Raw genomic sequence first — 72,089 nt, 5'->3', positions numbered from 1 at the left:
TTATAGAGAGATTTTCAGCTAGGTCAAAAACATTTCATATTGATTTTTTTAGTCATTTGTGATTTTTTCCCAACAATTTGTGGGGTGGGAGAATTGGTCCAAAGCTAAAGATGACCGTACAAAATTGATGCAAACTATATATATACTCAATTGGTTGCCAATCCTCCAAATCAGCAAACAATTCTCCAAACAACTATATTTTTGTAATTAATTATTTAAATAACATTATTTATAAAAAAATCCCTATTTAGTATACACATCTTTAATTTTATAATTATTTACGTAAAATAATAAATATTCAGTAACTTTTTATATTTGATATATTATTTCTTTGTTATTCAAGGTTCTACTTCAATATTTGTACTTCAAATTTAGGTTCATGATTTACAAGTTTGGACAACACTATTTTATAGGTTCTAAATTTTTTTCTTTTGAAAGATTGAAGTAAACAAAAATAATATTTTGGGATGATGTCAATTTTTTTCCTTTCTTTTTCTTAAAAATGCAAAAAAAAAAAAAAAAATGTAATATAAAAATCAAAACTATGTTTTAAATTGGTTTTTTTCATTTTCTTTTTACATTTTAAACTTTATATAATAACCATTTTGCCCTTATATGTTTTCCAACAATGTTTGTACAATTATCTTCATATCGCTTCATGATGACGTTTATAGTTTTTCTTTAAAAAAAATTATTTCACGAAATTTCCAAGGAATAATTGTAGTGATAACCTAGAAATTGGACCCAAAATATTAAGTCTTCACTGGGTAGCTGTTTGATTTTTTGTTTTTGTTTTTTAAAATGAAGTTTATTTCATCCACATTTCTCTGTTTGCATATTTTTAAGTACAATAGTTGAATTCTTAGCCAAAATAAAGAAATTTGGAGGTGGTATTAGTGTTCATAGGCTTAATTTTTAAAAACAAAAACAAAAAAAAATTACCAAATGAAGCCTAAATGACCCCTTTTTTTAAAAGTCAAATGACCTTCTGCTCATATCATAGATTGAGAAAAGGAAGTCTTAAAATCACTTGTCCTTCCTCGGAGTAATTGGTTGCGACGAGTTCATCTCTTTCTCTAAATGTTTTTTCAAGTGCGAGAGGGAGCACGCTTTCCTATGGTAGTCTCGTTGTGCCTCTGACCTTTCGTCCTGTCTCATCTTTTTTTTTTTTTGGCTATTCTTATATATAGCCAGCCATTCAAAAGGTGAACAACACATCCCCTCCCCCCCGACTAGTTGTATGAAGTTGGGTGCTTGTGGTAATTAAAATAAAAATCAATCAATCTTTTCGGCGAATTGAACATCAAGGAATGTCCATGCGAATGGATGCCCATTCAATGGAAGGAGGGACTGGATTTGACCATAGATAAAGCCAAAGTCCTTTCTTTATAGATTTATCCACCATAACTCCACTAAACCAATAAAGTGAATTTCATACTTAAATTGGAGTTACCGCACAAACCTGAATATTTATAAAAACTAAGACGAATGATTTTGACTAAAACCGAAAGGTATCCTAAAGGATTGGTAGCACCATAATCCACCTAGACACGACCATCATAAATGGTTCTGGTGACGACGACGTAGGCAGGTTCGGGACCCTGTCAAGCTCCTTCCCCCCCAACAAAAAAAAAAAAAAAAGAATTGTATGTGAGAGTAGCTATCCATGCAAGCATATGATGTATAATAAGTGTGAATAGAGGCCAAAAACAAAAAAATCCGAGGGGTTGCATTTTAGACAAGGCTTTTCTCGATCTTTTGCATCCCCAGCCATATCATATTAAACTAGGGCCAATAGTAACCTTGTCTTTGCAATCTTTTGTAGAGGTTTATCGGTGTTGTTGTCTCACAGACACCTCGTCCCACTAAAGGCAATCGGTGAAGGTTCGCAGTGGAAAGGGATTGGTCTCAATTTTAATTTTTCACATAATCACAAAATTTTACAGAACATAATAAAATTATGCATTATAAGATTTAAATTACAGCATGCTAAAAACCGATAATTAGGGAAGAAAAACACTTACCTTTGAAGCCAATTTTCTTCACGAATTTCTCGATCCGAATCACGAACTTTTCAAACTCCAAATCTGAAATCCGAATATGGGCACCACCACTAGAGAACCTTCTGTATTCTCCTAGGATTGAGAATTCAAGCAAAAGTCGTGGGCTTTGCTTGAATTTGAGAAATTGAGGAAAGGAAAAGAAGATGGATAAGAAAACTTGCTTTTCTTCTATGTGTTTTTCCAAGGAGATCTTTTTCTCAGAGCAAGCTAGAGAGAAACCAACACTCTTAACCTCCCCCACCTCACGATGGAAAATAGAGAAAATCGGAACTCCCTCAATTAATTTAATTCAAAATTAAATTAAATTTAATATATAAACATATATAGATATAATAACTAACTTATTATATGTATATATAACTATATGTTATATCAAATATAACATATATTCTATCGTTTTTACATTGTATCAAATACAATGTAACCTATAGTATGTATTTCTCTCAATTAATCATGGTTTTTAGTATAAATCACATTTATTCTAAATTATATGAATCTCATCCATATAATTAGTATTTGAATCGCATTCAAATATTTAATTCCTCTCAAATAAACTTTATATTGTGATGTATCAAATTATTATATCAATTATATCGCATATAATTAAATTAATCAATTATATAATATATAATTAATTCCCTCAATTAATTTGAACAATTCAAATTAATCCAAAATTAATTCTCAATCATCTTTGTTGAGTTACAAATGGGACCTTATGGACTTGTAAATTGAAGCTCCAATGGTACTTGGATAATTAATTAAACTCTTTAATTATATTACCCACATCCATTAACTGCTGGTCACTCCACTAAAGACGACAACTGTACTTTTCACACTACAGATAAATTCTTATGTTCATTGGTATTACCAATCAACAGCACGATGACCCTTCACAAATTACTCGTAAGTACAGTTGGGCCAAAAATATTGTTTTTCCCTTGTAGTTACATCTAACTCCTTAAATACCATTGATCCATCTAATAAAAAATAAGTCATAGTCCAACTATGACCAAGTCCCTCTCAAAGTAAGAGATGGTGTATCCACAATATTCAAGCCCCGGAATCAGTCCTTAAGGGGGTAATTTATCTACTTACCTCGACATTAGGGAATGAGTGAATTTTGTCTTGTGTATCTATGTTCCTAGCTTCCCAATTAGACGAATCCCCAAAATGGTAGGCGTATTGAGTTCACAATCTGGCCACCCTCACCCATACAAATCAAAGGACCGCCTTCATAGGTAGGAGTCTACAACTCACTCAGGATTTAGGTCATGTCACCTATGGTCATCCTGGTGAAATGTAAGTCTCTATTATTAACGACATTATATAATGAGACTAGTCATTTTGTGGTCCGAACTTATACAAACTCTTTGTATATGATACCTCCACTCATATGTCTCCACATAAACGATCATAATTAGACTATTTGTAGCACTTTACAATACTTGTAATATCTACAAAGCATGTCGTATCCGTAATGTCACAAGGATAAGGTACCCAGCTTTGTCCATCTACTGTAGACCGTTTAGGTTATCATTTAAACATGATCCACTCGTATGTCTCTACATACATGTTTAAATTACATAAAATAACATAGGATTTTAGTTTACTGGATTGAGTCTATTTTCATAAAATAACAATTATTTTATTATTAATAATTTTTTTATACAATGTTTACAAACTACGAGACTACAATAGAGATTTAAGACACCAATCCTAGCACCCACATCCAAGGGAACTTTCATGATCGAGACTTTCTCCCTGGTCCCACGAAGATCTCTACATACTTGTCCAATCCATGAGACACAGAGATCTTTCTGTGTCCGTGCGTGGGAGCAAAGGCTGCCACTTGTGGCCTATAGATTCCATATCCAAAGGTAACTTAGAATGGCTAGGAACAAAGAAAGCATAGTGAATATTTTAAGAAGAAATATTCTCTATCGAGCCTTGACCACTCAGGGATAAACTTGGTTCCTTGGTGACTTAGAAATGCACCACCTCTTAGCTTTCTTCTGCTCGAGGATCTCGGTAGGTTTTAGTAAGGTTCCTCTTTTCGGTCAATGTCGCTTTTCTTTTTTGGAGGGTGAATGCCACGATATAGAAAAATATGTGAGATGATTGATAGAGGTTCCCTATATTGGATAGTGGAATGGGAAATCTCTATTTACATAACATAAAGGCGCAGGTCATAGCAACACACCATCGAACGTTCAACAGGCAGTTTCATGATCGGGCATGGGTGTCATGTCCTCAAAGGCAACATTCATGGCAATCAAAATGTCTTTCTCCCCTATTTATTGTTTTTTCTCTTGAAAGAGGATAAACGCTATCCCAGGTATAACTTTGCTTACCACTAGTAAGTATAAATTCACCTTTCTCAAAGTAATAGGCTCTTGGGTACACTGTTAGAGTGGCTAATTATTTGAAGAATAAATACATATATTCCTATTTTACTTTCACCCGACCTCCATTTTTGTAATGTAAGGTGATAAAATGAGTTTTACTTTTATAAGAGGTCTCAACAACCTTGAATGAAAATTAAAGGTTTTCGTTATACCTAAAAGGAGGATGCATAAAACTTATTTTTCGTTGGTGAAGTGATAACATTGTTGTCTTCAAATGTTGTTTTTGTTTACTATTTTATAAATTATATTGTCTTTGTTATTGATTAGTAGATTTATTTTCAAGCCATAAAAAATATTCATGTGATCTTAAGTATTAAAATGCTTTCATTGGTCTAGTCAGCAAATTTATTTCTAAAAAAAAATGTGTTATATTTGTTGTAGATCAATAAATTTATTCCAAACAAAAAAAATCATGAACTTATTTTGGCCAATAAATTCATTTTCAAGTATAAGAAATAATAAATATTCACATGATATATTATTAGTAAATTTATTAACAAATTTTGTTGTTTAGTAGATTAAAAAAAAATAACAATCATGCACATGTTGTGAAATTGAGGAGCACAATGGAGCACAACGAATATGGACAAAATATAATAATAAATAAATAAATATTATATAATAATAATAAAATAATAAAATATAACTAAACTTATAAATAACTAAACTTATAATTTTATGGAAATAGGAATAATAGAAATAGAAATTATGATTTTATGGAAATAAGAAGTATATGAAAATTTCTTTTTATTCTCACCAATGTGCATAATTTTAAAATCCACCAAATACCGCTATTTATGCAAAGTGGCAAGAAGGATGTGGACTCACGTTGACACAAAGCATGAATTATTACAAGCACGTGGACAACATGAAAAATGACAAATGACTTTTAGGACACTAAGTATTGGACATCTATTTTTATGATATTGGTAATACTCTCCTTTAGATGCCCATATATATATATGAAATATGTCTCGTTAAAACATTACCAGAAAAAATCTAGCAAAGGAAAAAGAGTACATATTTAATTTAATACAGACTCCTAAAAGAATACAATATATTTACTCCTCCTCACAAAAAACATCGCTTAAGATCTCTGAATCGCAACAATCTAATGTTGTGCACCAATTTTTTCAAAACTTACAGTCGGTAATATCTTTGTAAATAAGTCTACTAGGTTATTCTTCGAATAAATTTGTTATATAGTGATGTCGCCATTTTCTTCAAGATCATGAGTGTAGAAAAGCTTTGGTGAAATATATTTTGTTCTATCTCCTTTAATATGTCATCCTTTGATTTGAGTTATGCAAGCTGTATTGTCTTCGTATAATATTGTTGGAAGATCTTTACTAGGAGATAAGCCATACATTTCACGAATGTGTTGAGTCATTAACCTTAGCCATACACATTCTCGACTAGCCTTGTGAATTGCAAGAATTTCAGCATGATTTGGGGAAATGGTCGTTACGGTCTGTTTCACCAATCACCATGATGTAGCAGTTCCTCCAATGTGAACATATAACCTGTTTGAGATATAGTTTTGTGTGGATCAGATAAGTATCAAGAATCTGCATAACCAATTAGATCAAAATTTTATTTATTTGAATAAAACAAACACATATCGGTTGTTTCTCGGAGATAACGGAGTATATGCTTAATTCCATTCCAATGTCTTTTTGTAGGAAAATAACTATATCTAGCTAATAAATTTACTAACAATGCAATATCTGGTCTTTTATTATTAGCAAGATACATAAGTACATCAATTGCACTAAGATATGGACCAAGAAGTTCTTCATTATCTTCTCAAGATCAAAATATATCTTTCTTTATATCCAATGAATGAACTTCCATTGGAATATTTAATGGATGTGCTTTGTCCATATAAAATCTTTTTAAGATTTTTCCTATATAAGTTGATTGATGAATAAATATTTCGTATGCTAAATGCTCAAATTGCAAACCAAGACAATTTTTTTTTTTTAAATATCTTTCATCTCAAATTATTTCTTAAGATATTCTATTGTTTTTTAAAGCTCTTCAGGAGTTCCAATTATATTCAAGTTATCAACATATATAGTTATAATAGCAAATCTTGATTGTGATTTCTTTATAAAAAAACATAGACATATTAGACTATTTTGATATCCTTCTTTCAATGAATATCCACTCAGACGATTGTACCACATCCATCCGGATTGTTTCAATCCATATAGTGATCTCTATACCTTTATGGTATACCATTATCGAAAATTTGATGTATATATTCCAGGTACCTTAAATCATTATAGGATTCTCATATAAATATAATTATCAAGATATCCATATAAATATGATGTGACTACGTCTATAAGATGCATATCCAGACTTTCATACACAATCAAGTCAATTAAATATCTTAGTGTAATTACATCCACCACTGGAGAATATGTCTCATCATAATCAATACCAGATATTTGTGAAAAACCTTGTGCAACTAGTATTGCTTTGTATCTTGTGACCTCATTATTTTCATTTTTTCTCACAAATACCCATTTGTATCCCACGGGTTTGACACCTTATGGTATTCGGACTATTGTTCCAAAAACCTGTCCTTTTGAAAGTGATTGAATTTTGCCTCGGTTGCTTCTTTCCACTGAACTAATCTTTTTTATGCCGACATTCTTTAACAGATTTTGGTTCAGGATCCTCATTTTTAGATATAATATTAAAAGCAACATTATATGCAAAAATGTTGTCAATAATTACATTAGTTTGATTCCATATTTTTCCTATTGAGACATAGTTTATTGAAATCTCATTATTATCTTTAAGTGTTTAACCTTCCTCACTAGTCATGTCGAAGATTTTTTCATGGGTATTTACATCCCCAACCAAGTTTTTTCAATACTAATTATTTTTCGTTTTCGAGAATTTTTATCTTTGGAACCCACTGGTCTACCACGCTTCTGGCGTGTTTCAGACTCATTAGTTGTGTTGAGATATCAATTTTTTATGGAACATTTGCAACTGGTATACGTGACTTAGTTACTTTCTTTGCATCTATAAATGCATCTGGTAATTGATTTGCTATATTTTGTAAATGAATTATTTTCTGAACTTCAAGTTCACATTGATTTGTACGGGGATCTAAATGAGACAATAACGATGCTTCCATGTAATTTCTTTTTACAATTTCTTAATTCTTCCCCTAATGTGGGAAAAATTGTCTCATTAAAATGACAATCAGTAAATTGTGTAGTAAATACATCACCCGTCAGGGGTTAAAGATATTTAATAATTGATGGGGAATCATATCCAACATATATTTCTAACCTCCTTTGAGGACCCATCTTAGTGCATTCTGGTGGAGCAATTGGAACATATACTGCACACCAAAAAACTCTCAGGTGGGAAATATTTGGCTAATGACCATAAGCTAATTGTAATGGCGAGTACTTATGATAACTACTGGCCTAATGCGTACAAGTGACTCTGCATGCAAAATAACATGTCCTTATATAGATGAAGGAAGCTTAGCTCTCATAAGTAATTGTCTTGCAACTAATTGCAAACATTTTATAGATGATTCTGCTAAACCATTTTGTGTGTGAACATAAACTACAGGATGTTCAACACTTATCCCAATTGACATACAATAATTATCAAAAGCTTGGGATGTAAATTCACCAGTGTTATCAAGACGAATGTTCTTAATTGTATAATAAGGAAATTATACTCTTAACTTAATTATTTGAGCAATTAATCTTGCAAATGCAAGATGTCAACTTGATAATAAGCACACGTGTGACCATCTATTGGATGCATTTATTAATACCATAAAATATCTAAATAGTCCACTTGGTGGGTTAATAGGTCCACATAAATCACCATGAATTTATTCTAAAAATGCAGGTGATTCAGTCTCAACTTGCTAGTGATGGTCTAATTATTAATTTACCTTGAGAGCAAGCATCGCATGATAATTCATTAGATTGAAGAATCTTTGGGTCTTCAATGGGTGTCCATTTGAATTCTCAACAATTATCATCATCATTATAGATCCTAGATGACCCAATCGGTCATGCCAAATTGTAAATATGTCTGAATTCATGAACTTCAGGTTCATTATTGCATATGTTTCAATTATTCGTATATAAGTATAATACAATCCAAAAGATAAAGAAGACAATTTTTCCAATATATGTTTTTCACTTGAGACAGTAGAGATAATATATAGATATTCCACATTATTCTTACGATCAGTTTCAATATGATAACCATTGCAACGTATATCTTTAAGACTTAGAAGATTTCTCTTTGATTGATTAGAGAACAATGCATTGTCAATTGTAAATTTTGTTCCTCTAGGCAAAATAACATTTGCTTTTTCAAAACATTCGATCAAGTTTGCATAACCTGATATTGTATTTACTTTTGCTTTCAACATCGTCAATTTGGAAAAATATTTTTTATTTGTAAGTATTGTGTGTGTAGTTTCACTGTTTATCAAACATAGATATTTTTTGCTCATTTTTGAAACACCCAACATACGAAAACGATCATTTCTTCATTAAAAGAAAATAATTACCATAAGAAAGACAACAATTAAAATATACAAAAGTTACTAAAAGAAACATGAAGATAGATAAAAGAAAACAATAACATTAAGTCTAAATATTCTCAAATTCAAAAGAAACACTTGATGTTCCATCATTGCACCAATCTTCTCTTCAGAAAACTCAAAGAAGCCCGCCACGTCCAAATTTGTCATATGGGATGGGTCAAATATATCATTATCCTGGTACGTAAAATTTTCTTCCACATTTTTACCTTTTTCCTTCAAGGAGGCTTGATAGAGGTTAACTAAGTATTTTGACGTACGATAGGTACATGACCAACGTCCAGTCATTCCCTATCGGAAGTATTTATTTTCAAATTTTTTTAAACTCTTATCTTGTAGAACTTTTCCTTTGTGATCATCATTCTGTGTGGTTCTTTTGAAATTTAAATGATTAAAACGACCACCACGAAAATAATAATTATTTCTTCCTTTGCCACGGTCATGACCATGACCGCGATCATGATTATTATTAAAATTCACAGCATTCACTTCAGGGAATGGTGTCATTCCGATTGGTCGAGATTCATGTTTTTTCATCAATAACTCGTTATTTTGTTCAGCCACGTAAAGACATGAAATTAATTCATGATACTGTTTAAAACCTTTCCCTTGATATTACTGCTTCATGAGCATATTCGAGAAATGAAATATAGAAAATGTCTTATCCAACATATCAACATTAGTCATTTTTTCTCCGCATAATAACAATTTTGAACTGATTTTAAATAATGTGGAATTATTATCACTTACTGATTTAAAATCTTGTAGCCTCAAATGCATCCGGGCTTTAGGAAGAATAACTGTCTTTTGATGATCATACTTTACTTTCAAAAATTTCACAAGATACGAGGATCTTTTATTGTAAAATACTTCATTTTTAATCCTTCGTGGAGATGATGACGAAGGAAAAAGATTTTGCTTTGTCCTGGATGGATATCGTATTTCATTCTTTAATTGTTTCTTCCAAGTTCATAGTATCCAACTGAATTTCGACATTAAGCTCCCATGACAAATAATTATTGCCATTAATGTCAAGGGCTGCGAATTCTAATTTTGTAAGGATTGTTATGGCAACACTATCAGAGATTTAATATGTACTAAATATGCAAAATAATATTTAATTTATTAATTATAATAAAGAGAAAAAAAACCAACCTACCTTTAGGACCTACCTTCAACAATGGAAGCAACAGAAGCTCATACTGATAACGTGTTGTGAAATTGAAGAGCACAATGGAACACAACGGATATGGAGAATAAACAAATAAATAAATGTAATAATAATAAAATATAACTAAACTTATAATAAACAAAATTTAAAATAACTAAAACTATAATTTTATGGAAATAGGAATAAGAGAAAAAAATATGATTTTATGAAAATAGAAAATATATGGAAATTTCTTTTTATTCTCACCAATATGCATAATTTTAATATCCACCAAATGCCACTATTTATAGGCAAAGTGGTAAGTAGGATGTGGGCTTATATGGACACCAAACATGAATTATTATGAGCCACATGGACAATATGAAAAATGACACGTGGCTTTTAGTATACTAAGCATTAGGCATCTATTTTTATGATATTTATAATAGCGCGTTCAACTTTGAATCGTTTTAGATTATTTTCGATAAGTTTATTATTTTTACATTTAAAGTGAAATTATTTATTATTCTCATTCTTATTTTTGTTCACACTCAATCAAATGAGTTTTTGGGTGTTTGTGGTGAGGAGATGAGATAGAATAAGTTGAGATATGAACTCAACTTATTGTTTGAGAGGCTAAATTTATATGTCATTGACATTTTATATCATGTCCACCAACAGTTCATTCAACCCTCATCACCACCACTGCCTCGTTGCTCAACTCCGACACCAACTTCGACAATCACCTTTGACAACCAACTCTGACAACCACCTCCGATGGCCAACTACGGATATTACCTTTGATGGCCAACTCTGGCAACCACCTTCGAGGCTAACTCCGACGACCACCATCTATGATCAACTCTGGTAACATCCAACTACCATTGTTGACGCCCAACTCGAGCGAACTCCAATGTCCATTATTTTAAATTACGACTACTACAAAGTCAAGCTTTGTTGACACACGAGTTTTTTTTTGTTTGTTTTGTCGACATTTGTGACATAAAACGATAAATAAAATATTAATTTAAAGCTTAAAAATAACTATTAATTTAAACATACATATAAAACATCGATAAATGTTTATATTTAAGTTGACGCATGAAATTGTTAATAAAAATACATTTGTTGACACAAACGTGCGTAAGTTATGTCAAAATGTTGAATCTCATTTTTTTTTATTAGTTCATGGTATTTTATAATCGTTCTTCATAGTAATTTTAACATTAATAAAATCATTTTTTGTCATGTAAAAAATCAAACAAACTTATAGGTAAAACACTTTTGAGAAAAAATTATCAGACATATGAGTGTTTTATTTTAAAAAGTATTTTTTTAATCAAAGTTTTAATAAAAAAATGTTAAAATAAAAATTACTCTACTAAGAACGTCACATGCATAAATTTGTAAAATAGTTGCTTAATCTTTTTAAAAAATTGAAACGCATGATCCAAAAGCAAACCCTAAACCCAATTTCCAAAACTCCCAACAATATCTTGCTTAAAAAATAATAAAATAAAATGCAACCTATAATTTACTAATATATATATATATAATTATTGAATAAAAAAATTTATGTTCGCACGAGATTTCGAGAGAAATTTATTTCGTGGAACTTGAACTATGTATTTGTATTAATTTTGTGGAAAGTGAATACAATCTCTAATACATAACATTTTGATGCTCTTAAAATAAACTATAGTCTTTAAGCTGGTTGATATTCTTGAATGATCGGCATTTGGGCTCGTTGATTTTCTTTGATGATCGACCTTTAGGCTTGTTGATCTTCTTGGACGATCGGCCTTTGGGCTTGTTGATCTTTTTGAATGATCGGCCTTCAGACTTGTTGATCTTTTTGGAGGATTAGTGTTCGCACGAGGCTTCTGAAGAAACTTGTTTCATAGAGTTAAACTCGAGTTGATGTTGATGTTGATTTGATGCGATATGGTTCGATATCTAGTACTTGATCCTCTGATTCTCTCTCGGTTGAATGCGTATGCTTGATGTATAGAAGTGGGGTGTGGATGTTCTTAAGCTTCGAGACTTGGAAGAATGCTTGTATCTTCAAAGGACTTCAGTCTTCAAGCTGTTGGGGTTGATGCCCTAAAGTCTCGTGTCCTGTAGTTTGTAAACAATTTGTATGAACGCTTGTGTTGTATAATATATGATATTTACTTCACATCTTGTATTTTTGCTCGGTTACTTATTTTATTTGCTTTACCACAAACCAATAAACGTAAAATCCTTAGTTATCTGTATGTGACTCAAGCATGTATGTGGTGACATACAAGTGGATCATGTCTTGAGTGATAACCAAAATGGTCTGTATATATGGATATAGGAGGAAAACCTTATCCTGGTAACGCTACGGATGTGGCCCGCTTTGTGGAATGGTCACAAGTGTTGTGACTTATCACAGATGGTCTGATCTTGATCATTCGTGTTGGGGACATGCGAGCGGGGGCGTCCTATACAAAGAGTTTGTATAAGACCTGACCACGAAGTGTTAACGTCTCGTTATATAAACACCGTTGATGAGAGAGATTTCACTTCACTAGGATGACCATAGGTAACATGACCTCAATCCTGAGTGAGTTGGGAACTTCGCCATCGAGGGCAGTCCTTGATTTGTATGGGTGCGAGTGGCCAGGTCACCGATTCAAACCTACCATTTTGGGGATTCTTCTGATTTGGGAGCTGGGAACTCAGCTACACAAGATGGATTCACTCATTCCCCGAGGCAAGGGTAAGTAGATAAATAGCTCCTTAAGGGCTGATTCCGGAGCTTGAACGATGTGGCGCCACACACCTTCTCTTGGCCCGAGAGGTGTTCACACATAGTTGGACTATGTTGTATTGTTCATTAGAGGAATCAGTGGTACTTAAGAAGTGAGATGTAATACAAGGGCAAATAGGTAATATGGCCCAACTGTACTTACGAGCATCTGTGAAGGGTCATCATACTCATGATTGGTTATATCTGATGGACACAGAAATATATCTGTGGTAAAAGAGTTCAGCTGTTGGTCTTTAGTGGAATGTCTGATAGTTAACGGATGGTGGATCTCATGGCTAAAGAGTTTAGTCAACTATTACAGGACCGTTGGAGCTTCGAGCCACAGGTCCACTAGGTCCCTTGGGTAGCTTGGATAAAGTCAAAAACCAGTATTTGGGTTAATTTGAAATGTTCAAATTGACAAGAGAAAGTTCGATTATATATGATATAATTGGACTGGTTAATTATATATGATATAATTGGCTAAATATATGAGATACATTATTTTGAAGAAAATTAGATATAAATATAATTTATATCAAGTAGAGGAGAAAATACTATACTAGATAGGTGATATCAAACTATAGGTTAAAAATATAATATGATTATATTTCTTAATTAATTAGTCGATTAATTATATGATAATTAATCCAAAATTCACATTTAGACGTGGGTTAGTGGGATCCGTCGATTATTGGAACCGATGAATTAAAATGAAAAATGTTTTCATTTTGAATCCCCGTCGTTCAATCGCCCGAAGAGAAAAAGAGCAAGCGCGCGTTTTAAAAAAGAAAACGATCGCTTAAGTTTTTTCGAGAGCTTATACGATAGCATGCTATTTCCTACACAATTAGATAGCTTCTCTAAATAATCGTATAGTGTGTCGATTTTGCTAAAAGATTGTATACCTTTTCCTAAACGATCGTTCAGTAAATCCTACATGATCATGTAGCTCCTTCTAAATGATAAGCATTTCTACTTGCGATAGTGTCTTTTTCCCTTCCACTTACTTATCGCCTACACGATTTGTGTTTCCTCCTTCCTCTACCAAATTTACCAAAGACCACCCTTTGGGTTTTCACTCCGAGAATACCCGAGGCTCTTTAGTGGTGGTGTCGTCCCCACGACATTCGTGTTCGTGCGTTGTTCGTGCTGCTGTTGTCGACACTGCTATTGGGTGTTGGTAGATCGCGTGGAGGTTTCCGCTGCGTTGGATTCCGAAGTGTGAAGACTGTCTTCAACTGGTATGGAACTTTCTCCCTTGTTATTTATCTATGTTCTTAGCATGCCGATAATTAATGTTTGTTTGCATAACTGTATGTTTTGAATGTATAATATGTATTTCGGTCACTGTGAGATCATAGTGATCCGAACGTGCTCATGGAACTCTTCGGTAAGAGATCCTTCACAAGCGTGTTCAAAATGCTTGTATCTTTTTCAGTCTTCAGAATGCTTGCATCTTTAAAGGACTTCAGTCTTCAAGCATGGTCAAAATACTTGTACCTTCAAAGGACTTCGGTCTTCAGAATGCCTGTATTTCCAAAGGACTTTCGTCTACAAGCGTGGTCAGCTTCAAGAGTCAAGAGTCTTCTGATTGTAGAGAATTCCTTCTAAGCTCTCTGGAGTGTAGAATTGCTGACCCCTGCAAATGAGGAGAACTTCTCTATTTATAGAGCTCCCTAATGGGCTTCATGAGCTTGGGCCTGGTCTTGATTGGCCCATGGGCTTGACCTTTGAGCCTAATTTGATTGGACTTAGGTCTAATTAATTGGACTTGAGCATTTTTAGGCTCAATTAATTGGGCTTAGGCCTATTTTTGCGTTTTAGGCTCACATTAAGCCCATATTTGGGCATAACTAAGCCAACACCCAAATTATAACGTCAAATTGGTCGAAATTAATTTTATTCAATCGACGTTTGCGACAAAAACACAGAATTTGTCCTTAATTTCAATTTGAGACACATGTCAACTCTTGATTGGTCACAAATTTGATGATTTCGGAATTCCGTCATTAATTTAGCAAATGACATGGCGGTCCGCGGTTGGTCTGAAATTTCTCCTCCAACAAATGCCCCCTTTTTTTAGATTTGTGCACAAATGTGGGTGGATGAATCTCGAAAAAGATAAAGCCGACATCGAGATGCAAGTAATTCGGTCTTGACTTCGATGTTCCCAATTTAATTAAACCGTGAGTTTAGTGACGAGTTTAATTAAAATTTGTAATAAGGGATGACCAAAATTTTAATTTATGAAAAATCTCAACCTTTATTTCAGACTTGATTTGATTTGGAGAGATAAAACGTAGGAATTCTCAAATTTTCTTCTTTTATTTTATTTTTTTTCAAGAAAATTTCATTTCTTTTTTCATTTTTTTCTTTTCTTTCCTTTTCTTTTCCATTTTTTTTTTCCTTTTTCCTTTTTTTTTCTTTCATCTTTTATTATTATTTTTTTTATTAATTTTCCCCCTTGCCTTTTTTTTTACAGGAGTTAGAACTATCAACGACCTACACTTAGTTATTTCGCATACTTCTTTATATCTTTGCACAAAAGGTGGGTTCTTTTTTTCATATATATATATATATATACACACACACATATATATTAGCAGTGGTGTTCAACGTGTGATTGTTAGCTCCGCCAGCACGATCTGACTCTTGCTAGATACAACCCCTATGTGGGTGACTGTGTAGGCTGCATGGGTGGTTGTTAGCTCCACCAACAACGATCTAAATCCTGCTAAACACAGCCTCTATGTGGGTGACTGTGTAGCCTGCAGGGGTGATCCGCCAACAACGATCTGACTCTTGCTAGACACAGCCCCTATGTGGGCGACTGTGTAGCTTGCAGGGGTGATCCGCCAACAACGATCTGACTCTTGCTAGACACAACCCCTATGTGGGCGGCTATGTAGTCTACATGGGTGGTTGTCAGCTCTGCCAACAACGATCTGACTTCTGCTAGACATAACCCCTATATGGCAGACTGTGTAGCCCGTAGGGGTGGTCGTCAGCACCGCCAACAACAATCTGACTCCTGCTAGACACAACTTCTATGTGGGTGACTGTATAGCTTGCAGGGGTGGTCGTTAGTGCCGCCAACAATGATCTGACTCATGCTAGACACGACCACTATGTGGGTGACTGTGAAGCCTGTAGAGGTGGTTGTCAGCTCCACCATCAACGATCTGACTCCTGCTAGAACAACTCCTATGTGGGTGACTGTGTAGCTTGCAAGGGTGGTCATCAGCTCCGCCAACAACGATCTGACTCCTGCTAGACACAGCTTCTATGTGGGCGACTGTATAGCCTGCAGGGGTGGTTGTCACTCTGCCAACAACGATCTGACTCCTACTAGACACAACCCTTATGTGGGCGACCGTGTAGCCTGTAGGGGAGGTCGTCAGCTTTGCCAACAACGATCTGACCTCTTCTAGACACAGCCCCTATGTGGGTAATAGTCGTATGATCATTTTGGAGATGAAAAGTCGCACCATCATTCTAGAGATGAAACAAAGTCGTACCTTGACTTGTGAAATGAAGCGAAGTCACGCTTGACTTGTGAAGATGAAAATGAAGCCACGCCTTGACTTGTGAAAATGAAGCAAAACCGTGCCTTGACTTGTGAAGATGAAGCGAAGCCGCGTCTTGACTTGTGAAGATGAAGCAAAGTCGCGTATAGATTTTGGAGACGAAGCGAGCCACGCCAGAATTTGTAGACGAAACGAACCATGCCAGAATTAGGAGGTAAAGCGAACCATCAGACTTGGAGACGAAGTGGACCATGTCAGAATTTGAAGAATAAAGTGAGCCACGTCAGACTTTGGAGGCGAAACGAGCCACAGCCAAACTTTGAAGGTGAAGCGAGCCACGCCAGACTTTGGAGACGAAGCGAGCCATGCATACGAACCATAACTTGAAGATGGAGCGGAGTCATGCACACCGACCTTTGAACTTAAAGATGGGAGCGGAAGCCATACACACCAACCTGAACTTGAAGATGGAGTGGAGCCATGCACACTGACATTGAACTTGAAGATGGAAGTGGAGCCATGCACACCAATATTAAACTTGAAGATGGAAGTAGAGCCATGCACCCGACCTTGAACTTGAAGATGGAGCGGAGCCATGCACACTGGCCTTGAACTTGAAGATGGAGAGGAGCCATGCACACCGACTTTGAACTTGAAGATAGAAGTGGAGCCATGCACCCAATCTTAAACTTGAAGATGGAAGCAAAGCCATGCACACCGATCTTGAACTTGAAGATGGAGCGGAGCCATGTAGATCGACCTTGAACTTGAAGATGGAGCGGAGCCATGCACACCGACCTTCAACTTGAAGATAGAAGTAGATCCAAGTTTGATTTCAAAAAGGAAGCGAAGTGCATTCCAAGTGTGTGCCTTTTATTTACTGTGCTAGCTCTTTACGAGGGATGAACTTTTTCAATCCGTTGTGTTGCCCCCAATAGGGATGAACATCTTCAATCTGAAGTGTCATTCTTTTACGAGGATGATCAACATAAATCTTGTAGTATTATACTTAGGTGGTTGTGGTACACTTTCTGATGAACTACACTTAAATTTCTTTAAGTTACCCTCATATCCTTAAAGAAAGTGATCAAATCATGACATAGTTCCAGTTTTTTTTAACTGGACTGAACTTGAAGTTTCTTTCAAGCTACCTCCCTATCCTTCATACTGATAGGGATCAAGTCATAATGTAGTTCAAAATGAATGTTTTTTTTAATGCACGATTGAACTTAAATTTCTCTAAGTTGCCTACATACTCTTTATATTGACAGGGATCAAGTCGTAACGTAGTTCGTACAAAGATTTTTTTTTGGGCCGTTCACATTTTAAGCTCATGCGGGCCAGGAGCATCATGCAGTTTAGGCTCTTGCGATGAGAAGTTTTTTCATTTAAACTTCACAAGCTCTTATTTCATCATGGTTTTAATCATCCTCTTTATTTTTTGGATTCGTCGATATGATGAGTTTTGGCTTCACTATCAAGGAACCTTCTGTACTTATGTCAACAGAAAATTTTCTCTTCATACGTGAAGGGACACGACTATGAATCTTTTCATCGTTGTTTTCTTTATGGAATGACGTTGCCTTCAAGATTTTCATCCTTCATTTATGTTGATCGCTTGTTGTCTTGAGACGATCAAAAGCATATGCTGAAGGTTGATCTCTCTTTGATGTGGATATACTTAGCCTTTTGAAGGCTAAATTCGAGTAGAAGTAGTTGGTGGACATTGGTCTTCTTCTCTTACCGTGGCTATACTCAATCTTTGAAAGACCGAAGATTAAACACTTGAAGGCTTAATACGATCGAAAACAGAAGTTCTTTGCTTCATTTCTTATGAGTCATTGACTTCTTCGATAGTTATATGATTGTTGTCGACTTCCACTATGCCGACAGTGTGACATGCAATAACTTTTGATACTTTCTCTGGATGATTATTGAGAAATCTTCTTGGGAGAAATTCTACCAAAGTTGTTGGCCGTCAGAATTGAGGGAAGTCCTTGTCTTCTTTCTTAGCAGGCTTAGGCTTCCATGTCATCTTTTTGCCTTTTTTTTTTTTTTATGAGTCTTGTTCCTTCTTTTATAGCTTCAATAGGAATGCGACTCTTTTTGGGTGGAGTTTGGTTGTCTTCTTTTTCGACGAGTCACAACTATCCACCCTTCCTTATCATCTTCAACGAGTTCATCTTTCTTTTTGGAATTTTCTATTTGAATCTCTTGCTGGAACCAAACAATTATAGGCTCGAAGGCTCCAAACTGGATCAGGCTTTGTCTTTGAGCATGGGACACATACAGTGTTGAAACACTTGAAGTCGCCGTTGCTGTAGCGTGATTTGTCTGAGCTACTTCATCCACATCTAGCTCAATCTTCTTTTCATGAGCCAACTCTAGAATTTGTTCCTTCAACACAAAGCACCTTTCAACTGGGTGACTAACGACCTAGTGATACTTGCAGTAGTTAGGATCATCTACTTTTCCTGCTTGTTCCGGCCGCTTGCATTCCAACAGCTAAATAAGTTGCTTCTCTAGTAGTTGCTCCAATATATCTGCCACATCAGAGTCAGGGAATGGATAAACCTTCTTTTGTCTTTCTTTAAGAGTTGCATGATGCTTCTCGCCCTCATTGTGCCTTCTTTCGAATTTTGTTTATTTTCCCTTGGAGAAAAATTTCAACGGTGTCACATGAACGACCATAGATTCTTTTGTGGTACTATCCACAATCTTTTCAGTGCCTTTGGCTTCATTCTTGTATTTTCTCCCTTCAGGGACTAGGAAATCTTTAGTTCCCCTGTTGGCGTTGCTTAGCTTCATATCATGAGCGCGTGTTGCCAACTTCTCAAATGTACGAGGTTTTATCCCTTGTAGGATGTAAAGAAGCTCCTAGTGCATGCCTTGAGTACACATTTCCAATGCAAATATTTCAGTGAATCTATCTTTGCAATCTGACTCAAAGCTCTCCATCGGTTGATATAATCGATGACTGTCTCTCCCTTCCCCTGTTTGGTGTTCGTTAGCTTCATCATGCTAACAGTGCGCCTTGTACTGTAGAAGCGATTCAGGAACTCCCTTTCTAGCTGTTCCCAATTGTCAATCATTTCTGGCTCCAAATCAATATACCAATCAAAAGCATTTCCTTTCAAGGTACAAACAAACTGCTTGACTAGCTGGTCTCCTCTAGTTCTTGCATTTTCGCAGGTTTCAATGAAGTATGCAACATGTTGTTTTGGATTGCCTTTCCATCGAACTGCTGAAACTTTGGAGGTTGATACCCAGCTGACATTTTCAGGTTGTCGATTCTCTTGGTGTACGGCTTGGAGTACATAAAGAAGGACTATGATGGTCTTCCATATTGAGCCCTTATGGAGTTTGTAATCATATCCTACAGCTGTTGAATTGACAGGGTGGCGATAGAGGTAGATTGTTGCAGCTGGTCTTCCTGCAAAACAGTCTTTCTTTTGTCACTGGCTTTCGTAGCTAGAGATTGACTCGACCCAGCAGTTTCTCGAGCCTGTATTTCATCTCTTAAAGTAGCGATTTCATGATCTCACTCTTCTACTGCTTTCATTAAGAGATTTATCTTTATCTCCATCTCTGCCATGGTCGACTCAGTCGTTACATTAGTCATCATGACAGACACTACATCAAAATGTGATTCTTTCTCGGATAGATCAGTAGCAGAAGCATGGTTGTGTCGAACAAGGGATTTTCTCTGATGACGATCCTGCCTTTGAGATTTTATCAGTTGGTCCCAGATTTCCTCCGTGATGACAGAGCTTATGTAAGTGTTGTTTGTGACTGTAGCTTTGGATTGAGGCTTTCTTTAGTGCCATTTGTAGATTTGTTGACTCAGATGACGGAGAGAGATGAGAGGTAGAGATGTCCCACTGAGCGTGCCAATTTGTTCGCATGAGATTTCTCTGCTTATCCGATGAGTTTTATGGGCCCACCTGAAACCAGAAGCTTCTCAATTCTGTACTACAATTCGCGAGGAACTTTGGGGCACCCTTGGGGTATGCACCTGGTGCCGTAGCTAATTGAGTAGCTCTAGAAGCATGTGTACAAGTCGTGTGTGTGATCTGGTATACACCATTTGGCCACTATTCGAACTAAAATGATTTCTTTCACTTCTGAATCCCAAATAATTCGATTCATAGCGGTTATCAAACCGAGTATTCGGTTATCAAATTGGTTTATTTTATTGTTGCTTCCTATCTAAATCTATTAGTTTCTTCGTTATTTGTAACCTATTCTTTACAAAATTTGAATTTCGTAATTCATTTGTTAAAAGTTTTACTAATAATTTTTTTTGAAAAAATTATAAATATAATATATAATTGGTCATATAACTGTGGTTACATAGATGCTTTTTATTAGCCTATCCTTAATTGGTGGTATAAGAGTATTACCAGTTTGACTTGGGGGGTGGTGATTTAGTGGCAGTGGGCGGCAAAGTTGCTTTGTTACCTATTCCGTTAGGAACCGCAAGATGTTTTGGGGGTTTCCTGGAAAAAATCGTCGAATCTTCCTCCGATTCCTTATGAAAGACATTCAGTCCATCAGAATAGAAGTTAAAGAGGGAACGGGCTCATGTTCTTAATTCGAATGATTCCCCGATCTAATTAGACGTTAAAACTATATTAGTGCTTGATGTGGGAAGGACTTTTCTTCCAAAGCTTGTTGAATAATTTTTACGGATTTGAAATTTATTTCGTGGAACTTGAACTATGTATTTATATTAATTTTGTGGAAAGTGAGTACAATCTCTACATATACATAATATTTTGATGCTCTTAAAATAAACTATAGTCTTTAACCTGGTTGATATTCTTGAATGATCGGCCTTTGGGCTCGTTGATTTTCTTTGATGATCGGCATTTGGGCTTGATGATCTTCTTGGACGATCGACCTTGGGCTTGTTGATCTTCTTGGATGATCGGCCTTTGGGCTTGTTGATCTTCTTGGAGGATTAGTGTTCGCACGAGGCTTTCGGAGAAACTTGTTTCGTGGAGTTGAACTTGAGTTGGTGTTGATTTGATGTGATGTGGTTTGATCTCTAGTACTTAATCCTCTGATTCTCTCTCGGTTGAACGCGTACACTTGATGTATAGAAGTGGGGTGTGTGGATGTTCTTGAGCTTCGAGTCTTGAAAGAATGCTTGTATCTTCAAAGAACTTCAGTCTTCAAGCGTGGTTAGAATGCTTGTATCTTCAAAGGACCTTCAGTCTTCAAGCGTGGTTAGAATGCTTGTATCTTCAAAGGACTTCGGTCCTCAGAATGTCTGTATCTCCAAAGGACTTCAGTCTTCAAGCGTAGCCAGTTTCAGGAGTCAAGGAGTCTTTTGATTGTAGAGAATTCCCTCTAAGCTCTCTAGAGTGTAGAATTGTTGACCCTTGCAAATGAGGGGAGCTTCTCTATTTATAGAGCTCCTTGATGGGCTTCATGGAATAGGGCCTAACCTTGATTGGTCCATGGACCTAACTTTGGGCATAATTTAATTGGACTTGGGTCTGGCCTTTAGGCCCCATTAACTAGACTTAGGCCTATTTTGGCGTTTTAGGCCTACATTAAGCCCATATTTGGGCTGGGTCGACGCCCAAATTATAATGTCAAATTGGTCGAAATTAATTTTACTCAATCGACGTCTGAAATTTCTCCTCCAACCGTTTACAAACAAAAATAATCGTCATAAAAATAGATTATTTATATATAAGAAAACTACACTAATACTGAACTCAATTCATCACCAACCAACCCCTCTATATTAATATGTATTGATCTTATAATTTTTAGCATACTAATATAGATTGATCTCGTAGTTTGTAACATACTTGAACTTCAATTGAAGTATGCTTGTGTGTTTATTTATAAATAAAAAGAAAACTTTTAACCATGTGCGATCCACTAAAAAGCCGTAGGTTCTACAATTTCTACTTGACCATCATACCATCGAGCTCTTTTCCTTCTTCTCTTTCCCATTTGACGCAGCCACACAGCATCTCCACAGCTCGATTCAAAACCTACGCCGGCACAACCTCCTCGCCACAGTCGAACCCTGGAAAGTCCACACTCTTTCTTCTCGAACTCCACCCCTATCTCCGTCACCGGGATCAATTTCCTTTTCTTCTGTCGGGTTCTTTTTTCTTTCTTCAATTCCCCATTCGGAAATAGGGTTAAAATCGGAATGAGCTTAAATTCGATCAACAATCCTGCAGAATCTGACCTATTTTCGGGTATTTTTGTTTGAGACAATACGGATTTCGAATCAGATTTTTCACTTGTAGCTCCGCATTCGTTATCGCTTCCTCGCCCGATCAAGCTCTCTCTCTAGGGCTTTCAACGGTGTAAGGCCAAGTGCTCTTTCAAGGTAATTCCGCATCTCCAATATTTGGATTTCTGGATTTTTCTGTCATCAGTTCCCAGTATTTTACGGTTTAATTGCCTGTCTTTATGGTTTGATTGAACTTTCCTTCGGTCGCTCATGGCTATCGCCTTCGATGCCGGTCCGTCAATTTCTGTCTTAAGGTGTTATTGTTTTCCTTTTAGGATTTTTTTCTCGGGTCGACTCCTGATTACAGTCGCGGCAGTTTTATAGCTCTCAATATTGAATATTTTTATATTTAATTTCTGGGTTTAATTTGCGACATGCCTTAAGTTTCGTTTGATTTGTACGAACATGGCTTTCGATCTGCTGTACTGTGCTGTAATTTAAAAAGTGTTGATAACTTTCTTGTTTGGTACTATGTTTTTTTTTTTTGCTATACTTTGTGCGAATATGGGTTCTGCCGATGTTTTCATCATTGTCATTGATGAAGTTTTGAGACTTGTAATGGCTGCCATTTTGATTGTGTTAGGAGACATTAATATATAAATCTTAAAGGAGGCAAAAATTCGCTTTCAAAGTGATAATTTTACAGGTCTCTTAACATATTTTATAAACACCTGAACTGGGTTTTTTAAACTTATTGTCTATTTAGCTATGATATGGTGCAGATGTACATCTTCATAATAGTTCCTACTGGCTTAATTCTCTTTTGACCAATTGGAGGAATTTTTTGCAAGTCCTTTGGTTGGCCTCTTTTTGGAATTTCATGCATCGATGAAATTTATTTCTTATTAAAAAGAAACACTTGAACTGGGTCCCCAACCTGACTCAACCTAAGGCCAGGAAATTTTTTGGGGCCTGGGGGTAATTTGGAGGTTTTATAACCCTTGCTGCCAGTTTTATGAGATAAGCTCATATTTGCTATTACTCGTTTTTCCCCCCTTTAATTTTATCTTAAGTTCGGACGCCCACTGCTATCATGTGGCTTTCGGCTTTCTATTGTTATGATCAACTAGGAAAAATTAGACATGAAGGGAGTAATTAAGATTGATCTGCTCAGGATACAGGGATTAGTGACGTTTCAATTTTTGGGCGAACGCCATGCTCGTATGAGAATATTTTTAAACCGTCAAGGGATAGGGGGAATGAAGCTAAGGCAATGAAACCATTTTACCTGCTGTGGTTATATCAGTGAGAGGTTTGGGGCCCAGTAGTGGATCGCGCTGCTGTCTTTTTACCTCTTTTGGATTATGATGACTGAAGTTGCAATGGTGGCTGCCTAGGAGTTATGACAAATTATAATATCATGTTCATCCCTGAGGATGAGGCGATACTTGGATCATTGGGTACGTGTAATGTTGGCCATCTAAGGTAGTCGTATGAGTTAGTTTAAGTAATATGAAGTTATGGAGTAGCTATTGTAGTCAGTAGAGTGCAAACTACGGGTAAGAGTGAGGAGTTTGTTATGTTAGCCTTGGGTAGGAGGTTATATATACAAATATGGTAAGGTCGCTAGAAATTTGGGAGATTTTGAGATTAATTTGTGGCAGAGAGATAGCCTCCTAAATTTTAAGTACCTATGTTCTGACTCAGCCCAACCATTCTGCTGTCCTAATTGTTTGACTATTGATTAGAGACTATTTGTTGATTTTTGACTTGAGTAACCTTGAGGAGGGGAAGTATTTCTCATAACTACGGACGAAATCCTACTGCCAATCTTAACTGGCTGTGCAGTTTCCAGTTGTAAATTGTAGTTTCTCAGTTTTATTATCTTTATTTTACCTTTTTCTGGTGATGTATATTGTATGTATTTCATTTGAATGAAGATATGGATGGATGCCTTACTTTTCCTTCGAACATCTTGATTCATTTTCTGATTTTCAAGGTGCTGACTATGGTTTTTGAGTTCTAAAGAAAATACTACAGATTTTGAACCTTATCAACATCAAGGCTTTATGAATGGTTTTACTATTTTTTCAGGACAGGAGGGCAAGTCAAAGAAGTCACAGATTTTGGTGTTCGAGGCTGCAAAACATGGCAGATTTAGAAAATTTACTTCTTGAAGCTGCTGGAAGAACTAATGCAGCAGGGAGAAATAGACACTCTCATCCACCATCGCGAAGACAGCGTGAAGGTTCATATTCTGATGCTGGAAGTGACTCTAGGGATGATGATTCAGATGACGATCGCGGTTATGCGAGCAGGAAGCCCTCTGGATCTCAGGTTCCTCTGAAGAAGAGGTTAGATCCTACTGAAAGGGATGATGATGTGGGAAGTCAAGAAGAAGGGGAAGACGAAGATGTTGGTTCAGAACGTGAGGGTGATAGCAGTGATGAATCTGATGTTGGGGATGATCTTTACAAAGATGATGATGACAGGCGCAAGCTTGCTGGTATGTCTGAACTTCAAAGGGAGATGATCCTGTCAGACAGAGCATCTAAGAAGAACGATAAGCATTTATATGAAAGCCTGAGAGCTAAAATGGATAAAGGGAAGACTGCCCCATCTCGGAAAGATACTCCACCTCTCCCATCATCTCGTATTAGATCGTCGGCCAGATCGGCTGATAGAGCAGCTGCAAAAGATGATGCCTTAAATGAATTGCGGGCAAAAAGGTTGAAGCAGCAGGACCCAGAGGCTCATCGCAAATTGAGAGATGCATCTAGGGGAAATGCAAATAATCGAAGGTTCTCACCAACAAAACGGAAGCCTTCCACTGCTCCTAGTTTGAGCAGCTCTAGCCAAAGTGAAAGTGAAAGTAGGTTTCAAAGTGAAGATGAAGGGTCTACAGGAGATGGTGGAATGATTGACAGTGATGATGAAAGATCCATGCCTGGTTCAGATGGACCAACATTTGAAGACATAAAGGAAATTACTATTCGTAGATCAAAGCTTGCAAAATGGTTGATGGAGCCATTCTTTGAGGAGTTGATAGTTGGATGCTTTGTGAGGGTTGGAATTGGGAGATCAAGATCTGGGCCTATCTATAGGCTCTGCTTGGTGCGCAATGTTGACGCAACAGAACCTGATCGTCAGTATAAACTAGAGAACAAAATCACACACAAATATCTTAATGTTATTTGGGGAAATGAAAGTTCTGCTGCCAGGTGGCAGATGGCTATGGTTTCAGACTCTGCTCCACTTGAGGATGAATATAAACAGTGGGTTAAGGAGGTAGAGCAAACTGGCGGTCGGATGCTGAGCAAGCAGGATATATTGGACAAGAAGGAAGCTATACAGAAAGTCAATAACTTTGTCTACTCTGCAGCCACAGTGAAGCAGATGTTGCAGGATAAAAAATCTGCCTCGGCAAGGCCGTTAAATATTGCAGCTGAGAAGGACCGGTTGAGGAGAGAGATGGACGTAGCACTAAGCAAGAACGATGAAGCTGAGGTGGAGAGGATAAAGGCAAGACTACAGCAATTAGACGCATCCAGGAAGTTGCAAATGAAAGATGCGAAGGCCATTAGGTTAGCTGAGATGAACAGGAAGAATAGGGTGGAGAACTTCAAAAATGCATCAGAACTAAGACCTATGAAAGATTTGAAAGCTGGGGAGGCTGGTTATGATCCCTTCTCAAGGAGATGGACCAGGTCGAGGAATTATTATGTTTCCAATGCTGGTGAAGCCAATGAGGCTGCTGAAGCAGCTGGCAACAGTGATAATGTAACCCCTGCATTGGAGAGTACTCGAACGGGATCTGGTGGTACTTCAGATGCTGGAATGGCAGCTACTGCAGCAGCTTTGGAAGCTGCTGCTGGTGCTGGAAAGTTGGTCGATACTAATGCCCCTGTAGATGGAGGGACGGAATCAAACTCGCTGCACAACTTCGAGCTGCCTATATCATTGGCTATGCTTCAGAAATTTGGTGGTGCTCTGGGAGCGCAGGCCGGGTTCTTAGCAAGGAAACAAAGGATAGAAGCCACGGTTGGACGTCAAGTTCCCGAGAATGATGGTAGGCGGCATGCACTGACACTTACTGTTAGCGACTACAAGAGAAGAAGAGGGCTTCTTTGAAATTCGATAATCTGTTCGTCTTTCGAGGATTTGGCATATGAATGTATTCAGTTGGGAAGGTAACTGCTAAACGCTTTCTTAATTTTAGCTTTAGCAATATGCTGCCTGATTATGGGAAATATTGAGCCTTGAAGAGGAAACTGTTTACTCCTGATTAATTTTGCCTGTTGGTTCGGATTTCCTTTTATGTCTACGAAATCAGTACATGTTTAAAGATTTCCAAGTGAAGATTATATCCAATCATTGTCGTGGTAAACACTGCTCTACTACTTCTTTAGGGTTATCTTAATACACGATTTTAAGAATAGTTTTATCTTAAATTTACCCTTAGAGCTCAGATCTTGTGTATGTAGCAATTATAATTGTAAATGTTGACTTATTTTGTAGCTATTTTTCATCTAATTTTTGATAACTTAGTTTGTTGTTTGTTTGTTTTTGTTTGAAAAATCGTTTCTACGAAAAAGAAAATTCAATAATGCCAGGTGTAAGAAAGCTATTTGTTCTGATAAGAAGTAATGCTGAGTATTTTTCGTTAACTCATGTATTAATACAAGTACTTCTCAAGTATATTATAGGTGGTTTTTGTAATAATTTTTAAGAAACAAATTTCATTGAAGAGAGGTATATGTATTAGTTTGGTACATCTAACTAATACATGCAATATTTGTTGAAGAGAGGTATATTGACGAGTTATTTGCTGCAAATTCAAGTTTCGATTTTTTAAAATTGAAATCATCTAAAATTAAATAGATATCCAATATATACTAAAATTTGACTTATACATATTAGCATTGTTTTTTGGGGTCTTTTTAAATATAAAAAAATTTAAAATATTTACACTTTTCGCTATAAAATGTGAATGTTTTTTAATATTTTTTATTTATAAAATTTTTCCGTTATTTTTCTCTTTTTTAAACATAAAAAAACACAAGAATTCTATTTACTATCTAATTTAATGTTTTTTAAAAAATAAAAAACGGTTGAAATTATTCTTAAGATCATGTATTAAATTTTTATTTATATTTTCACAAAATTTTTAAATGATAAACTGTCGAAAATATTTATAAATAATAATAAAATATCATAGTCTATGTAATATATTGTGATAGATCACTATTTATGTCATCATGATATAGATATTTTGACTTATTTTTTTATATTTGAAAATAATCCTATATCAACATTTTACGTATTTAAAAAACAAAATGCTTATTTATAAATAAAAAAAAATTATTTGAATTTGAATTTTTAGAAAATATCCATAGATAAGACATTTTAAATCATGTCTGAAATCTTTAATTATTTAAAAAGAAAATAAATAATAATAAAACAATGTTTATTTAAACTAAAAGTTAACTATCTGAACAAGAAGTGATGACAATTGACAAATAAATTTAAAATTTAAAATTTCAGTTTCCCTTCACTCATGTTTAATTCTATGTTAAAATGTTCAAATTACCACTAATAATTAAATCAATTTAAATACTAAATAAATGAGAAACAAATGAGTGCATAAATTCAAACCGTTTTTGAGTGATCCATAACTATTTTCATCTGATTTTATTAAAAAATTATATAATAAAATCACTTTTGTACTTAATTAGATTGATCGGAGAAAAAAGTATTTTTTTTAAAAAAAACTTAATTTTATTTAAATATTTTTTACAAAAACTTATTAAAACAAGTTATTTTAAGTTATTACCAAATACTTAAATTTCTTTTGGAATGATTTATTTTTAATTAAATAATGTATTCCAAATATACTATAAATCAACCTAAATCTTTTCGAATGAGTCGAGAAAAATGAAATATAACCAGAAAATGAAAAAAATCGTGTAAGGAGAACAGGAATTAAAGACAAAGATGGGGAAAAATGGAGTGACGGAGTCACGGGCATACGGTCAGCAGGAAGCAATAGGGCGGCGATATTAAAACCTTTTCTGAACAGTCCATTAATCTGACCGAGATTCCAACAAATCACCATACGTGCTTCTCTCTTACTGGACTGTCACGCGCTATTTTCAGCGGTGACGGATGTGCTTAAAGTTTAAACTAGTTTAGACTCACTAGCCTGTAATAAACTTCACCGAGTCAAAGACGGAACAACAAAGAAAGAAGAAGAAGGATGACGCTGGGGCTCATCAATGCGAACCCGGTGGTTCACGCCAAGAAGGAGCGGATCGCTCGCTCAGAGGATTTCCACGGTGACGACGCCGTTGATCCTCTCGAAATCTATGATATCCTTTTCTCAATTGATCTTGTTTTGATTCAATTTTGACTTCTCCTTTCATTTTCTTTTGAACTTCGGTTGATTTTCTTGCTCAATTCTGATTAGGAAGTTAGTTAGGTTCCGTTTTGTCTGTATGTTTTGGGCGATTCTTTTGTTTTTTTTAGAATGTTCTGCCGCTTTCTTTACGACCGAACGGGTAATTTTTTTTGGATGATTTTGTGGAAATTGAGTTTTCTCGGAACTTTTGGAATCTGATATTTGATTGTTAATTTGCAAATTTCTTGTCCTTGACTCTAATTTTGACACATTTCGTGAGGGATATTAGAGATCCGGAACATCCGTATTCGTTGGAGCAGCTTAGTGTTCTCTCGGAAGAATCGATCACCGTCGATGAGAAGCTAGGGCGTATACTGTAAGCACAACTGAAACAACTCCATTACTTCTCTGCCTTTTTGATAGTGAGAGACAATTTGAGATTGTTGATTTATAATGATATTGCTTTAACAAACACATTTCCAAAGATTCCTAGTGTAGCTTATGTTTGATTGAAATGCCTTCAGCTTCGAAATCCTAAATTGTTTGCTGAATTAGTGTTTATCTCACAGGATAACTTTCACTCCGACTATTCAGCATTGTAGTATGGCGACCGTGATTGGTCTCTGTCTGAGAGTGAAACTTAAACATTTCTTTCCCCCACATTACAAGGTCAATTCACATTCCTTTCTTTATTAATAGACTTCAAACTTTGGGGTTCTGTTTGTTCAATTTCAGTTCTTCACTTTACTTGATGCAAATGCAATCACCAGATACTGATGGAATTTGTGGCTTCTAAATTAATGTACAGTATTTTCACGATTATATCAAACAGGTGCCAAAACTTTGAAATTTTTGTCTATCAAATTTTCAGATTTTATTAAATCTAACGTCTTGTATAGGTCCTTACTCATTTTAAAATTTAGAAACCTATTGAACATAAAATTGTAAAGTTTAGTGACATAATAAATATAAAATATAAATTTTATATCTAATAGCTTCATAAGCTTTTAAAAGTTATTAAATATTTAAAAAACTTATAAATGCAAGCCTAAAAGTTTAGGGACTAAATCTTTAATCTAGCATTAAAACGAAGTTGGATGAAGTTATTAGGTTTTGAAGGAAACCATCATATGATAATAGTGCCTTTGGGTTCCATTTCACGTCCAAGAACTGTTTGGGTGTAATTTATAGGTAATGTTTTTTGGGTTTATTTGATAAACTTGATGGTTATCAGGTAATCATCTAACAAAACTAAGGAGAGCTTATTATTCAAGAGAAGTTGTTCTTGAAACCATATAAAGAACAGAATTTAAAATAAAATTAAAAAAAAAAAAAAAGAAACTGTCCACCTATGCTTTAGATTTTTTTTTTTTTAAAAAAAAATTTATTAATAGTTTCGGAAACAATTTAAATTTAAACAAAATAATTGAGCAAACAATTCCCAGAAATCCTATTTTGAAATTTAAATTTATTTATTTAATTTTTAATTTTGGAACTTATTTGGAAAGAGGTCTCTTGGCCTTGCTTTTCATTGAAGTTAAACCTAAAATAATTAACAATTTTTTTTTATTAGTAAACAACTTAGACAATATAAAAAAACGAAAAACAAAAAAGGTTTTTATTCTTTTATTTTAAATTTAACACCTCAAATTAACATTTTTAAAGGGGAAAAAACCCTTCTTTATTATTATTATTATTATTTTTAATAAAACACATATTTACATGCACATTAAAAAGAAACAATAGTTTCTGCAGAGAACTAGAATTTGTAGGACTTGTGAGCTTTGTTGTAATAACAAGAGACAAATGAAACATTGATGTATCTACTCAATTAGAATGAATTCCTGTAAAGGACTCTTGTTAAATGTTCATTTAATTTCATGGCTGAATAGCTTATATATTGAAAATTAATTTATTGTATTTGCACCCACACATGCATTCCCCATCTTAATCTCGTGGTCTTCAAAGAGCCTTAGATGATGTGATGATATTCATATAACCATGAAATCAATTTGAACAATTTGAGTGTAGCTCGAGTTTTGCTTATCATGGATTGTGCAGGTTGACATCAAAGTGTCCCCAGGATCCCACGCAAATGAAGACTCAGGTGAGAATAAAACATTCTAAGGTGTTATTAGATCAAGATATCCCTTGGAGAAAAGTTCGTGATATTAGAGATTGAACTTGTTAGAAGTCTTAAATATTTTATAATTATTACTTCTATTTCAGGGTATTAATCGGTTCTGTTTTTGGTCCAACTGGTTGAATTAATCGGTTCTGTTTTAAGAAAGCTATAATATATAATTTTTATTTTTATTTAAAATTTATGGCCCCTTTTGATAACCATTTAGGCCATTTTTGGCTTTTGATTTTTGAAAATCAAGTTTTTTTTTTGTTTTTTTGTTTTTTTTCATTTCTGAAAATCATTTGCATCTTTATCAAGTACAATGGTTAAATTGTTAGTCAAAGTCCAAAAACAAAAACAAATTTTTAAAAGCTATTTTTTTAGTTTTCAAATTTTAGCTTGGTATTTTAAATCATTGCTAAAAAGTAGATAACTAAATAAGAAATTTGGAGGTAGAAATAATGTCTATAGGTTTAATTTTCAAAAACAAAAACAAAAAATCAAATGGTTAACAAAGAGAGCCTTAGTTTTTTTTTTTTTGGTGTTTTTCTAAAAGATTAGCTTATAAACAATTCTTCTATAGCCACAAGTTTCTATATTTTGTTATCCTGTTGCTTTTAAAAATCAAATGAAAATTTGAAAAATAAAAAGAATTAGTTTTAAAAAAGGGGCCTTTTTAAATATAAAAAATATTTAAAAATATTTACACTTTATAGCAAAAATTCCAAAAGTATAAAGCACTTTTGGAAGTTTTTGCTATAAAGTGTTAATATTTTTGGGATTTTTCTATTTATAAAAATTTTCCTTTAAAAAATCATGTTATTGTTTTTGAATTTAACCACAAGTTGAAGTGTTTCTTTAATAAATGTGAAAATTATAGGTTAGAAAACTAAAATTGAAATAGTTAGGAAATGGGTCTAAATAATTTTATGTGACTCATATAATTAGAATTATCATAAATAATTGTATCACTTGGTTCACCTTTTTTCTTTTTTCATTTTGGTGGGAAAGAACAGTTAATAAGCAGCTAAATGACAAGGAAAGAGTTGCAGCTGCTATGGAAAATCCAAATCTGCGTCAGCTTGTAGATGAATGCCTGTATTCCAGTGAGCTCTGAACAAATCGATTATCATCAAAGGGGCAAAACCAAGGTAGTTTGTCAACCTAATGAAATATAGGTTAAATGGTATGAAATACTCATGAACTTTACGTGGTTTCAATTATGTCCTCCGATTTTGAAAATTTTTATTTTTAAATTTCAAATTTGTTAATAAATTACCCTTGCATTTTGAAATTGTTTTAAAAAAAGATCTTTTTCCCATTAAAATAAATGATGAAAATTGATGTAGCAGTTGAGGTTGTAGATCATCCACATCCACAACTATATAACAATTATATTGAAGATTTGAATTTTTTTAGTACAATAAAGATAGGGAGTTTCAAACACCATCGACCTCATGGTCACTAACACATCTGTATGTTAGTTTAGCTACGCTTAATTTGACAGATTGAGATCGTTGTTACATTAGTCTCATCTCTAAAAGTATCATCTGAATTATTTACATTATTAATTTTTACACAATGGTCACATCAATTTATGTGAATGATATTGTGAATGATATTGTAAATGATGTTAAGTTTGTTGTAGGCCCGTGGTGTTAATTTCTATCTTTTTAATGTAAAAGCTCTCAAAAGGTTATTTATTTTGAAGAAAATTCGAAGTTTAAAGGTAAAAATGAAAAATTTTAAAGTTTAAAGAAATAATTGAAATCTGCATTTGATAGTTGTTTAACCTAGTATATACATATGATTATTTACTTGCTTTTATTTTTCTTTTCCTTTTTGGTTCTCATTCTCTGGCAATGAACTCTTCATTGGCTGCAAAAAAAAATGAAGTTCAACGCACTATTGAGTACTTCAATTTTGGTCCAAACAAATCATCTTCACAACAAATGGAGAGAGGGACGAGTTTAAATACTTGCCCATTTATTTGCTATTTCTCCTGTGAATGTGAATGAAGCTATCTAAGTTGCTAATATAATCGTAATTCAATTATGATTATATACTTCTTTTGAAGATTGAATGTTCAGATTTCTATGTTTCACCTTTGTTGTACTAAATATATATATAATATAAGGAAGTCTCTAGTTTAAAAAATACAGAGAAGATTGTTTTACCAACTTATCTCTTGATGAGAATTTTATATTTATAGGTTGACTTTGTATAATGTAAGTGTGTATATTTATTACAAGCTATGTGTTTTCTAGTTTGATGAACTATGAATTAGGGATGGCAACAAAATCGGGGTGGAATGGGGATGCATTCCCCATCCTTGTCTCCGTGGAGATTTTTAATCCCGTCTTCACTCCATTTTCCGTTTTGGGGGTCGGGGTCGGGATCGGGAAATCCTAAGGGGAAAAATCTTTGTCTTTTTATTTTATTATTTAAAATTAACTAAATTTAGTATTTACGTCGAAATTGTATATTGTAGATAAAGGAAATTAGTATTATTGTTACTTATATTTGTTTAAATTAATAATTAAAAAATATAATAAAACTTTTATTAAAATAAAAATGAAATTTATTATATCAAAAAAATTAAAGTTAGAAAAAAATAACTAAAACTAAATAGTTTAATACTTTTCTACTACTATTTTAGTAGTTTTTATTTATTTAATATATATATATATATATATGATAGATAGATAGATTAGATAAAAACTAACAATTAAAGGAACTTGGGGCGGGAGTTGGGTGTGGGGTCAAGGACAGGGTGGGGATCTCCTCCCCATCCCCACCTCGTTCACAATCAGGGATCCAAGTTAAATATCTAGTTTGACCCTGTACCTAGTCAAGTCGGGGATTCCTCGTCCCAATTGGGTTGGGGATCCACAGAAAATTTTGTCATACTTACCATGAATGGCGAGTTGAGGACTTATTAAGAGGATGGTATTTTAAAATTGAAATAGAAAATAAAAGGAAAATTTTCACAAAATGATCTAAAAATCAAAACTTTCCAACCAATGATCTATTACTTAAAAACTTTTCGACCTTTTGCCTATGCAAAATTTTAAAATTACTCCCAATATTAAAAAGTCTTGAGATCAAAGCTTTCTATCTTCTTCCTTTAACCATTTCTCAAGCATTCATTCAATATGTATTCAATGCAACACCAACATTCCACCAAAACATCTATTACCAACTAATATTCTACCAATAGAATTGAATAACATTGGTATGAACGTAATGGAAGGTCACTCTTAGTATTCATTTTCTGTCGAACTCCCCACGAAAATTTTCCATTGTTCTCTCGGAGTGTTCTCTTAGAGTTTCAGTCCAACATCCTCGTCGATCGCTTTCATTGTTAGATTCATGAACGGAGAGAATGTAAGTGATATTATTCTAAAATATTTCTTGTCCCAGGTCACTTTCATAATAAGTGTCGTTTAACATTAGATGAATGATCATATAGTAATATATACACAATTGTTCATTACAATATAAACGATCGTGTAGTAAGTTATAGACGATCGTGTAGTAATTTATAAACAATCATGTAGTACTGTATAACGATCGTTCAGAAATTTATATACGATCGCATATACAATACTAAGAAAACACTTATAATTAGTTGGGCGATCACTTATCAACTACTAGGCGATTTCTTAAACTTTTATGGGACATTGCTTAAGATTTTCTTACCCCATTGCAGATCAATGATGCTTCTTCAGTCCGGAAGAAATTATGTTGGAGTCATACGAAAGATCTGAAAGTTAGAAATGATATAACAGTAAGTGAATTAGTGAGTATTATGCACCAAAGACTGAATATCGATCTGAATATGTTTGATATACACATCAAATGTTATTACAATTTATTGGTCTCATCTCTTCCAATTGACATAATCGATGATGACGACCTTAGCATTTTTTTAGAAGGCAGCGATGCATCTCGGATGCTATTATTTGTATCAGTTACATCTTGCGAAAGTCATGGAGTACACACAGACAATATGTACCAACATTGCAATCCAACCGATCAATCCAGTTCAACCAGTCAAAACTTTGGGTTTGCAACCATTCCAACATGTAATATTCACACCATGTCTTTACTGGATGATCATATTGAGCCATGTAACTTAGGGGATGATCGAAGTGAAACTTGGTTTGTTCACGATAGTGAACCTAGATGTACTTCACCGTTCGATACTGAACATGGATATGGACAATCTTCAGGACCACAAACTTCTCCAATACCTTACATTCATGTTCCAATCCCACTTGCTCCCGACCCATTGGTTGTGATGCCTTTGGTTCGAATGCATTCTATCGTTCCAACCCCAGACCATCAGAGGGCTCAACGCATGATGACCTCATCACAATACCTCATGACTGTCTAAATGATGAGGATACAAAGGTCGGTCAAACTTTCTTTTCGAAATATGATTTGTCAGTTAAATTATCGATGCTTGCAATAAAAAAGAACTTTGACTACCGTGTAAAAAAGTCAACAAAGAGCTTGCTAACTATCCGATGTTTGGTGGAGGAATGCAAGTAGAGGGTCCGTGCAAAAAAATGAAAGAAAGTGATTTCTTCAATGTGAAGAAATATCCAAGCGAACATACGTTCTCTTAAAATGAGAATGGGTAATCATCGACAAGCAAAAAGTTGGATTATTGAACACTTAATCAAGTCCAAATATGAACAAGTTGGCCGAGCTTACCGCTCGATGGATATAATTGAAGACGTCCGATGAGATTATGGAGTAAACATAAGTTATGAGCGAGTTTATAGCACTGGAGAATATGGACTGGTGTTTGCATGAGGGTCGCCAGAAGGATCATATGCTATTATTAAGGCATATGGCGAGACACTTAAGCTTGCAAATCCAAGTACGATCTTTGAGGTTAAAGTAGAGGACAGACAATACTTTAAGTACGTCTTCATGGCACTTGGTCAGTGTATCAGAGGCTTTTTGAATTGCATCCATCCAAAATGGGATCGATTTTCACGAGAAATACAAAGGTGTGTTGTTAATAGCAACGTGTATTGATGACAATAATAAAATATATCCTATTGCCTTCAGTATTGTAGATGGTGAGAACGATGCATCATGAACTTGATTCATGATTCATTTGAAGGCTTCGATAGGACACTCTGAATTTAGTAATTATATCAAATCGTCACATCTCAATTGCAAAGGTCGTCTCAAGTATATTTCCTGATGCATTTTATGCCCTATGTATATACCATATTCGAAACAATTTGATTGACAAATTCAAGAATAAGGACATAATCCCACACTTCCACCTAGCGGTAAGAGCTTATAGAATGTCTCAGTTTCAGATGTCTTGAGCTACGCTCTATCAATATCCTGGTGTGACGACCTATCTTGAGGAGGATGGGTTACAACGGTGGTAAGGGTTTATTAAGTTCATTGTAGGTATGACAAAATGACAACAAACATAGTAGAATGCCTCAATGGAGTGTTGAAAGATGCACGAGAACTACCAATCACAAAGCCATTAGAACATATTTACAAGTGGCTACAAGGTTGGTTCTATATCTGACGTACACATATAATGACATGTACAAACATTGTAACTGATTATGCAATGAGTATTTTTAAGGAATTGGAATTGATGCATATCGTGTTTCCCTAGTGGCATGCATATAATTAATGTGGACAATGGATAATGGGGTTAAATGGAAGACGTACTTAAAGTATTGTCTATCCTCTACTTTAACCTCAAAGATCGTACTTGGATTTGCAAGCTTAAGTGCCTCGCCATATGCCCTAACAATAGCATATGATCCTTCTGGCAACCCTCATGCGAACACCAGTCCATATTCTCTAGCGTGATAAGCTCGCCTATAACTTATGTTTACTCCATAATCTCATTGGACGTCTTCAATTATTTCCTTCGAGCGGTAATCATATGATCCTTCCGGCGACCCTCATGCGAACACCAGTCCATATTCTCTAGCGCGATAAGCCCACCCATAACTTATGTTTACTCCACAATCTCATCGGACGTCTTCAATTATATCCTACGGCGGTGTATTGATCACCCGAGTTCGTATCGATTCACGGTGATTGATTCGAGCTTCACGATACGAAAATTTCACATATTTGTTGAAACTACACTTCATTCAACTATGTATTTACATATTGTCTTTCCCAGGATGCTTTGATGGAGCAAGAGGGAATTGTTTCTAAGATCCGTTCAGAAGGTCTTGAAATGGAGGATGGCAAAGTGGCAGGCTGGTTGGATCATGAAACACACATGAGGTTGTGGCGGACTCTCACTTCTTTATTGACTATGTGCTTGGACAATATAAAGAATAAAGCTAGCGTGGGCGGATGTTGACTTCGTATTTGGGCCAATCAACATCAAACAACACTAGCTTATGTTTGCTATCGATCTAGAGAGGTGCACAATCTTTGTATTTGATTCCTTGTCAAACTATATTGGTAGCGACATAATTGATAGTTATCTTCAACTCGTGGCAGAGCAATACCTTCAATGTTGATTTGTGTCGGAGTTGACATTCAACATAGGAGGTTCAAGTACGAGCATTTGGAAGTGAAAAGATTGAAGTTGAACTTCCAAGAGGGTAAGTCTCTAGACTGTGGTATTTTTGTGCTAAATTTATAGAATACTGTATAATTGGTGTTGATAGGGCTAGCTTAACACAGACTAATATGACATTGTATAGGAAACAGTATGTTGCCCATTTGTGGACAAATAAATATTTATGGTAATAGAATTCAAATTACACTGTACATTTAACTAAACAAATAAATAACTAAGCAATCACCCAAAACTAACTAAACGATCGCATATATTTGAGTAAACGATGATCTATAATAACTAATATCGCATACAAATAACAAAGCAATCACATACAAATATTAAAGCGGTCGCATAGAAATAACTAAGTTATCGCATAGATCGAAGTAAAGGATCACACATAATAACTAAACAATCGCGCATAAATAATTAAGTGATTGTCTTTCATTTATAACAAATCGATCACATACAAATTATATGTCGTTGAGCCTAGATGGGCCAGTGTCAGGTGTTATTAATGTTTGTCTGCACGTTTTCTTGTTATGTCCTCTCTGACCACATCATGTATACCTATGTATTTGACGTGGCTCTTCTCCAGTAGAAGGTATCCTAACGGTTTGACGTCGACCAACACTTGCTACTTTTCGTGGTGGTAGAATTTCAAAGTCTTCAAAATTTGGTCTTCGACTCCATTCTTGTCAATGTCCAACTGAGAAGATTGGTTCGACATGAGCAACAAGCGCACACTAAACTATAAACCATTTTGCACATAATATTTGAACATTAATGTTTCTAAGGGTTGCTGCAGATATTGCATGGGAGCACAGGATATCAATGTAATTAAATTCCATACAAGTACATGTGTGAACGAAGATCAACCAACCCATCAAATATTTATCGTCCACATTAATTATATGTATTCCACTGGGAAAACACAATATGTTCTAGACATCAATTCTGATTCCTTAAAAATACTAATTACATAATCAGTTATCCTAAAAAATACTAATTATGTAATCAGTTACCATATTTGTGCATGCCATTGCATGTGTACGTCGGATATAGAACCAACCTTGTAGCCAATCACGGATATGCTCTAATAGCTTCGTGATTGGTAGTTTTCGTGCATATTTCAACACTCCATTGAGGCATTCTACTATATTTGTCATCATCTTGTCATACCTACAATGGACTTGATAAACCCTTACCCATCGTTGTAATCCAACCTCATCAAGATAGGTCGTCACACCAGGATATTGATGGAGTTTAGCCTAAGACATCTAAAACTCAGACATTCTATAAGCTCTCGCCGCTAGGTGGAAGTGTGAGATTATGTCCTTATTCTTGAATTTGTTAATCAAATTGTTTCGAATATGGTATATACATAGTGCATGAAATACATCAGGGAATATACTTGAGACAACCTTTGCAATTGAGATGTGACGATATGATATAATCACTAAATTCGGAATGTCTCCTATCAAAGCCTTCAAATGAGTCATGAACAAAGTCCATGATGCATCATTCTCACCATTTACAATACTGAAAACGATAGGATATATGCTATTATTGTCATCAATACATGTTACTATTAGCAACACACCTTTGTATTTCTTATGCAAATGGGTCCCATCAACAACGATTACTAGGCAGACGCAGTTCAAAAAACCCATGATACACGGACCAAGTGTCATGAAGATGTAATTAAAATATTGCCAATCCTTTACTTCAACCTCAAAGATCGTACCTGGATTTGCAAGCTTAAGTACCTCGCCATATGCCCTAACAATAGCATATGATCCTTTCGGCGATCCTCGCGCAAACACCAATCCATATTCTCTAACGCGATATGCCCGTCTGTAACTTATGTTCACTCCATAATCTCTTCGGACATCTTCAATTATATCCCTCGAGCGGTATATTTGACCAACTTGTTTGTATTTGGACTTGATTAAGTGTCCAATAATCCAATTTTTTGAATGTCGATGATTACCCATTCTCATTTCAAGAACATGTATGCTTGCTTGAATATTTCATCACTTTGAAGGAATCACTTTCTTTCATTTTTATGCACGAACTCTTCACTTGCATTCCTCCACCAAACACTAGATAGTTAGTAAGCTCCTTGTTGACTTTTTATACATTAGTCAAAGTTCTTTCTTATTGCAAGCATTAATAATTTAACTGACAAATCATATTTCGAAAAGAAAATTTAACTGACCTTTATATCCTCGCAGACAGTCATGAGGTATTGTGATGAGGTCATCATGCAATGAGCCCTTTGATGGTCTGGGTATATTTACAAATGGTTAGGTTGGAATGGTGGAATGCATTTGAACCAAAGGCATCACAACTGGTGGGCGGGAGCAAGTGGGGTTGGAACATGGATGAAAGGTGTTGTAGAAGTTTGTGGTTCTGAAGATTGTCCATATCCATGTTCAGTAACAAACTGTGAAGTACATCTGAGTTCACTATTGTGACTAAATCAAACTTCACCTTGGTCATCCCCAAGTTATATGACTCAATATGATCATCTAGTAAAGACATGGTGTGAATATTACGTATTGGAATGATTGCAAATCCAAAGTTTTGATTGGTTGAAATGGGCTGATTGGTTGGATTGCGATGTTGGTACATATTGTCTGTGTGTACTCCATAACTTTTGCAAGGTGTAACTGATACAAATAACGGCATCCGGGATGCATCACTAGCTTATAAAGAAAAGCTAAGATCATTGATTATGTAAATTGGAGGAGCTGGGACCAATAAATTATAACAACATTTGATGAGTATATCAAACATATCCGGATCGATATTCAGTCGTTGGTGCATAATACTCACTAATTCACTGACTGTTATATCATTTCTAACTTTCAGACCTTTCATATGATCTCCAACATAATTTCTTCCGGACTGAAGAAGCATCATTGATCTCCAACACAATTTCTTCCGAACTCATCCAAATCCCCACCAAATCGTACAAAGATACGAAATAGCACCATTGATCTACAATGGGATAAGCAAATCTTAAGCAATGTCCCATAAAAGTTTAAGAAATTGTCCAGTAATTGATAAGTGATCGTCCAACTATTTATATGTGTTCGCTTAATATTGTATATACGATCGTATATAAATTTCTAAAAGATCGTTTATACAATACTACATAATCATTTATAAAGTACTACACGATCGTTTATAACTTACTACACAATTGTTTATATTGTAATGAACGATTGTGTATATATTACTATATGATCGTTCAGATTGTGTATATATTACTATATGATCGTTCATTTAATGCTAAAGGAAACTTATTATGAAACCGATCTGGGACAAGAAATATTGTAGAATATCACTTGCATTCTCTCCATTTCTGAATTTGATGATGAAAGCGATCAACGAGGATATTGAACTGAAGCTATGAGAGAACACTCCAAGAGAACGATGGGAGATATTCATGAAGAGTTCGACAAAAAGTGAATACTAAGAGTAACCTTCCATTCTGTTCATACCAATATTATTCAATGCTATTGGTAGAGTATTAGTTGGGAATAAATGCTTTGATAGAATGTTGGTGTTGCATTGAATACATATTGAATGAATGCTTGAGAAATGGTTGAAGGAAGAAGAGATGGAAGGCTTTGGTCCAAAGACTTTTTAAAATTGGGGGTAATTTTGGAATTTTACATAGACAAAAGATCGATGATAGAAAAATTCTTAGGAAAAGACCATTGGTAGAAGTTTTTAATTTTTGGGTCATTTTATGAAATTTTCCAGATAAAGGATTATCATATGTATGAATAACTGACCTTTAGCAAATGAGTGTGTTATCAACTATTTTGAGCCATTTCCAAAAATTAAAAAATCATAATTTTTCTAGAAAACTTGCCAAATTTTTAAATATTATGAATACAATGCTCTCCACGTATCTTTTGTGAAGAAAAAAAAAATAGAACTCATTTTACAGCTATTTGATTTTATGAAATCATGTTTATTTCCACATAGAGTTTTCATCTTTACCGAAAAATTATTTGAATTTTTAGCCAAATTTTAAATAAAAAACAAATTATAAAAACATCTTTTTTTTTTTATAGTTTTCAAGACACTATGTCTTCCGATAAATATATATCAAATAAAATTAGTAGTCCAATTGGCCATAAATTCAAACTTATAATACGTATTTAGGTAGAAAATAAAGAAACCAAATTAAGTAGTGTTTAATATATCTAACCAATAAAATAAAATAAAAGTTGTCCAACAACCAAAATGATTTTAATCTCCATAATTCATTTTCTTTCTCCCTCTCTCTCTCTGTCTTAATATCTCAATAATTCACACTTATAGTCTTATAATTATTGGCCACATATTCGGTGCTATAGCCTACAGAAATGGTTTTAACTTTCAAAAGCTATTTGGCGTCACTTTTTCTGCTAGTTCAGCTAGCTATACCTATAGGTATCGTTATTGGACATTTTTTTACTCGTAATAATATATATATATATATATAGACCTGGTAGGCTGGAACGGGAAATAAAATAAAATAAAAATTCAAGTTGGGATGGTGGACTCTGACATTTGAATAGAGCAAATTAGGCCGGTAGATATATCAAGTTAATTGTAATAAATATAGTAATTCAAAGCTAAAACTTAATGGCATGGGTCCTCTCTACAGTCTATTATAATAGATGGAAGAAGATAGAACACAAGTAAACAAATTATTATGAGTTTCTTTTCTTCTAAAGAGTGGGCAGATACAAGAGAAGTCAACAGAAGATGCACTCCATATAATATTTTTAATAAATTATTGGGCTGTATTGAATTATAAGTTAACATAAAAAGTACAAAAGGCTCATTCAGTCTCATGGTTGGTTAGCAGAGACTAATACTTATGTATGGGTAGCTCCTTTGCTCTTATGAGATGTTGATTATTTTATAAGTTTCAAAATATGAGTGTAAAGGGGAGGCATGAGGCATACCAGTTAAGTCAGTTAGTTGAAGTAATGGGCTCTGGAGCAACTTCTGGGCCAGAAGAAGGCCCATTAACAATGTGGTGGTTCTCATCAAGGCCCCAAAACTGGGCAGCTTTAAGCTCGTCTTGAGCCATCATCTGGGAGAACTGCTGGTGATCATATTCGAGTGTGGCTTTACCCCCAAACACACTGGGAAGATTTTCCATGTCAAAGTGTGATTTCATCAGCTCCACGCTTCCTTTGTCTTTCGGATTTACAAACTTTACTTTTTGAAATGTCTTTGGATCTAAGAAGTACTTTATAGCCTATAAAAATTGGAAGAATCTCTCAGTTCAACACACATTTGTTATTCATAATCCTAAAGTTGATTGTTTGATCACGCCCATCAAAGAGGCCCAATGAAGTTTTACATATAGTAAATAAATAGAAATTAAATAATATAAAATACTATAACAAATGATATTAAATACTCTAAACAATGTCCACCAAACTTTTCAAGTCTAAAATGTGTACATATTTTGTGTTGATAAGATGTTTTTTTCAGTACAACAACTGTGGAGATGAGAGATCGAACTTCCATTCCTTTAGGGAAGAAGGTCGTATCAATTAATATTGAGCTAATTATTTAAATTAATAAAGACTAAATGAAAATAAATATCGCTAAACTTTATCCTTTGTTTAAAAATTAGTCCTATCCTTGACACATTGATCTTTCATGAATGTTTATAAAGACAATATAGTAACTTTTGAAAGAATATGAGTACTTTTTTAAAAAAGGGTTTTTTTTTAATATATTATTATTATTATTATTATTTATTTTTAGCCATTAATGAAAAGTGCATACTTCTTATTTAGGTTAGAAGTGATTGGCATTAAAGAGCATACCTTCCAGAAGGCTTGGAAGAATTTGGGTGGATTGTAGAGGAATGCAAAGGCAAGTCTCTCGGGGTAATGGTTCTGCAACACATTGATAATATCTCCGGCTATTTTGACAGAGATATTAGTTTTCATCGTAAATCCGCTGAAATCTATCAACCAACACATTTGTTCCTGACCCTCACCAAGGTTCATAATCGCATTCTCTAAAAGATAGACCAGATGCCGCACACTAGCTTCTGATGGAGTTGTGTTCTGAAAGATTTCAAAAGTAGGAACTGGAAATCAGTCAGAAAGTGAATGAAAAAATAACGAGATCACTACTTACATTGCAAATGAACTACTTCTATACTTTATTTTCTATTTTAAAATTTTCCTTTTCGAGTTCAATGAGTGGTGGAAGTATTTGTAAATAATTCAATTTCATTAAGTTGTGTTCATATTGGTAAATATCTATAGATCTAAACCTATCTCAAGGGTGATCATTCAAAAAAATTTCCCTATTCCAAAGTTTTATACATTACTTTTTTATTGTTATAACAAAAAAGATTATACATATCATAATTTAGTAGAACGATCTTAAATTTTTGATGCGGTAATTTAACATTGTTTGATTTTAAAGAAAAACTGAATTTTCAATAGACGTAATAATGAGAAAATACGAGTGTCATTATATTGATAAGGGAGTCCAGCACATACCTGCATTCCTGGTCTCATTATGAGCACAGATCTTCCATGTCGATCGTAAAAATTTGCTCTCGACACTTTCCCAGTCTCGCCTTCAAATGCTACTTCGTGCTGTACGAGAAATTAAAAATGCTTCTTAAACAATCTTCGATTCCATGGAATGCAACCATGCATGTACGAGTAAATTTCGTAAAAAAAAAATTTAATATCAATTTTCAATTTAAAAAGAACTAAAAGTGAAAATTATAAAGAGTAGCTTAATAAAATGATATTCTGCAGGATAAATTAAACTTAGGCAATTTATTATTGGTTTAGATATTATTTGTCTTCATACTTTCAAAATATTCATTTTGGTCCATATACTTTCAAAATATTCATTTTAGTCCCTATATTATCAAAATGTGCATTTTGGTCCCTTATACTTCTAAAAATTGATCCATTTTGGTCCTTTCATCTTTATTTTTAAGGGACCAAAATAATATTTTTTTAAATTACAAGGACCAAAATGAACAAAAGTAAAAGTACACCGATGAAAAAAATATATATTTTGAGAGTATAAAACCTAAAATAAACCAAACTAAATTTTTCCTATAAATGTCTGAGGCATACAAAATCATATAATTTAACTTACCCAACGGATTTCTTCGGGCTTGAAAGCTGCCCTCCATTTGAGCGTCTCTTCGAGCATTTTCCTTGACTTTTCAACATTCCAGTTTCGAGCTATCAAGTATCTCCTCAGACATGCATCGGTGCAATACTTTAAATTTCGACTAGACAGAGGCCCAAGAGCAGCTCTAAGTTCATTGATCTGTACGAGAAACATAAATAGTTACGCCTTTCCTAAAAAATATAGAATTTAATTATTTCACCCTTAACTTTCTGATCCTAATCTGATCTTCTTCTAGTAAACGATCTCAGTCAAAAATTTTGAAACCTTCTAATGAAAAAGCTCTTTATATCTGAAAACTTGTGGCATTAACTCCTCACCATAAGAAAAACGGAGATGAAGGACAAAAATTAAGAAACGTACATATAGAATCGATAATTCACAAACATTACTAGTTTGGATGGGGTATGTGGAAGTATTTGTTCCGATAGTTACAGCAGCGAGCTATAAACCAAGATGCATTCGGTCTTTATCTGTTCAAAGCTGCATGCCTATAAAGTTTTAGATATTTTACAAAATTTCCTTTTAGACGATGTAGGTTCAAGTGTAATGGCATGACCCTAATTAACATGAATTGGGTCCTGGACTTCATAAATGAGACTTGATTCTAAAATTTCCTTCAAGATGATACGAAAATTAAAATTGAGATGGGATATTATATTTCAAATGAAAAGATATTATTTTACCTGACCCAAAGACTTTGGGATTTTAACTTCCCCTGAAAATAACATCACCCAAACTATGGTTTGACTTCGACAGATATAGATACAGTTCCAGAGATACGAGAGAGACCGCATAAACACAAAAGGAAAAAGAAAGAAAAAAGCTGTTTTCTATAAAAATTGAATGAATTAATACCTTTCCGTCTTCTTGTGTAGAATCAATATCCTGGCGATTATGACTTTGAGAATGCTTCTTTAAACGAAACATATCAATCAGCAATGGAGCACAATGTGTAGCAAGAAAACCTACAAACATAGTCATTATTTAAACTTATCTGGCTATTTGAGTGAGGATTGATATAAAAAAAATCTGTATAGCTAAGATAGATATTATGAAGAACACCATTACCCTATACTGATCAGAACAAATAAATAAAACTATTCGAATTGGCTGCATTGGCTCACAATTTTACATTGTTAGACGTATGAAAGACTAACTCCAAAACTACCTAGATTTGAATCAAGTTTTATTAGGGAGCATGTAGATTTTCAAATCTACACTTAAATGACTATTAAGAAGTCCTGACCTCATTGAGTATATCTTTTCCAAAAATAGGAAGCATTTGAAAATTTCAAATTAAAAGCACATGGCTCGAATATTTTTCCATTTTCTCAATAAATAAATTGAAATAAAAGTTTTAAAAAAATATATTTATTTATTTAAAATTAAGAAAAAAATATTTAAAATAAAAAAATATTGTCTCAAAGTAAATTATTTGAAGCCTCGCTAATCTTTTGTTTTGATATTATTTCTCTTTGTATCGTCTCATTTCATTATCTTAATGAAGTGACTTGTTTTTTTTTTAAATTATTTGAAGCCACCCCCAACAAATTTGCTCCCTTAGATATAGAGTGAAAAACTGCAAAAAATTGGTTATTAGAGGACCTGCAGATGTCGAATGAATTTACATGGTGGTGGTGTGATTGAATCATTTTTCCACAACTGTTCTTGTTACAATTCCATTTAGTAAAAGAGGAAAACTAAATTCCCTATTCCTTAGCTAATATCAACTGCTCCACGTATTCTTAATGATTTCATAATCCAATTTTCATTCAGGACGGTGAAGAAAACAATTATTTGTTTACCATCTCAATTTCAGGAGGCAGCTATAAGATTTGTCCTTGTCAGATCAAGATTCAGAGCAGGCAACAGACAATCCAATCCATGGATGGAGGGAATAGTATCCTAAACAACAACAAACTCTAAGACTACAACATTAATTACCGGTATGTTGATAAATCGATTGGAATTCCCCTATTTGAATTCAATCGACCAATACTAAATCAAAACTTAACTATCTGAAGAACAAAATCAACGAGATCCATCCCAATCCTTCAACTCAATCGGATACCAAACTAGAATCACAGAATGAGAGTTTTACACAAATGTCCAAAATCCAAACAACAAAACCGACGCCGTTGACCTTAACAGCAGGGGATTAAACAACGAACAAACCGATAAAACAGGAAAAGTTAAGAGGAAGACGGTAATTAGAGAATCCAATCCGAGACAAGCTAAAGTAGCGTAGAGTCAAAGCCGATGAAAAATCAACAATCATCCACGCAAAACTCGGAACAATCAGATCTACTCCAAAAACTCAGACAAAATCACGGTCAGGCTTATTCATCCAAATACACACACAAGTAGAGTGCAAGAAAGAAATCGCAAGATTCCAACACCAGAACACAGAAAACGAGGAGAAAATTTACAGAAAACTCGCCTGAAGCAAGCCGAGGGCTTAAGAAACCGGTCGCGGAAGCTCCTTAGCCAAAAACAAAGAAGGTTGAAAATACTAATGACTAAGAGAATCCATTACTTGAATGCTTTGATTCTTCTTCCTCAGAGAAAGAGTTGCAGAGAGAAGGGGGCAGGTGAAGAAACGTTGGCAGCCACCACAGACCAACGGAGGCAACGAATTTTTCGCCGGCGAAAAAGAAACCGAATCTGCGTTTGGGGGGTTTATATAGGAGTTCGATGGCGGGCTCCACTTCCTCTATATGTGTTCGTTGCCTTTTGTTTTGTGAAAGCAACCGATTGAGTATCACGCAAAACTCGTGCGTGTCAATGCAAATTTTGTTTCCCGCTATTTATACTTCCTAAATTCTAATCTCGTCGAATCAAAAGTCAAAATTTAAGTTTTAGATTAAATAATTTCTTATGAAGTTATATTGATATATTTATAGAAGGAATAATTCTTTTTTCTCTTATGATTTAAGATTAGATGTATTTTTTTTTATCCTACACGAGTTATGATTAGATTTAGTTGGTTCTAGACTTGAATCAAAGTTTACTTTCTTTTTACATTTTCCCCCTTACTTTTTGATCAATTTTATAAGTCTAATTTTATCCACATCATATATCAAATTAACTAAAATAATTGGAGGTTGGAACCCTACTAAAGAAAATAGATTTTTTAAATTAATGAGTGATTGGAAAGTTTAATTGATGAATCAAGAAAATTTTAATATTATATCATCTAGTTTAATTGATGAATCAAGAAAATTTTAATATTATATCATCTAACAAGGTTTACTAACACTTGATTCAAATATAAAATCAATTTGGATCAAATAATCTGGTCCTAAATCTGTAAGCTTTATTTGAATGTAATAATCAAATTATTATTTAAGATAATTTTTGTTAAGTTGGGGATAAATGTCATTTATTTTTTTAAAGTTCCAATCAATTGATAGATTATCATTCAATTCTCCCGTGCATCAAATTTTATTGCCTAAGTTTAGAACATATGTGACTCAAATAGCTTGTAGGTTTATTCTACTATTTATTTTTTTTTTAATTCAGTAATAGAAGATGTGAGGATCAAACCATTGATTTTTTAAATAATAATTAGCATCTTTATTTACTAAATACTAGTGTTTGTTCCAATTCTACTAAAATATCTTTAGTGTATAATTTATTTTATTATAAACTAGTGATATTCTCTACTTTTAATCAAGGGCGAACTTTAGTCATACCACATCAATAATTCCTAGCTCAGAACGAACTCCTCCATGTGAGTTTTATATGCATTGTTTTTTTAATCAAAATAATATGATGTGGAGTCCAATTTAATGAGAAAATTCAATGCGAATAAATGCATTTCAATCTTTACCATACACGTAAAGACTTAGAGCTACTCTATTAACAACAGGCTAATATTAATTTAGGCTTTGAAATTAACCAACTATATTAATGTTTTTCTTAATATAAAAAACAAAAACAAAATAGATTTTTTTTTGGGGAATTCAATTCCCCCACAAAATTAAATGTAACATTTTGTAAAGATGGAAAAATTGAACCCTTAACTTAAAATTGATTGAAATATTTACCCTTTCTTCTTCTTCGAAAAGATCGTTTACTCTTTTTTAATTTTGATTTTTTGGCTAAAAAATATAGGACAAATATCAATTCATATTATTGAATTTTGAGGGTTGTTTCGGTTTAATCCCTAGACTAATAGTTATTTCAATTTAAACCTTGAACTTTGAGGTTGTATAAATTTAAACTTCAAACTAACAATTGTACCAGTTTAAACCATGAATTTTCACATGTATATCCAATTTAAACTCTGAACTTTTATAAATATATTAATTTAAATCTCAAACTTTCATAAATATTTCTAAATAAAATATAATGGATGGTTTAAATTGATATACTTATGAAATTTTAAGGTTTAAGTTGATATAATTATGAAAGTTTAGGGTTTAAATTGATAAAATTATTAGTTTGGGTTAAAATTCACTTATAAGAATTCAAGGTTTAAATTGATACTATTAGTTTAAGATTTAAATCGATACACCTGAATTTCGAAATTTAAATTGATATTTTTCTAAAAATATATTTTTCGACCTGCTACAAGCCTACATGGTGATATTTGACAACAATGGGTGCTATAGTATGAACATTATTTAAAAGAAAAGAAAGAAATAAGAAGAATTCAATTCGATTAGCTTCTTCCTTTTTGGCTGCCTCTTGTTGACCATGACCGGTCAAAATAAGTTTACTAATTAAAATTGCATTTAAATATTATTGATTTCATTAAATCAATTTTAAAAAGGCCATTTTTTTTTAATTTGACCATGTTTGGTAACCATTTTATTTTTTATTTTTTTTGAAAATTAAGTCTATGTCATCCAAATTTCTTACAATTATTTACATTTTTTTAAGTACAATAGTTGAATTCTTAGCCAAATTCTAAAAACAAAAACAATTTTTTTGAAAAGCTACTTTTCTTAGTTCTCAAAATTTGGATTGATTTATCAAATGGTTGGTGAAAAGTAGACAACAAAAGAATAAATTTGGAGAAGAAATTTGGAGGTAGAGATAGTATCCATAAGTTTAATTTTAAAAAACAAAAACAAAATAGTTACCAAATGAAACATATATTTTTTAAGAGTGTGAATAAAAGAGGAGTGGATCAAATGACATGAAATAATTGACCCTGCTGGCTCTTGTGAAAAAGAGATGCTTTTGGCTTGTGTGGGTCCCAACAATATTGGACCTTTTTTTTGGAAATAGAGGTAATTATCGAAGATAGGATCATAATATTAAAATTCCATTCATCTGTCCAGATTTATTGTAGTAGATTCATCATCGACATAAATGGTGAATCGATATTTTCATTGTATATAATACCCTGATTTATCTTGTACTTATACATTATTTTATTTTGGATTGTTTGATTAGAATGGAATTTAAGATTTAAATAATTGGCTAAATTAATTTATTTGAAATTATTGGTATTTATTGTGGCCTGCGAATTAAAATTTGGAGAAGTTTTAAGATATTTCGTTTTGTTTTGTGGATGGATGGTTTAAATTAATTTGGAGGAGAATTTTGTAAAGGATTTGAGCCGAATTTATTTTGATTGAATTTAAGGGAAAATATAAATTTCTGGATTTTTAAAAAGGGATTTGGAATTTGAAGAATGGACCAGGAAATTTGGAATTGGGGGAGGAGAAGGGAAAAAAGAGAATTTATTTAGGTAAATTTGAGGGTTAAGATTTCATTTAAGAAAAAAGAAAAAGAAAAGATTTTTTTTCTCTCTTCCTCCCTCCTTTCACGCGAAACGCCCCGTCCTCGTTCTTCTTGCACGCACGCAAGACGCCGTCCCCTTCGTCCAGACCGCCGCTCGCCGACGATCAGTCTCGCCGTCTCCTTCGTCCTCGCGCCGCCGTTTTCCGTGTCGTCATCCGAGGCCTGAGCGCTGTTCGCGTTCGCCAGAGCCGCGCCACTTATTTTCTTTGTTCCGGCTTCGGAAGTTCGGCCGGCCACCGGGATTCGCATCCTCAAGCCGCCGACGCCCAGATCTGGTCCAGACTTCGTCCACTAACCGGATTTCGCCCGCTGTCCAGAGTTTCGTAGCCTCTGTTCCGTCAAGTTGCCACTGTTTGTATGGATCTTTTTCGTCGGAATTTTGAAATTTTGATTTAAGGCTGGAGAGATGTCCACTGATGGAGTAGGGTCGGGATGTCATTCTCAACTTTATTACTAAATGATTGGTTTATTATAGTTAGTTTTTTATAACAATTTGAAGTTAAAATTTTGGCTTAAAAAAATTAATTAATTTTTTAAGTAGAAAAAAATAAATATAAATTAAATTATTTATTTATATAATCTAAATTTAAACATATTCATCATCTTTCCCAATAAATAATCACGTTTGAAATTTAAATGTAATATTTATATAATAATAATAATAACGTAACATTAGATAACTATATTAAATAAATATGTAAAAGCTAATAGGGGACGGGGAATGGGGTGTTTAGCTCACGGGAAATTTTTTTCCTCACTTCCTCCTCCATTTTCCGCCTAATCGGGACGACCCCCGAACGTTGTTGTTTTGTTCGTTAGATGTTACGGATTGGTTTGGGTGTTAGTGGGTAAGTATCAAAATTTGGATTTCTTTTTGGATTGAGTTATAATGCTGTATTTTTTGGGTTCTAATATTCAAGTTATGAGGTTGGACCTAGAATTGTGTGATGGGCAAGTTTGGAGGTCTTGTTGGGTTTAAGCCTCAAGTCGGATAAGCTTTTGGGCCGTTTTTGAGATAAATTGTGATCAAAATTTGACTACAAGTGGTTACTTTAATTTTAGCTCTTGTTTTAGGTATGGTTCGAGTTTTTTCAGGATAGTTGATTTGGTTTAAAATTTGAACTTGAGGTAAGTGTCTTTCTATTGGTTCACCTTCGAACCAATCGTCCCCACTACTAAATGAACTGGATACACTAGATTGTTTGGATGGTATATTTTAGACTAAATAGACTGGTTACTCTACATTACTTGAACTGTATATTTTAAACTAAATGGATAAGTTATTCTACATTGTCTGTATTGTTAATTTTTTACTGATTGAACTGTACGAATTAATGATATTGACTGAATGGACTGTTTTAACCATGATGATTTGTATGGTTGACTTGATGATATACTGGTAATTTTATCCTAAGATAAATGATTGTACATGTAACAAAGAAGTTATATGTAAACTGATTATATGTTAAGTTATAGGATCCTTGTTAGCTTTTCTTATCTAGGCAGGTGTATACACTTGACTGTATATGTGCACATTATGACTGATCTGTGGACCTTTGGGTTACACATTATGACTGATGCATGTTCTTACGGGTTCATGTTTACGATTGATTTGTGGACTTTCAAGTAACAAAATCTTAAGCACTTTAATTACACTTAATCTAAGTCAAAAGCATGCTAAAACATAATTTTCAAATAAATAAGGTTTTAGATGTACAACCTTTGTAGATTTCCACGTGCTCCTTGTTAAATCCACGAAATTGACCTTCAATTTCTTCGGTGACCACCAAGAGTATCTTCTTTATTACTCTCAGCATTGGATTGAGTAGTGGAAACTCATAATTGAGATGGATTAAGATGGAATTAGAAAGGTTTGAGAGCAAAACTCATAATGTTTCAGAAGTTTCGTAAAACTCTGAATGCATGGGTAGAAATCCTCAGAAATTTGAAGCTTTTATTCAAGTCATCCATGCAAGTACTAAGCTTTAGCACTTTGACACTTAAAAATCCACTTGAGATTAGTGGGATAGGTGTAATTTTGTGGATTAACCCACTAACAACATCAAAATGTTGGATAAATCCATCAAGACCAATTTCAAATATAATAATATTTAATTCAATTTATAATTTAACTAAATTAAACCAAAACTCAATTTCCAAATTGAATTTCTTTATTGAAATTGATTTAATTAAATAATTAAAATTTAATATCAAATATTAAATTTAATAAAACGCCTAATTGAAACATGAATCATATTCATGTAATTAATATTTAAATCATCATTTAAATATTTTGAACTCTCTAATTACGTTTAAATTCCAATAAATTTAAACGTTTAATTATATTAAATATAATTATCCAAACCCTAAATTGAAATTGAACAATTCAAATTCAAACCCTAATTTTGAATTTGAATGCTTCAAATTCGCTCTATATTCTAATCCAAGGTCTAATCTTTTACGAGCTAATAGAGTGACCTTATGGACCTACAAATTATGAGCTTGAACGATTTGAGATTAATTGGTTAAACTCTTTAAACCGAATTAATCGATATTCGTTAACCACTAAAACACACCACTATAGCTTGATGGTTGCACTCTCTTCACTGTAGATATATTTCTGTTCATTTGATTTAATTATATAATCAGTAAGTCGATCTTTCACTAGTCGTTCGTATTTACAGCTAGGTCAAAATTATCGTTTTACCCCTATAAATACATCTTATTCCTTAAACTCCTGCTGATCCTCTATTGAACAATTGGTTTATAGTCTAACTAATAAACCATATCCTTTTCGACTATGAGAGGACGGAGCCCCTTTGTTCAAGACCAAGAATCAGTACTTAAAGAAACAACCTATCTATTAATCCTAAATTGAGTAGGAGTGAATTCCATCTCGCAGGACTATGTCCTTAACTATCTTTCCGGTTTTATCCTCAAAATGGGAGGTTTATTAAGCAATGGTATTGAACTATTCTCACCTATGCATATCAAAGGATAATTCCGAATAAACAGAAGTTCATAGTTAACTCAAGATTAAGATCAAGTTACCATAGGTCATCGAATTGAAATAGTCAAGTTTAACAGTAAACGATCTTTTATAAAGAAAAAGTTGATTATTTCGTGGTCCGATCTTATGCAAATGTCTTTTGCATAGGATGCCTCCACATGAACGATTTTGGATCACATTGTTTGTATCAATATACAAAGTGGGCCGCATCCATAGTGTCCCTAAGATGAGGTACCCAATCTTATCCATATACTTATAGACCTTTTAGGCTATATACTGTAACTTGATCCTCTTTTATGTCTCTATATAAAGTTAAAATATTCATACTATAGTCATGAGTTCGTCTATTTGATTTTATAACAGGATACAATTTGAAATACAGTTTCAATAATACTCTTATTGATAAATAGAATATGTTTTCAAACTCACGAATTGGGAGTTTTAGGACATTCTCAACAATCTCTCACTTGGACTAAAACTCCAGTGGGTTACAAATATATAAAAATATACAATGTTGAGAAAAGAGAAAATACAATAAACTAGGGTATCTATATGCCCTTGACATTCTCCCACTTGCCCTAGCTTTAGGAAGCTCATAGTCCCAATTTGACCAGGTGACCCTCGAACACTTTAGCCGTGAGGACCTTCGTAAATGGATTAGAAAGATTATCCTCAGAGACTATTCTCGTGGCTATCACGTCTCCTTTGTGTACTATCTCCCTGATGAGATGATACTTTTGCTCGATGTATTTTCCACGTTTGTAGCTCCTAGGTTCCTTTGAATTGGTAACTGCTCCATTGTTATCATAATACAAGGTGATCGGCAAATGCATATTTGGAACCACTTCCAAATCTATAAGATATTTTCTGAGCCATACTGCTTCTTCAGTTGCTTCACATGCAATTACATATTCAACTTTCATCGTGGAATCAACAATACAACTCTGCTTGGTGCTTCTCCACACTATAACTCTTCCATTTAGAGTGAATATTGTTCCTGAAGTAGATTTCCTAGAATCTACATCAGTCTGAAAATCAGAATCAATATATCCCATAAGGATTAAATCCTTAGAACCATACACGAGCATATAGTCTCTCATTCTTCGAAGATACTTGAGATAGCACTATTGTTTTGTTCTTGTGATTTCGAATAATTTGGATTCCAAGAATATATTGTGCATCTCCCAAATATTTCATTTGAAATTGCGATGCTAGCCATCTCTTTGAAGGAAATCGGAATCGAGATTTCCATGAGCAGCGGAACAAGGCTATTCCAAATTACAATCATGAATGAACAAATTATTTACAGTTGACTTCAAACAAATGACTATTCGATTCATACAGAAATTACAGCATGTAAAATACAAAGGAACAGAGAGTAAAACTCTACGCACATAGGTAGAAGCATCTCCACGCTTCGTTGTGCGAACCCGCTCGATACAAAGCGACAGAACACTCGATCTACACAACCGCACAGTAGTACGAACACCGCATGAACACTTCACGCTTGTCTTAACGATCTCATCGGTCACAAAACTCTTTAGTAACTACGAACAGCCTCCACAACACCACGAACGACCTCCAGAAAACCCGGACGGTGTCGATTGAGTCTGACACCACCAGCAAGGCGACCTTGGTATTCTCGGTGTGAGAATCTAGAGGGTGGGCTCTGTTCAGACTTGGTATGAGTAATGAACGGAGGAAAACAACGATCGCGTACACATACTGGGCAAGTGGGAAGATGGCTGAGACCTTATCGATAGGTTTGATGCCCAATCGTTTAGATAAAGCTATGTGGACGTCTAACAAAACTATGCGATCATTTAGCTTAATCGTTAGCTCGGATTTGTCGCCTACAGACACTAACGATCATTTACCTTGGCGCACACGATTGTCTAGCAAAACTATGCGATCGTTTAGTAAACACTGAGATCATTTAGCTCGCACCTGCACGATCGTTTAGCCTCGCCCAACGTACGGTTTAGTAAATCTGTATTTACTGACGACCCGTGAGTTTCTTTACATGAGAGAAAACTCAAAAAACCTTTGGAATCTTTTGTAAAAACCTCCTTTTCAAAATCGGAAACCACTGTCTTTTAAAACTCAGGATTAGAATGATCAATAACCACACACTACTTTGGTTATTTAAAAGAAAAGAATTAATTATCTAATAATTAATATTATTATAAACATAAATGATAAACCAACTTATCATACTAATATTATAACTATAAGTTTAATATTTCTTCTCATGAAACATAAAAAACATAGTTTTTTTTCTATTCCAAGGTACTTACGTAAATCTCATTTACATCAATCCTCCATAGATGTATCTATACACATATCGCGATATATATATATAATCAAAATACTTCTTGTCAATTTTAAAATTTCAAATCAATACCAAAGAACTGATCCTCATCAGAATCTAAGCTACCAAGGGGACCTCATGGACATGTAGCTTCGAAAACTCCAACGGTAACGTGAATAACTGACTAAACTCTTTAGTCACGGGATCCACCATCCGTTAACTGTCAGACACTCCACTAAAGACGCGACAACTGAACTCTCCTCACTACAGATATATTATGTATCCATCTAAACCAATCAACAGTGCGATAACCCTTCACATATCGCTTGTAAGTACAGCTAGGCAAGAACCAGTTATGCCCTGGTAGTTACATTTTTCTCCTAGATACCACTTATCCCTCTAATGAATATAAGTCATGGTCCTACTATGATTAAGTCTTCTCTTCCAAGAGAAGTTGGTGCTACTATGTTCAAGCCCCGAAATCAGCCCTTAAGGAGCAATTTCTCAACTAATCCTTGCTTCGGAAGGAGTGAATTCCATCTTGTGGATTGAGATCCCAGCTCTCAAGATCAAGACCAATCCCCAAAAAGGTAGGCATGTTGAGTTGGCAATCTAGCCACTCTCACCTATACTAATCAAAGGACTGCCCTCAAAGGCAAAAGTTCCCAAAACACTGAGGATTGGGGTCATGTCACCTATAGTCGTTTAGGTGAGATGCAAGTCTCTAGTATCAACAGTGTTATATACAGAGTCTAGTCATCTCGTGGTCCAGGTCTTACACAAACTCTTTGTATAGGACACTCCCACTCCACATCTCTACACGAATGGTCAGGATCTACCATCTATAGTAGTTTACAACACTTGCAAACCTCTACAAAGCAGGCCGTATCCTTAGTGTCACCAGGATCAGGTATCCCACCTTAATCCTTATACTACAGACCGATTTAAGTTATCACTTAAGGCATGATTCACTTGTATATCACATATACATGCTTAAGTTTACATAAGATAACCAAGAAGCTTTGTTTATTGGATATGAGTAAATGCTAGAATTAATAACACTTATTTTATTCATTGAACAATGTGTATCTTTACAAAACAACGAGACTCCGGGAGAATTAGGACACCAATCTCAACACTCTCCCACTTGTCCTAATGACTCGGGAGACTAATGTACAATACAATATAAAACTGTACAAGATACAATAAACTAGGGCATACCCCAGTATCATCTCCCACTTGCCCTAGACAAGATTCCGCATGTCCCGCAGACTTAGACTATCCAGGTGACCCTCGAACACGTTAGCCAGGTCCTTTGTAAAGGGATCAGCAACGTTGAATCCTATAAGGATCAAATCCTTAGCTCCATACACAAGTATGTAGACCCTTATTCTCCGAAGATATTTGAGGATCATCTTGACCCATTCATCTTTGTCAACTTCCTCCATTGCTTTCTTAAAAGACAATGGATCCTCGACCCCATCATTCATAATGACATTATGGGCTTCAGTTAAACCCATGTAGAGATCCGGTGGGTTTATAACCCTCCCACTACGTCGAGGTAGTCTCAACTCTTGAGCTGGTTGACTAGACGTCCCAACCTCAATAACTCTTGTTGAACCCTCAACAGTCTCAGTCTCACTAGAGATCTCACGTAAAATGAGCTTACTTCGTGGCTTATGATCCATCAAGTGATCTTTTTCCAAGAAGATAGCATTAGTGGAAACAAACACTTTGTTCTCACTCGGATCATAGAAGTATCCTCATCTCGTTTCCTTGGGATAGCCTACAAAGAGGCAAACCTTCGAACGCGATTCTAACTTCTTTGGGTTAGTCACTAGCACATGTGCCGGACAACCCCAAATCCTGAAGTGGTGTAAACTACCTTTATGGCCTCTCTATAACTCAAAAGGTGTTTTAAAAACACTTTTCGAGGGAACGTTATTCAGGATAGAACATGCAGTCTGCACTGCATAACCTCAAAACGAGTCTGGAAGATGAGCAAAACTCATCATAGACCGAACCATATCCAACAAGGTCCTGTTTCTCCTTTTAGATACACCATTCTGCTGAGGTGTACTCGGGGCCGAGAGTTGGGACACAATCCCATGTTTTATCACATAGTTCTGGAATTGGAGGTCCATATACTCTCTACCACGATCAGATCGTAGTGTTTTTATCTTCTTGCCTAACAAGTTTTCAACTTCAGCCTTATACTCCTTGAACTTGTCAAGAGCTTCAGACTTACGTTGCATTAGAAAGAGCTACCCAAACCTTGTATAATCATATATATGAAAGAGATGAAATATTTATACCCACCTCGAGCTCTAACATTCATCGGACCATAGAGGTCTTTATGTACAAGCTCCAAGGCTTCCTTTGCTCTATAACCTTTTCCAGTAAAAGGTCGTTTGGTCATCTTGCCTTCGAGGCATGATTCACATACCGATAAGGAGTTTTCTTCTAAACTCTTTAGAAGTCCACTTTTCACCAACTTTTCAATTTCATTGAGGTTGATGTGATCTAACCTTAGATGTCAAAGATGGGTTTTTTCCTTTGGAGAAACCTTTGGTCTTTTAGCTGTTGTTGCCGTGATGAACATTTCAGTGTTAAACAAGGCTTTTATGACTAACGACCTTAGTACATATAAGTTATTTTCCATTGAACCATAACCAATCTCCATTCCATTCTTGAAAATAAACACTTTATTCTCAGAAAAGGAGACGGTATAGCCTTGTTCAATGAGACAAGAAACCGAGATTAAGATCTTCTTAATATGAGGAACTACAAAAACATTATCTAGTAACAGATAATGTTTGTTGTCAACAAATAGCTTCAGCCTTCCTATAGAAACAGCTGAAACAACCTCACCAGTACCGACTCGAAGAGTCATCTCTTTATGTGGCAACGTTTGCCAGGAACTGAATCCTTGGTAAGAGGAACTAACATGATTGGTAGCACTTGAATCAAGGATCCAGGTAGAATCATCATTCTCTACCAGACATGTCTCCAAGACCAATAAATCATATTTACTGTCTTGTCTTCTCTTTTGGAGGTCGTTTGCCATGAAATTCGTTTCACACGACTATTTCCACTGTAAGTAATCGGTCATTTTTAAAAGCTTTAAATGGAAATACTAACGAGTTGCTAAAAAGAAAAACACATTGACCTACGTTAAGTTTTAAACAAATACCCGTTGTAAAACAAAACAACATCCAATAAGATTTTAGCAAAACTAACATGAACCCCGTGTGACATCTAGTTTCGCAATGATGCTTCAAAGGTTTAAGACAAAAGCCGCCTAAGGGAGGTCAGTTATCCTTCCTCTGAATTGAGAAGATCTCAATCAATCATTAATACCAGAACAACTCTTGCTCCTATAACGACTAGCCATCATTGATTTGGCCAAGAGATCATTAACTTACTTAACAATCTCCCGTAAGTGTGACCCGCCATTTTAAGCCTTAGAGGTCCGTCCCAAAAGGCCAATCCTAAGGAAAAAAATCCGATTGGGGCAAAACCTAAAGCAACCCTATCCATTTCTAGAGTTCACCTTGATTTTGACCAACTGCACAAAACCTATCCTAAGGGGGTCGCTTCCAAGGCAACACGAGGGCGTACAGAATGATCTCACAGTGTGAACCAATGATAGAGACCATAGGACGTGTTGACACACACCCTTCACCCACTTACTATAAATACTCTCTCCGTTCACCTTGATATTACCTCATGCAAACACCATCCTAAGGGGGATGTATCCTGGGCATTTCGAGGCCAAGCATGAATCTCATGGCGTGAACATATAAGGAGAAACGTGAGTGGAATCATAGACATATCTGATACGCCTTCTCCTCCCACTGAGTATTTTATAACCTAGGGTTTAGCTTACTTAGAAAAAACACGTTTAAGGATTTTAACTAAGTGACTTTTAGGTTTTCCCAATAGTAACTTTTACCTTGGATAGTTGAAACTACTTTTGATCATCATCCATTAAACTCTTTAACAAAGTCTTTGACCAAAACGTCGCATGCTTGTTGAAAATCTATCTAATTAACCTTTCCAGATAGGTTCCCAGGTAGGGGTGTTAAGTTTCCGTTAACTTAAGAACCCCAGCCTAGTCAGAACCCGCCTTAGATAAAAGGTCCCTTATAGATAGGTTTACAACAAATTTAATCTTTTATTCTAACCAATTTGATCCTATTAAACCGATTTTAAAAGATTAATCTAGGTTACTAAACTCTTTAGAACCATTTGAACTTAGGTCTATCTCAATCCAATTTTAAAACCCTTTTAAAAACTTGAGTTCACCCTAAGTCCGTATGCAACTCTGAATTATTGATTTTAGGTCTATTTTCCTTTATAACACTTATAAACGGAAACAACCACCAAAATGCGAAGCTAACACATGCAAGGCCTTATACAAAACAGTAATGAAACAAGCAAAACATGTTTCCATTCACCCTTAAACTATAACATTTATAATAAAAGGATGATGCATGATAATGCTCAATGCATACAAAATATAACTCTTATATTTCATGATGCATGCGCATGCTTTCAAGTAATTTCTTCTTGTTTGATTATAACAATTATAATACATGATGCGAGAATAATTGCACAACCTAAGGTGGGTTTTTAACTATATGGCAAACACTTTGACATATAAGTACCATACATCACATGTATAAGCAAAAAAAGATGATGAACCGGGTGAAATTGCCTTAGAAACACAAAAGAGAAGCTAACTATTACAAAGACAAGGAGTCTCTGGTTCAAACAGAAGCGACACCGGCAGTCTTGAAACGCTCAGCAAAGCATCGCTTTCCAAACCATCACATCGTGTACTAAGCACCCCGCGATCGTTTAACGATAAACAAAACTCTTTGCTCTATCACTTACTCAACGCTCCCAGAGTTAAATGATCGTTTAGCATTCACTTCTAAAAAAGTCTAACGATCGTTTAGTTATACAACGATCGTGTACCTTTACTTAGAGATGAAGCCTAAAGTAACGATCGCTAAGCGCGCTCCACACAACGCCCACCTCCCGCAATCGTCTAAGCGACTACGATGCCATGAAGCACCAATCGCCCAAAGCGATCGGCTTTAGCTAGCGTCTCGCTATCGCATACGCGTGATCGATATAGTAACGAAGTGATGAAGCTTGCTAACTACACGATCGGCTAGCGCACGCCTTCTACTAAACGATGAACATCACATCTTTCCACTACGATCACCTACCTCCAGCGCTTATGAGATCGCGCAACCAACGCTACGCGATATGGTAAATGATTTACCCTATCGCTTAGAATTAGCTAAATGATCGTTTAGAAAATACTACACGATCGTCTAGAAAAAATATCTAAACGATCACTTAATTAAATCCCAACGATCGTTTACCTAAGGCTACATGATCCGACAACCATTTGATCTTCTTCTTCATTGAGAACTGCATCGCCATGCACCGAAGCTTCATCACGAACGACTCAACGTACTCGAACTTTTCGAATTACAGACTCGATTGCATAGTTAATTTTGCCCAAAAACACAGGGGCCCTTACAATTAACACTTTGTAATACCGAAAGCTTTACAAAAAAGGCAATTTAAACCCAAAATGTTCATCAAATTCATCCACAAATGCATAAAATGGTTAACTACAAATGCAGAAACCCACCACGACTATAAAAAGCGTTCATTTCATATCAGTAATTTGGAATATCAGAGAATCTGGCTCTGATACCAATTGAAGGAAATCGGAAGTGAGATTTCCATGATAAGCGGAATAAGACTATTCCAAATTACAATCATGAATGAACAAATCATTTACAGTCGACTTCAAACAAACGGTTATGCGATTCATACAGAAATTACATCATGTAACATACAAAGGAATAGAGAGTAAAACTCTACGTACATAGGCAGATGCGTCTCCACGCTTCGTTGCGCGCGCTCGAACAACAACGACCACGAACACTCGATCTACACGACCGCAACATAGCATGAACACCGTATGAACACTTTGCACTCGTCCTCAACAATCTCCTTAGTCATGAACTCCTCAGCAACAAGAACGACCTCCACAAAACCACGAACGACTTCCACAAAACCTTGATGGTGTCGAGTTGAGTCTGACACCACCACCAAGGCGACCTTGGTATTCTCGGTATGAGAATCCAGAGGGTGGGCTCTGTTCGGACTTGGTATGAGGCAGATGAACGAAGGAAACAACGATCGTATACACGACTGGGCAAGTGGGAGATGGCTGAGACCTATCGTATAGGTCGATGCCCAATCGTTTAGATAAAGCTATGTGATCGTCTAGCAAAAGCTATGCGATCGTTTAGCTCGGTTTGTCGCCTACAGACACTACACGATCGTTTACCTTGAGCCAACGATCGTCTAGCAAAATTATGCGATCGTTTAGTAAACACTGCACGATCATTTAGCTCGCACCTGCACGATCGTTTAGCTCGTCCAACCGTCGTTTAGTAAATCTATATTTACTTGACGACCTATGAGTTTCTTTGCATGAGAGAAAACTCAAAAAACCTTTTTGAATCTTTTGTAAAAACCTCCTTTTCAAAATCGGAAACCACTGTCTTTTTAAACTCACGATGATTCAATAACCACCCACTATTTTGGTTATTTAAAAGAAAAAGAATTAATTATCTAATAATAAATATTATTATAAACATAAATGATAACCAACTTATCATACTATATTTATAACCTATAGTTTTAATATTTCTTCTCATGAAACATATAAACCATAGTTCTTTTTCTATTCCATGGTACTTAATGTAAATCTCATTAACATCAATCCTCCACTAGATGTATCTCATACATCATATCGATTATATCATATATAAACAAAATACCTCTTGTCAATTTGAACATTTCAAATCAACACCAAGAACTGATCCTCATTAGAATCCAAGCTACCAGAAGGACTGATGACGGGAAATTAGATGTCAATTGATCGACAACCAAAATCCCTTGGACACAATATGCGATGCATGTTCTTAAGGTATGCGTTGATTGCCATGTGTCGTTGGTCATGCGTTGGAATGACTATGTGTTAACAAATGTATGCAATGACCATGCGTCCTGTCACAAGTTTTCTTGCGTTCATGCCAAGTATAACACAAATGCAAGTTTCTCGGGTGATCCGAGGTCGAACTCAGGGACTTGTAGCTATATAAATGTGGTAATGTGCATGCGGCGATTGAATAAAAGAATGAATGGGAGGTTTCTACGCTAACACTACTCCTACTCCTAAGTAACAAACAACGCAATGAGAATACAAATGAGAGGTAAAAACACGACAACTCTTGACATGAAACAAATGGATGGAAAAGTAGATAAAATGCGGATATGTTTTCATTGCAACTCTTAAGAGTGACCGCAAGGGCAACCTTAGTCAACGCAAGCTATGCGATCATGCCATACACACTAAAAGCCTAAATCTAGGACGTATGCGGTGTGTATGCATAAGTGTCGAGATGACCGCATACATCCACCATATCCTACTTCCTGGACGCAGCCATTGTCCTCTTTGTAGGGTTACACTGTGTAATAACAAACAGAGTTTATTCCTAAGTTTCCATTCTTGCTTATGCTTTCCAATCCGCTCTCTCGAGTCTTAGATTTGGGTTTTAGACTACTCTCTCAAGTATGCCTAAATGATGATTGATGCGCTCATAAGACAAGGTAACCACATAAACTTGGCTGACATAAGATTATTCCTATCTCTAGTGAACAATAACTTACATTGCTTAATGCGACCAACCACTTACCCTCCCGGGCAGTTAGTTGTTGCTGACTTCACTCATAGACAAGCATTGTGTTAGTCTATAGACAGGCGTTGCTACAGCTTCACACTAAGCAAATAAGATTTTCTCACACACTCACACAACGCACACCTCTCGGTGATTTGCTATATGCTTCATATCTTTAATCCACATGACTAAGTATGCGATACTCTAGCAATCTCACTAAGTGATGCAATGAAAGTTAAGGATGTTAAGTAAAGAAAGATGGGATGGACTCGAAGGAAACTCAGAAATGCATTGAACACATCATGTATTAATTCCTTAATCACAAAATGTAATACAATACAATATAAGAAAAGAAGGGAAAATGAAATGACCGGCTGGAAGCAAAGACTTTCTTCCAGCGGATGTGCGTCAAGGCTGCCAGTCGTGCTATGGATGGGCAGTGGAGCTGACTCTCTCGAGATCTAGCTTCGGGCGAAGGCTCCGGTCGTCACTTGAAATGGATGAAGGAGATGAAGAACTCTCAAGCTTGTCGTCACGCATTTATCTGGATCATAAGGATCCGCCCTAGAGCGAACCTCAGGCGAAAACCTTGGATGATATGAAATTCTGCTCATCGACTTCTTTATATAGAGCTTGGGTCGCCGACAGCATTAATGGTCTGCTCTGATTCTGACATTCGTGGCGCGTTTAGTTCTTTCTGAATCTCTGCTGCTAATAGCATGGTAGGTGAAATATCAACATCATCTTTTGATTTTCTCGAGGTAGATGCGTTGATGCGTTCATTCCATCAACCTTGCGTTGATCCCTCTATTATGCGTTATTGTGTAGCCGTAATCATCTAGTGACCGCATTCGCTTAATACCGCAACTTCGACACGATGACCGCAATCGCTTGACGAGCGCAATTCCCATGCGATCGACGCATGCGGCTAATTACCGCAACACCCATGCATTGATCGAACGCATTCACCTTTGCGATGGAGAGTTTCTCCGCATGCGGTTGTCTATGCGGTAGTCCAATTTCCATGTTTGCATCCACTTCCTGCGTTAGCTACAAAAATAGACAATTGAACGTATAATAACGCATAATAGTGGATTAGCTGAGATTCATCATGCTGAACGACGCAAACTCATTTTATCATGAATCCCTAACATAATTGCTACATATTCTGCTTAACAACCTTTATAATTCTAAGTAAAAGACCTAAGATGACATGTATTCACCCCCAAACTTAAAATCATGCTTGTCCTCAAACATGCGTTATACTCAAGAAATTTTAACTCACCTTCATGCTTTCCTTTGCGATGACCAGCTTCTCAGAATATAATTTACTCTTACCTCTAACCATCGTCGCAATGCTCTCATCCACTTTGGCTGCTTCTTCCAAAAGATCTTTTCTAAGTTTAAATCCGGCAAGCCTTTGCTCAAAAACTTTTTATTCGTTCACCGCAACTTTGTGTTTAGCTTTTGAGAATGCGTTCGTTCAAAACACTTCAAAAATTTGCGGTTACTTATTCAAATATGGCGTTGAACCTAGATACGCCCTTCGTTTTACCTTACGCCCACGTGTGTCATAAGAGCATCCAACTTCGGTTGCGTTCCATATTCAACTCAAATCTTGTCTTACTTTGGCTTGTGCCCGATAGCGGAGTTGCTCTTATGCGTTGATCCTGGCAATTTACCTTGTTTTGGCTTGCCCTTACGTGTTTCATGCGGACATCTAACTATGGGTAAGTGCCTTTCATAACTTAACTCTTATCAACATAGGTTTCCCCATTGCGTTGACAGTGGAGTTATTATTCTAAAAAACTCTTCTTTTTTTTTTTTTTCCTTTCAAATGATCGCAATGCAATGAACGAAATTCTTTGAGACCACTGCCACCCCCAAACTTAAAGGTTGGCAGCGTTCTCACTACAAAGCGAAAAACAAAATTACAAGAATGCGGTAATAAATGTTTGAACAAAGGTTTGCACAAAATAAAACTTAAGACTTTTAAAATTTGAAAAAGCTATTGAAAGGAAGGATCACCTTGCAATGATTAGTTAAAAGATGTGGTGAATTATACGTACCATCATAGAAACATCACAAAGCAATGCAATCCAAAAAGAAATAATTTCAAAAGGATAATGCATAAAAGATAACAAGAAAAGACCTTAGGCGAAATAACGTTGGAATCCATGATTGAAGCCATGCGTTGAAGGATGAAAGGAATTCTTCCGTTGAACTACGCACCGAGGAGACTTATTGTCGCACCTACAAGAGAAAATGCACCACAACCAAGGAAGCAACCATATATCCAAAATAACAATAAAAATAAAAATAACCTAAACTAAAAAAGAAATATAAAGATAGAGTAAAAGACGTCCCTGGAAAAGTAGGAGTGTTGTCATCGCAAGGAGTTTTCCATGCAGGAGATGACTCTCAACTGCTTGGGTCAAGCTGCCTTGACCATTGGAACTTCCAGCAATTGTTGGGCGCATGTTGGCCACCATGTGCTTAGAATTACCTTAAGCTCTTTGCGAGTGATTGCGCTTCTACCTTAGGGTCAACATTGGCTTTCAGCGCATCGCCTACACTTCAATATTGTTTGCAACCTGGTCGCACAAGCTGCAATACTCCCAAGATAAAAAGGTTGCCTGCAGAGACACAAAACTCAACAAACAATTAGCTGCAAGTCCCCGGCAACGGTGCCAAAAACTTGATTATGGGAAAGTCAATTACTCGACAACCAAAATCCCTTAGACACAATATGCGATGCATGTTCTTAAGGTATGTGTTGATTGTCATGCGTCGATGGTTATACGTTGGAATGACTATGCGTTAACAAATGTATGCGATGACCATGCGTCCTGTCACAAGTTTTCTTGTATTCACGCCAAGTATAACGAAAACACAAGTTTCTCGGGTGATCCGAGGTCGAACTCAGGGACTTCTAGCTATATGAATGCGGTAATGAGCATGCGGCGATTGAATAAAAGAATGAATAGGAGGTTTCTATGCTAACACTACTCATACTCCTAAGTAACAAACAACACAATGAGAATACGAATGAGAGGTAGAAACACGACAACTCTTGATATAAAACAAATGGACGGAAAAATAGATAAAATGCGGAGATGTTTTCATTGCAACTCTTAAGAGTGACTGCAAGGGCAACCTTAGTCAACACAAGCTATGCGATCATGTCGTACACACTAAAAGCCTAAATCTAGGATGTATGTGGTATGTATGCATAAGTATCGAGATGTCCGCATACATCCACCATATCCTACATCCTGGATGCAACCATTGTCCTCTTTGTAAGGTGCATACATTGTGTAATAACAAACAGAGCTTATTCCTAAGTCTCCATTCTTGCTTATGCTTTCCAATCCGTTCTCTCGAGTCTTAGATTTGGGTTTTAGACTACTCTCTCAAGTATGCCTAAATGATGATTAATGCGCTCATAAGACAAGGTAAACGCATAAACTTGACTGACATAAGATTATTCCTTTCTCTAGTGAACAATAACTTACATTGGTTAATGCGACCAACCACTTACCCTCCCGGGCAGTTAGTTGTTGCTGACTTCACTCATAGACAAGCATTGTGTTAGCCTATAGACAGGCGTTGCTACAGCTTCACACTAAGCAAATAAGGTTTTCTCACGCACTCACACAACGTACACCTCTCGGTGGTTTGCTACATGCTCTAAGAGTGTATTGTATAAAATAAATTGGAGAAATAAGTTCTAATTATAAGTGTGCGTTTAAGTAATTGTAACGCGTTGGGGCGTTAGTTATATGCACAGAACGCACACAACTCCTAATAATGACATTCTAGTTTTCCTAAACTAGACCCAAGTATAAATCTAATTTAGGTTCCTGGTAAGTCTAGGGTCGATCTCAGGGATTCAGTTAACTAAATGCAGACCTTGCATTGTATTTATTGTAGGGGTTTTCCTAAATGAATATGAGAGATGTATTATTTACACTAACTTGTTGTGCATGTGCAAGAAGATACAAAAGAGTTGAGTGGTGAATGATAGGTCATGTGAAAATGAATTTGAGGTAGGAGAACGCGTCGGTCTAAGATGAATTTACACAACTAAGATGTGATGTGGATGAGATGGGATGATTTGCTTATCTGTTTGTTTATGTGTTAGACCTTATTCAACACTTCTCAATGCGAATAACATACAAAGCCTGTCTCTAGGATGCATGCGTCTAACACAAAATGTAGGAAACACCAGTAAGTCTATCTCTAGCTGTACTAGGCGTTCTACTTGATGCGGCTTCATTATTCTTTCGAAGAATCTAAGTTAAGGATGCTTTTACCAAGTTGTCAAGTTGGCTTGAGTGTTAAAATGAAGTTGTGCATAAAGTATTAATGCATTCAACATAAACAAGAAATAAACAATAGCAAGTATGAGGGATCAAATATATGAATTTTATAAAGAAACAAGAAGTCTTTACAAAAGCAATATTCAATCGAATGGAATGAAAGCAATAAATAAGAAGGAAACTGAGTCAAGCCAAAGAATACAATCTCGTGTAGTTCTTTGGCTCAATTTCATTGTGTACAATCACTTGTATAGGAAGTGGACGGAGTGTCTTTCTCAAGAGTGGCATCCTCCGCTCCCTGACCAACGGAGGTGGTGGTTCTCAACCCTTTTGATCGTCTCAACACCACGTCACAACTTCTACAGAATTAAGACTATAACTACAATTTATAGAGAGTAAGGATCTTTATGATTTTTGAACTCTTAACTCCGAAGGGACTTCATCTATTTATAGGCGTTGGTCAAGTCCACTTGGTAAATGGGCTTTGTTTATTGGATATGGGTAATGTTTTGAATTCAAATAAAAAAATAAAAATAAATATATGAGGTGAACAATTACCCATGCAAGACATGACAAGAACCCTAAACTTCCCGCAACGAGAAGGTGTTGGAAAAAAAGTAACACATAAAATTTAATTTTTCCACAACTTCTTGAAACAAGAAGAGATGAAAAAAAAAATCAAGACAAAATTCAAGTAATGTAATTTTTCTTGCAACTTCTCTAATGAGAAGATGTCAGAAAAAAGTCCAAACTTAAAAATTGATTGACAACACTCTATTTTATTGGATTTTTTTCACTTCAAATTTTCCCTTTTGTAATTTTTATTTTTACTCTCTGCCTTTAATTAATTGTTTACTGGATGTCTAAGAATAATAAGAGCTCTTTGGTAGATCTAAAAAAACATAAATTTGAAAACAAGAAATTTAATGTAAATAGAATTTAGGACAAAATGTACTTTTAGTTCCTGGGATTTGAAGTTGATGTCTATTTGGTCTTTGAGGTTTCAAAAGATGCACTCTAGTCCCTTAGATTTGCAAAATAATTCTAAATAGTCATTGACTTAACTTTAAAATAATAGAATGCTTAGTGAACTATTAAATGATGATGTGGATATGATAGCAAGCTAATTCATTTAACTACTTGACAAAATAAATTGATTAGTTGGTAAATAATTTGAATTTTTTATCTTAGAAATATTAAAAATAATCCAAAACCCTAAATCAATTTCCCACCTCGTATGCGATTTCTTCACCCAATTGTTCATTGAGCTTCAGCGTTGAGGGGTCATCAGATTCGACGAATGGGACAATGGTGGAGAGTGAAGAGCAAATTAGAGGGATGGTTTTGAGTTTTTGGATTGTCTTCTTCATCGCAATCACTACAAGAATTTTGGTTATTCCCGACGATATTTCTCCCGACGACCAAAAAAGCGTCGGTGGTTGTAACCTCTATCGACGGTAAAAATAAGGGTTCAGGATAAATGTTTATCCCGACAGTCTACAAAAAATCGTCGGGATTTTAAATACTCCCGATGGTCACCTAAGGAACCGTCGGGTTTATTACACTTTTGCTCAACGGTTATAGTTGACCGTCCGACTTTTTAATTTCTCCCAACGGTGTGCAATAACTGTCGGGAGTTATTATTTAAGCCCGACGGTGGTCAATTATTCGTCAGACAAGGTGTGCAATATACAAAACCCATCTACTGGAATTTTTATGTTATCTCGACAGTACTCAACAACCGTTGAGAGCTTCTAATCAAGCCCGATGGTTTCGTGTAATCGTCGAATATTCTAAGAGTCTTTTGGAATTTGCTAAATGTCGATCGACGGTTGTGTGGTTGACCGTCGGCAGTTATGAACTATATCCAGATGACGTTCAGTCAACCGCCAGGCATTCGAAGAGTCTTTTGGAATTTGGTGAACTTTGATCGATGGTTATGTCATACCACCGTCGGGATTGTGAGTCTTTTTAGAATTTGGTGAACTTCGGCCAACGATTGTGTCAGACTAACGTCGAGAGTTCCAACTCTATCCCGACGGTGGCTAGTCAACCATTAGGGACTTGAAGAGTCTTTTTGGAATTTGGTGAACTTTGGCCAACTGTTGTATCATACCACCGTTGGGATTGCGAGTCTTTTTAGAATTTAGTGAACTTCTACCGACGGTTGTGTCAGACTACTGTCAGGAGTTCGAAGTTCCATCGACGGTGAGTGGGTGACCGTTGGTACTTATCAACTATATCCCGACAGTCTGGCAGACAACCATCGGGAAAAGGTTCAATATAAATAGCGATCCCCGATTCTTCTTCTGTCCCCTCTCGATTTCGTTCGTCCATTCTTCTCTCCATCGATTTCGTTCGTCCGTCCCCCTCGAGTGTCAGACTCCGTTCTTCTCAATTTTGTTCGTCCATCCCCCTCGAGTGTCGTCCGATCACCGTCTCCGATTTTCCCCTCGACGAACAAGTAACTCTGATTTCCCTCTCGCCGGACTGGTTTTTTTTTTTTTTAATTCCAATTTTGTTAGGTCTATTATACATAAATAGTTTGAATATGTATGGGAAGAAGAAGAAAGTTGATTGATGAACATGTTTCAAAATTATATATGTTTGTTTGAACACTTTTAAAGAAGGTTGATTGTTATGCTCTATTATGCATGAATATGTATGTGTTTGAAAATTACGTGGAACCCACAACTTTTACTATTTATAATCTCATTTCAATTACACTAATTTAATTATGGTTTGGTTAACGTGGCTTGATTAGTTTTTTATTACGATTTTGACATGTTATTAACACCATAAAAAATCTCACTTTTTCATTCAATTATAAGGAATTTTTATTGTAATTGGATCAATGCATAAATAAAACTAATATCAAAGATTCAACACATGACAAAACCCTTTTCTTGAGATAAGTTAACTATAACATTAATATCAATACACACTCAATTTGAAAATTAGACACTAAGAATTAGTAGATCCTTATCTTAAATTCTACCATTTTGATCCATAAAAATTAAATAAAAATGAAAATGAAAAGGGATCATAATGGTCACCTTTTTAAAGTAAGAAAACTAAAATGAACATCGAAAATAAAAGAACCACTAGAAGAAATTTGGGCTTTAATGTCGGTTTTAAACCGATATTAAATGGCTTTAATGTCGGTTGGCAACCCACATTAAAGATAGTATTATTAAAGCCCTTTAATGTCGGTTTAAAGGGCTTCAATAACACCGATAACACAACCTTCACTGTCGGTTGCAATTGACATTAAAGACCTTTAATGTCGGTTGCAACCGACATTGAAGGTCTTTAATATCGGTTGCAACCGACATTGAAGGTCTTTAATGTCAGTTACAACCGACATTAAAGGTCTTTAGTGATTAAAGTCTGTCGGTTGCAACCGACATTAAAGGTTTTTTTTTAAAACCGACATTATACATCCGATTTCACTTTTTCCAACCAACATTAAAGCCCGAATTTCTTCTAGTGAACTAAAATAAATCAAAGACGAAAATGTGAATGTGAATGTTCCATGCTTATCTTCTTTAATCATAAGCCATGCTTGTTTGTGGAATTCAAATATATGAATGTGCAATAAGCAGCAAAGGCCTAAAATTTAATCGTTATTAATCTAAATTGATCATCTAGATTAACATATTAAAATTGAATCTAACGTCGAAAGGGTTAGGTTCAATTTTGGTTTTCATAAAATTGTTCTAGGAAAATAGCCTAGACATATAAGATCAAATTGTGGAAGATCAAAAGAGGAATAAGGATATGTTTACGAGTGATTCTAAAATAGTTAAAATGACTTTTGTTATTTTCAAAATCACACTTAAATGTACTTTTAATCATTCAAAACCATGAACAAGAAGTA

General features: G+C 35.0%; 3 protein-coding genes across 6 annotated transcripts; 2 read left to right on the top strand and 1 right to left on the bottom strand.

Annotated features, from left to right (window-relative positions):
- Positions 1-22,420: 22,420 nt before the first annotated feature.
- On the top strand, positions 22,421-27,269 carry LOC120082943 (protein RTF1 homolog). Of its 2 annotated transcripts, none has more exons than XM_039038389.1 (2): positions 22,421-22,888; positions 24,832-27,269. In XM_039038389.1, exon 2 carries the CDS (start codon positions 24,881-24,883, stop codon positions 26,861-26,863), a length of 1,983 nt encoding a protein of 660 aa, XP_038894317.1. In that variant the 5' UTR covers positions 22,421-22,888; positions 24,832-24,880; the 3' UTR covers positions 26,864-27,269. The 2 variants fall into 2 exon arrangements, with proteins under 2 accessions (XP_038894317.1, XP_038894309.1); XM_039038381.1 differs by having other exon boundaries at positions 24,827-27,269.
- A 1,568-nt stretch (positions 27,270-28,837) lies between these two features.
- On the top strand, positions 28,838-35,138 carry LOC120081911 (protein AE7-like 1). 2 transcript variants are annotated; one of them, XM_039037102.1, is made up of 6 exons: positions 28,838-29,100; positions 29,400-29,505; positions 29,699-29,798; positions 31,191-31,236; positions 32,271-32,405; positions 34,967-35,138. In XM_039037102.1, the coding sequence occupies exons 1-5, from the start codon at positions 28,989-28,991 to the stop codon at positions 32,369-32,371; spliced, it is 465 nt and encodes a 154-aa protein (XP_038893030.1). In that variant the 5' UTR covers positions 28,838-28,988; the 3' UTR covers positions 32,372-32,405; positions 34,967-35,138. The 2 variants fall into 2 exon arrangements, with proteins under 2 accessions (XP_038893030.1, XP_038893023.1); XM_039037095.1 differs by lacking the exon at positions 34,967-35,138 and adding an exon at positions 33,151-33,436 and having other exon boundaries at positions 28,840-29,100.
- A 7,397-nt stretch (positions 35,139-42,535) lies between these two features.
- On the bottom strand, positions 42,536-47,707 carry LOC120081897 (phosphatidylinositol transfer protein 3-like). 2 transcript variants are annotated; one of them, XM_039037078.1, is made up of 6 exons: positions 47,472-47,707; positions 45,887-45,996; positions 44,993-45,169; positions 44,374-44,472; positions 43,684-43,929; positions 42,536-43,103 (listed from the first exon to the last, which is right to left on the bottom strand). In XM_039037078.1, the coding sequence occupies exons 2-6, from the start codon at positions 45,956-45,958 to the stop codon at positions 42,813-42,815; spliced, it is 885 nt and encodes a 294-aa protein (XP_038893006.1). In that variant the 5' UTR covers positions 45,959-45,996; positions 47,472-47,707; the 3' UTR covers positions 42,536-42,812. The 2 variants fall into 2 exon arrangements, with proteins under 2 accessions (XP_038893006.1, XP_038893012.1); XM_039037084.1 differs by lacking the exon at positions 47,472-47,707 and adding an exon at positions 46,837-47,394.
- Between the last annotated feature and the right edge of the window lie 24,382 nt (positions 47,708-72,089).

This window comes from Benincasa hispida, chromosome 1, assembly GCF_009727055.1.
Source record: "Benincasa hispida cultivar B227 chromosome 1, ASM972705v1, whole genome shotgun sequence".
Taxonomy (NCBI): Eukaryota; Viridiplantae; Streptophyta; class Magnoliopsida; order Cucurbitales; family Cucurbitaceae; genus Benincasa; species Benincasa hispida.
This window is presented reverse-complemented; position numbering and strand designations above follow the sequence as displayed.

What these genes read in the sequence shown, in the direction of transcription:
- LOC120081897 (XM_039037078.1), bottom strand. Translation starts at nt 45,958, where the DNA reads ATGTTTCGTTTAAAGAAGCATTCTCAAAGTCATAATCGCCAGGATATT. An exon ending in AGCCCGAAGAAATCCGTTGG is followed by an intron (nt 44,473 to 44,992) that starts GTAAGTTAAATT and finishes TTTCTCGTACAG; the next exon opens with CACGAAGTAGCATTTGAAGG. An exon ending in TCTTCCAAGCCTTCTGGAAG is followed by an intron (nt 43,104 to 43,683) that starts GTATGCTCTTTA and finishes CAATTTTTATAG; the next exon opens with GCTATAAAGTACTTCTTAGA.
- LOC120082943 (XM_039038389.1), top strand. Translation starts at nt 24,881, where the DNA reads ATGGCAGATTTAGAAAATTTACTTCTTGAAGCTGCTGGAAGAACTAAT.
- LOC120081911 (XM_039037102.1), top strand. Translation starts at nt 28,989, where the DNA reads ATGACGCTGGGGCTCATCAATGCGAACCCGGTGGTTCACGCCAAGAAG. An exon ending in TGATCCTCTCGAAATCTATG is followed by an intron (nt 29,101 to 29,399) that starts ATATCCTTTTCT and finishes TAATTTTGACAC; the next exon opens with ATTTCGTGAGGGATATTAGA. An exon ending in CCACGCAAATGAAGACTCAG is followed by an intron (nt 31,237 to 32,270) that starts GTGAGAATAAAA and finishes GGGAAAGAACAG; the next exon opens with TTAATAAGCAGCTAAATGAC.